Source organism: Aegilops tauschii, chromosome 7 (genome assembly GCF_002575655.3).
Source record: "Aegilops tauschii subsp. strangulata cultivar AL8/78 chromosome 7, Aet v6.0, whole genome shotgun sequence".
Taxonomy (NCBI): domain Eukaryota; kingdom Viridiplantae; phylum Streptophyta; class Magnoliopsida; order Poales; family Poaceae; genus Aegilops; species Aegilops tauschii.
The window spans coordinates 453755304-453827392 of NC_053041.3; the positions used below are offsets into that span (position 1 = coordinate 453755304).

The window sequence follows — 72089 nt, forward strand, 5'->3', positions numbered from 1 at the left end:
CATAGGAGTTGTCTTTATTATTTTGTATGACCTGCGTGTCATTGAATAACGCCATGTAAATTACTTTACTTTGTTGCTAAACGCGTTAGCCATAGAAGTAGAAGTAATCGTTGGCGTGACGACTTCATGAAGACACAATGATGGAGATCATGATGATGGAGATCATGGTGTCATGCCGGTGACGAAGATGATCATGGTGCCCCGAAGATGGAGATCAAAGGAGCATGATGATATTGGCCATATCATGTCACTATTTGATTGCATGTGATGTTTATCATGTTTCTGCATCTTATTTGCTTAGAACGACGGTAGCAAGTAGGATGATCCCTTATAATAATTTCAAGAAAGTGTTCACCCTAACTGTGCACCGTTGCGAAGGTTCGTTGTTTTGAAGCACCACGTGATGATCGGGTGTGATAGATTCTAACGTTCGAATACAACGGGTGTTGACGAGCCTAGCATGTACAGACATGGCCTCGGAACACACGCAATACACTTAGGTTGACTTGACGAGCCTAGCATGTACAGACATGGCCTCGGAACACGGAGGACCGAAAGGTCGAGCATGAGTCGTATAGAAGATACGATCAACATGAAGATGTTCACCGATCTTGACTAGTCCGTCTCACGTGATGATCGGACACGGCCTAGTTAAACTCGGATCATGTTTCACTTAGATGACTAGAGGGATGTCTATCTGAGTGGGAGTTCATTAAATAATTTGATTAGATGAACTCAATTATCATGAACTTAGTCTAAAATCTTTACACTATGTCTTATAGATCAAATGGCCAACGTTGTCCTCAATTTCAACGCGTTCCTAGAGAAAACCAAGCTGAAAGATGATGGCAGCAACTATACGGACTGGGTCCGGAACCTGAGGCTCATCCTCATAGTAGCCAAGAAAGATTATGTCTTAGAAGCACCGCTAGGTGATGCACCAATCCCACAGAACCAAGACGTTATGAACGCTTGGCAATCATGTGCTGATGATTACTCCCTTGTTCAGTGCGGCATGCTTTACAGCTTAGAACCGGGTCTCCAAAAGCGTTTTGAGAAACATGGAGCATATGAGATGTTCGAGGAGCTGAAACTGGTTTTTCAAGCTCATGCCCGGGTCGAGAGATATGATGTCTCCGACAAGTTCTTCAGCTGTAAAATGGAGGAGAACAGTTCTGTTAGTGAGCACATACTCAGAATATCTGGGTTGCATAACCGCTTGTCTCAGCTGGGAGTTAATCTCCCGGATGACGCGGTCATTGACAGAATCCTCCAGTCGCTTCCACCAAGCTACAAGAGCTTTCTGATGAACTACAATATGCAGGGGATGGAAAAGACCATTCCCGAGGTATATTCAATGCTGAAATCAGCGGAAGGGGAGATCAGAAAAGAACATCAAGTGTTGATGGTGAATAAAACCACTAAGTTCAAGAAGGGCAAGGGTAAGAAGAACTTCAAGAAGGACGGCAAGGGAGTTGCCGCGCCCGGTAAACCAGTTACTGGGAAGAAGTCAAAGAATGGACCCAAGCCCGGGACTGAGTGCTTTTATTGCAAGGGAAGTGGTCACTGGAAGCGGAACTGCCCCAAATATTTAGCGGACAAGAAGAAGGCCGGCAACACCCAAGGTATATGTGATATACAAGTAATTGATGTGTACCTTACCAGTACTCGTAGTAGCTCCTGGGTATTTGATACCGGTGCGGTTGCTCATATTTGTAACTCAAAGCAGGAACTACAGAATAAACGAAGACTGGCAAAGGACGAGGTGACGATGCGCGTCGGGAATGGTTCCAAGGTCGATGTGATCGCCGTCGGCACGCTACCTCTGCATCTACCCACGGGATTAGTTTTAAACCTCAATAATTGTTATTTAGTGCCAGCTTTGAGCATGAACATTGTATCTGGATCTCGTTTAATTCGAGATGGCTACTCATTTAAATCCGAGAATAATGGTTGTTCTATTTATTTGAGAGATATGTTTTATGGTCATGCCCCGCTGGTCAATGGTTTATTCTTGATGAATCTCGAACGTGATGTTACACATGTTCATAGTGTGAATACCAAAAGATGTAAAGTTGATAACGATAGTCCCACATACTTGTGGCACTACCGCCTTGGTCACATTGGTGTCAAGCGCATGAAGAAGCTCCATGCAGATGGACTTTTGGAGTCTCTTGATTACGAATCATTTGACACGTGCGAACCATGCCTCATGGGTAAGATGACCAAGACTCCGTTCTCCGGAAAAATGGAGCGAGCAACCAACCTATTGGAAATCATACATACCGATGTGTGCGGTCCAATGAGTGTTGAGGCTCGCGGAGGATATCGTTATGTTCTCACTCTCACTGATGATTTAAGTAGATATGGGTATGTTTACCTAATGAAACACAAGTCTGAAACCTTTGAAAAGTTCAAGGAATTTCAGAGTGAGGTTGAGAATCAACGTGACAAGAGAATAAAATTCCTACGATCAGATCGTGGTGGAGAATATTTGAGTCACGAGTTTGGCGCACACTTAAGGAAATGTGGAATAGTTTCACAACTCACGCCGCCTGGAACACCTCAAAGAAATGGTGTGTCCGAACGTCGTAATCGCACTCTATTGGATATGGTGCGATCTATGATGTCTCTTACCGATTTACCGCTCTCATTTTGGGGTTATGCTTTAGAGACTGCCGCATTCACTTTAAATAGGGCTCCGTCGAAATCCGTTGAGACGACACCGTATGAATTATGGTTTGGGAAGAAACCTAAGCTGTCGTTTCTAAAAGTTTGGGGATGCGATGCTTATGTCAAGAAACTTCAACCTGAAAAGCTCGAACCCAAGTCGGAAAAATGCGTCTTCATAGGATACCCTAAGGAAACTATTGGGTATACCTTCTACCTCAGATCCGAAGGCAAGATCTTCGTTGCCAAGAACGGGTCCTTTCTGGAGAAGGAGTTTCTCTCGAAAGAATTGAGTGGGAGGAAAGTGGAACTTGATGAGGTGATAGTCACCCCTTCCGAACCGGAAAGTAGCGCAGCGCGGGAAAATGTTCCTGTGGTGCCTACACCGACTGGGGAGGAAGTTAATGATGATGATCATGAAGCTTCGGATCAAGTTACTGAACTTCGTAGGTCCACAAGGACACGTTCCGCACCAGAGTGGTACGGCAACCCTGTCCTGGAAATCATGTTGTTAGACAACGGTGAACCTTCGAACTATGAAGAAGCGATGGCGGGCCCGGATTCCGACAGATGGCTAGAAGCCATGAAATCCGAGATAGAATCCATGTATGAAAACAAAGTATGGACTTTGACTGACTTGCCCGATGAGCGGCGAGCCATAGAAAACAAATGGATCTTTAAGAAGAAGACGGACGCGGATGGTAATGTGACCATCTACAAAGCTCGACTTGTCGCTAAGGGCTATCAACAAGTTCAAGGGGTTGACTATGATGAGACTTTCTCACCCGTAGCGAAGCTGAAGTCCGTCCGAATCATGTTAGCAATTGCCGCATACTATGATTATGAGATATGGCAGATGGACGTCAAAACGGCATTCCTTAATGGCTTCCTTAAGGAAGAGTTGTATATGATGCAGCCGGAAGGTTTTGTCGATCCTAAGAATGCTAACAAAGTGTGCAAGCTCCAGCGCTCAATCTATGGGCTGGTGCAAGCATCTCGGAGTTGGAACATTCGCTTTGATGAGATGATCAAAGCGTTTGGGTTTACACAGACTTATGGAGAAGCCTGTGTTTACAAGAAAGTGAGTGGGAGCTCTGTAGCATTTCTCATATTATATGTGGATGACATACTATTGATGGGAAATGATATAGAATTCTTGGAGAGTATAAAGGCCTATTTGAATAAGTGTTTTTCAATGAAGGACCTTGGAGAAGCTGCTTATATATTAGGCATCAAGATCTATAGAGATAGATCAAGACGCCTCATTGGTCTTTCACAGAGTACATACCTTGACAAGATATTGAAGAAGTTCAGTATGGATCAGTCCAAGAAGGGGTTCTTGCCTGTATTGCAAGGTGTGCAATTGAGCATGGCTCAATGCCCGACCACGGCAGAAGATATAGAAGAGATGAGTGTCATCCCCTATGCCTCGGCCATAGGGTCTATTATGTATGCCATGCTGTGTACCAGACCTGATGTAAACCTTGCCGTAAGTTTGGTAGGAAGGTACCAAAGTAATCCCGGCAAGGAACACTGGACAGCGGTCAAGAATATCCTGAAGTACCTGAAGAGGACTAAGGATATGTTTCTCGTTTATGGAGGTGACGAAGAGCTCGTCGTAAAGGATTACGTCGACGCTAGCTTCGACACAGATCTGGATGACTCGAAGTCACAGACCGGATACGTGTATATTTTGAATGGAGAAGCAGTAAGCTGGTGCAGTTGCAAGCAAAGCGTCGTGGCGGGATCTACATGTGAAGCGGAGTACATGGCAGCCTCGGAGGCAGCACAGGAAGCAGTCTGGATGAAGGAGTTCATTACCGACCTAGGGGTGATTCCCAATGCGTCGGGCCCGATGACTCTCCTCTGTGACAACACTGGAGCTATTGCCCTTGCGAAGGAGCCCAGGTTTCACAGGAAGACCAGGCATATTAAGCGTCGCTTCAACTCCATTCGTGAAAGTGTTCAAAATGGAGACATAGATATTTGTAAAGTACATACAGACCTGAATGTAGCAGATCCGTTGACTAAACCTCTCCCTAGGGCAAAACATGATCAACACCAGGACGCAATGGGTGTTCGATTCATCACAATGTAACTAGATTATTGACTCTAGTGCAAGTGGGAGACTGTTGGAAATATGCCCTAGAGGCAATAATAAATGGTTATTATTATATTTCTTTGTTCATGATAATCGTCTATTATTCATGCTATAATTGTATTGTCCGGAAATCGTAATACATGTGTGAATACATAGACCACAACGTGTCCCTAGTAAGCCTCTAGTTGACTAGCTCGTTGATCAACAGATAGTCATGGTTTCCTGACTATGGACATTGGATGTCATTGATAACGGGATCACATCATTAGGAGAATGATGTGATGGACAAGACCCAATCCTAAGCATAGCATAAAAGATCGTGTAGTTTCGTTTGCTAGAGCTTTTCCAATGTCAAGTATCTTTTCCTTAGACCATGAGATCGTGCAACTCCCGGATACCGTAGGAGTGCTTTGGGTGTGCCAAACGTCACAACGTAACTGGGTGACTATAAAGGTGCACTACGGGTATCTCCGAAAGTGTCTGTTGGGTTGGCACGGATCGAGACTGGGATTTGTCACTCCGTATGACGGAGAGGTATCTCTGGGCCCACTCGGTAATGCATCATCATAATGAGCTCAATGTGACTAAGGCGTTAGTCACGGGATCATGCATTGCGGTACGAGTAAAGAGACTTGCCGGTAATGAGATTGAACAAGGTATTGGGATACCGACGATCGAATCTCGGGCAAGTAACATACCGATTGGCAAAGGGAATTGCATACGGATTGATTGAATCCTCGACACCGTGGTTCATCCGATGAGATCATCATGGAGCATGTGGGAGCCAACATGGGTATCCAGATCCCGCTGTTGGTTATTGACCGGAGAGGCGTCTCGGTCATGTCTGCATGTCTCCCGAACCCGTAGGGTCTACACACTTAAGGTCCGGTGACGCTAGGGTTGTAGAGATATATGTATGCGGAAACCCGAAAGTTGTTCGGAGTCCCGGATGAGATCCCGGACGTCACGAGAGGTTCCGGAATGGTCCGGAGGTGAAGAATTATATATAGGAAGTCAAGTTTCGGCCACCGGGAAAGTTTCGGGGGTTACCGGTATTGTACCGGGACCACCGGAAGGGTCCCGGAGGTCCACCGGGTGGGGCCACCTATCCCGGAGGGCCCCATGGGCTGAAAGTGGAAGGGAACCAGCCCTTAGTGGGCTGGGGCGCCCCCCTTGGGCCTCCCCCCATGCGCCTAGGGTTGGGAACCCTAGGGGGGAGCTTCCCCCTTGCCTTGGGGGGCAAGGCAACCCCTTCCCCCCTTGGCCGCCGCCCCCCTGGAGATCTCATCTCCCAGGGCTGGCGCACCCCCCAGGGGCCTATATAAAGGGGGGAGGGAGGGCAGAAGACACAGCCTTGGGCGCCTCCCTCCTCCCCTGCAACACCTCTCTCTCTCTCGCAGAAGCTCGGCGAAGCCCTGCCGGAGACCCGCTACATCCACCACCACGCCGTCGTGCTGTTGGATCTCCATCAACCTCTCCTCCCCCCTTGCTGGATCAAGAAGGAGGAGACGTCGCTGCACCGTACGTGTGTTGAACGCGGAGGTGCCGTCCGTTCGGCACTCGGTCATCGGTGATTTGGATCACGGCGAGTACGACTCCGTCATCCACGTTCACTGGAACGCTTCCGCTCGCGATCTACAAGGGTATGTAGATGCACTCCTTTCCCCTCGTTGCTAGTACACTCCATAGATGCATCTTGGTGAGCGTAGGAAAATTTTAAATTATGCTACGATTCCCAACACACATCACTATGTGATTGTAATGAATCCAACACCCATGGGGTTTGTTCATATCTCGCGTGTGAGAGAGGTTATTAGTCAACGGGTCTGCAACATTCAGATCCGTGTGTGCTTTACAAATCTCTATGTCATCTTGTAGATGCAGCTACCACGCGCTACTTGGAGCTATTCCAAATAACTGCTCTACTATACGAATCCGGTTTACTACTCAGAGTCATCCGGATTAGTGTCAAAGTTTGCATCGACGTAACCCTTTACGACGAACTCCTTTTCCACCTCCATAATCGAGAAAATTCCTTAGTCCACTAGATACTAAGGATAAGTTTGACCGCTGTCATGTGATCCATTCCTGGATCACTCTTGTACCCCTTGACTAATTCATGGCAAGGCACACTTCAGGTGCGGTACACAGCATAGCATACTGTAGAGCCTACGTCTAAAGCATAGGGGACGACCTTCGTCCTTGCTCTCTCTCTCTTCTGCCGTGGTCAGGTCTTGAGTCTTACTCAATACTCACACCTTGTAACACAGCCAAGAACTCCTTCTTTGCTGATCTATTTTGAACTCCTTCAAAATCTTGTCACGGTATGTATTCATTTGAAAGTACTATTAAGCGTTTTCGATCTATCCTTATAGATCTTGATGCTCAATGTTCAAGTAGCTTAATCCAGGTTTTCCATTGAAAAACACTTTTCAAATAACCCTGGATGCTTTCCAGAAATTCTACATCATTTCCGATCAACAATATGTCAACTACATATACTCATCAGAAATTCTATATTGCTCCCACTCACTTCTTTGGAAATACAAGTTTCTCATAAACTTTGTATAAACCCAAAATCTTTGATCATCTCATCAAAGCGTACATTCCAACTCCGAGATGCTTACTCCAGTCCTTAGAAGGATTGCTGGAGCTTTGCATACTTGTTAGCATCTTTCAGGATTGACAAAACCTTTTGGTTGTATCACATACAACCTTTCCTCAAGAAAATCGTCGAGGAAACAATGTTTTGACATCCTATCTGCAAGATTTCATAAATAATGCAGTAACTGCTAATATAATTCCAACAGACTCTTAGCATCGCTACGAGTGAGAAAGTCTCATCGCAGTCAACTCCTTGAACTTGTCGGAAAACATCTTAACAACAAGTCGAGCTTTCTTAATGGTGACACTTACCATCATTGTCTGTCTTCCTTTTAAAATCCATCTGCACCCAACAGCCTTACGACCATCAAGTAGTTCTTCCAAAGTCTATACTTTGTTTTTACACATGGATCCTCTCTCGGATTTTATGGCCTCAAGCCATTCGTCAGAATCCGGGCCCACCATCGCTTCTCCATAGCTCGTAGGTTCATTGTTGTCTAGCAACATGATTTCCAAGACAGGATTACGTACCACTCTGAAGTAGCATGCATCCTTGTCGTCCTACGAGGTTTGGCAGTGACTTGATCCGAAGTTTCATGATCACTATCATAAGCTTCCACTTCAATTGGTGTAGGTGCCACAAGAACAACTTCCTGTGCCATGCTACACACTAGTTGAAGTGACGGTTCAATAACCTCATCAAGTCTCCACCATCCTCCCACTCAATTCTTTCGAGAGAAACTTTTCCTCGAGAAAGGACATGTTTCTAGAAACAATCACTTTGCTTCTGCATCTGAAATAGGAGGTATACCCAACTGTTTTGGGTATTCTATGAAGATGCATTTATCCGCTTTGGGTTCGAGCTTATCAGCCTGAAACTTTTTCACATAAGCGTCGCAGCCCCAAACTTTTAAGAAATGACAGCTTAGGTTTCTCTAAACCATAGTTCATACGGTGTCGTCTCAACGGAATTGCGTGGTGCCCTATTTAAAGTGAATGCGCTTGTCTCTAATGCCTAACCCATAAACGATAGTGGTAGTTCGATAAGAAACATCATGGTATGCACCATATCCAATAGGGTGCAGTTATGATGTTCGGACACACCATCACACTATGGTGTTCCAGGCGGTATTAATTGTGAAACGCTTTCCACAATGTCTTAATTGTGTGCCAAACTCGTAACTCAGATATTCATCTCTATGATCATATCATAGACATTTTATCCTCTTGTCACGACGATCTTCAACTTCACTCTGAAATCACTTGAACCTTTCAATAATTCAGACTTGTGTTTCATCAAGTAAATATACCCAGCATCTACTCAAATCATCTATGAAGTAAGAGCATAATGATATTCACTGCGTGCCTCAGCACTCATTGGATTGCACACATCAAAATGTATTACTTCCAACAAGTTGCTCTCTTGTTCCATCTCACTGAAAACGAGGCCTTTCAGTCATCTTACCCGTGTGGTATGATTTGCATGTCTCAAGTGATTCAAAATCAAGTGAGTCCAAATGATCCATCTGTATGGAGTTTCTTCATGCATATATACCAATAGACATGGTTCGCATGTCTCAATCTTTTCAAAAACGAGTGAGTCCAAAGATCCATCAACATGGAGCTTCTTCATGCGTGTTATCCCAATATGACTCAAATAGCAGTGCCACAAGTATGTGGTACTATCATTACTAACTTATATCTTTTGGCATGAACATGTGTATCACTACGATCGAGATTCAATAAACCATTCATTTTAGGTGCAAGACCATTTGAAGGTATTATTCAAAAGAGTAACCATTATTCTCCTTAAATGAATAACCGTATTGCGATAAAAATAATCCAATCATGTCTATGCTCAACGCAAAAACCAAATATCAATTATTTAGGTTTAACACCAATCTCGATGGTAGAGGGAGCATGCGATGCTTGATCACATCAACCTTGGAAACACTTCCAACACATATCGTCATCTCACCTTTAGCTAGTCTCCGTTTATTCCGTAGCCTTTTATTTCGAGTTACCAACACTTAGCAACCGAACCGGTATCTAATACCCTGGTGCTACTAGGAGTACTAGTAAAGTACACATTAAAATAATGTATATACAATATACTTCTGTCGACCTTGCCTGCCTTCTCATCTACCAAGTATCTAGGGTAGTTCTGCTTCAGTGACCATTCCCCTCATTACAGAAGCACTTAGTCTCGGGTTTGGGTTCGACCTTGGGTTTCTTTACTAGAGCAGCAACTGATTTGTCGTTTCATGAAGTATCCCTTCTTTCCCTTGCCCTTCTTGAAACTGGTGGTTTTACTAACCATCAACAATTGATGCTCCTACTTGATTTCTACTTTCGCGGTGTCAAACATCGCGAGTTGCTCAAGGATCATCATGTCTATCCCTGATATGTTATAGTTCATCACGAAGCTCTAATAGCTTGGTGGCAATGACTATGGAGAACCATCACTATCTCATCTGAAGATTAACTCCCACTCGATTCAAGCGATTGTAGTACTCAGACAATCTGAGCACATGCTCAATGATTGAGCTTTTCTCCCTTAGTTTGTAGGTTAAGAAACTTGTCAGAGGTCTCATACCTCTTGACGTGGGCACTAGTCTGAAATCCCAATTTCAGTCTTTGGAACATCTCATATGTTCTGCGACGTTTCAAAAACGTCTTTGGCGCCTCAATTCTAAACCGTTATAACATTACGCACTGAACTATCACGTAGTCATCAAAACATGTATGTCAGATGTTCGCAACATCCACAAACGACGCTCGAGGTTCAGCACACCGAGCAGTGCATTAAGGACATGAGCCTTTTGTGCAGCAATGAGGACAATCCTCAGTTTACGGACCCAGTCCGCATAATTGCTACTATCAACTTTCAACTAAATTTTCTCTAGGAACATATCTTAAACAGTAGAACTAAAGCGTAAGCTACGACATAATTTGCAAAGACCTTTTGACTATGTTCATGATAATTAAGTTCATCTAATCAAATTATTTAATTAACTCCCACTCAGATAGACATCCCTCTAGTCATCTAAGTGATACATGATCCGAGTCAACTAGGTCGTGTCCGATCATCACGTGAGACGGACTAGTCATCATTGGTGAACATCTTCATGTTGATCGTATCTTCTATACGACTCATGTTCGACCTTTCGGTCTCTTGTGTTCCGAGGCCATGTCTGTACATGCTAGGCTCGTCAAGTCAACCTAAGTGTTTCACATGTGTAAATCTGGCTTACACCCGTTGTATGCGAACATTAGAATCTATGACACCCGATCATCACGTGGTGCTTCGAAACAACGATCCTTCGCAACGGTGCACAGTTAGGGGGAACACATTCTTGAAATTTTAGAGAGGGATCATCATATTTATGCTACCGTCGTTCTAAGCAAATAAGATGTAAACATGACAAACATCACATGCAAATCATAAAGTGACATGATATGGCCAATATCATCTTGCGCCTTTTGATCTCCATCTTCGAGGCGCGGCATGATCACCTTCGTCACCGGCATGACACCATGATCTCCATCATCGTGTCTTCATGAAGTTGTCTCGCCAACTATTACTTCTACTACTATGGCTAACGGTTAGCAATAAAGTAAAGTAATTTCATGGCATTTTTCATTGACACGCAAGTCATACAATAAATTAAGACAACTCCTATGGCTCCTGCCGGTTGTCATACTCATCGACATGCAAGTCGTGATTCCTATTACAAGAACATGATCAATCTCATACATCACATGTATATAATTCATCACATCCTTTTGGCCATATCACATCACATAGCATACCCTGCAAAAACAAGTTAGACGTCCTCTAATTGTTGTTGCATGTTTTACGTGGCTGCTATGGGTTTCTAGCAAGAACGTTTCTTACTTACGCAAAAGCCACAACGGTGATATGTCAATTGCTATTTACCCTTCATAAGGACCCTCTTCATCGAATCCGATCCGACTAAAGTGGGAGAGACAGACACCCGCTAGCCACCTTATGCATCAAGTGCATGTCAGACGGTGGAACCTGTCTCACGTAAGTGTACGTGTAAGGTCGGTCCAGGCCGCTTCATCCCACAATGCCGCTGAATCAAGATAAGACTAGTAATGGCAAGCAAATTGAACAAATCATCGCCCACAACTACTTTGTGTTCTACTCGTGCATAGAATCTACGCTTAGACCTAGCTCATGATGCCACTGTTGGGGAACGTAGCAATAATTCAAAAAAAATTACGCATCACCAAGATCAATCTATGGAGTTTACTAGCAACGAGAGGGGAGGAGTGCATCTACATACCCTTGTAGATCGCGAGCGGAAGCGTTCAAGAGAACAGGGTTGATGGAGTCGTACTCGTCGTGATCCAAATCACTGATGATCCAAGCGCCGAACGGACGGCACCTCCGCGTTCAACACACGTACGGAGCGGTGACGTCTCCCACGCCTTGATCCAGCAAGGAGGAGGGAGAGGTTGAGGAAGAAGGCTCCAACAACAGCACGACGGCGTGGTGGTGGTGGAGTGACAGTTCTCCGGCAGGGCTTCACCAAGCACACGCGGAGGAGGAGAGGTGTTGGGGAGGGGAGGGGCTGCGCCTTGGATGTAGTCCTACAGCCCTCCCCTCACCCCTCTATTTATAGGGAGAAGGGGGAAGGGGACCGGCCCCTCTAGATGGGATCTAGAGGGGGGGCGGCGGCCAAGGGGGGAGGTGGCTTGCCCCCCAAGCAAGGGGGGGCGCCCCCCTTTAGGGTTCCCCCCAAACCCTAGGCGCATGGGCCCTGGGGGGGGGGGGGTTGGCGCCCAGCCCACTAAGGGCTGGTTCCCTTCCACCTACAGCCCATAAGGCCCTCCAGGGCAGGTGGACCCCCGGAACCCCTCCGGTGGTCCCGGTACAATACCGGTATACCCCCGAATATTTCCGGTGACCGTATGGTGACTTTCCATATATAAATCTTTACCTCCGGATCCGGAACTCCTCGTGACGTCCGGGATCTCATCCGGGACTCCGAACAACATTCGGTAATCACATACAAACCTTCCTTATAACCCTAGCATCATCGAACCTTAAGTGTGTAGACCCTACGGGTTCGGGAATCATGCAGACATGACCGAGACACCTCTCTAGCCAATAACCAACAGCGGGATCTGGATACCCATGTTGGCTCCCACATGTTCCACGATGATCTCATCGGATGAACCACGATGTCGAGGATTCAAGCAATCCCATATACAATTCCCTTTGTCAATCGGTACATTACTTGCCCGAGATTCGATCGTCGGTATCCCAATACCTCGTTCAATCTCGTTACCGGCAAGTCACTTTACTCGTTCCGTAATGCATGATCCCGTGACTAACTACTTAGTCACATTGAGCTCATTATGATGATGCAATACCTGTTGGAAATATGCCCTAGAGGCAATAATAAATAGGTTATTATTATATTTCGTTGTTCATGATAATCGTTTATTATCCATGCTAGAATTGTATTGATAGGAAACTCAGATACATGTGTGGATACATAGACAACACCATGTCCCTAGTAAGCCTCTAGGAGACTAGCTCGTTGATCAATAGATGGTTACGGTTTCCTGACCATGGACATTGGATGTCGTTGATAACGGGATCACATCATTAGGAGAATGATGTGATGGACAAGACCCAATCCTAAGCCTAGCACAAGATCGTGTAGTTCGTTTGCTAAGAGCTTTTCTAATGTCAAATATCATTTCCTTAGACCATGAGATTGTGCAACTCCCGGATACCGTAGGAATGCTTTGGGTGTACCAAACATCACAACGTAACTGGGTGGCTATAAAGGTGCACTACAGGTATCTCCGAAAGTGTCTGTTGGGTTGGCACGAATCGAGACTGGGATTTGTCACTCCGTGTAAACGGAGAGGTATCTCTGGGCCCACTCGGTAGGACATCATCATAATGTGCACAATGTGACCAAGGAGTTGATCACGGGATGATGTGAGTTACGGAACGAGTAAAGAGACTTGCCGGTAACGAGATTGAACAAGGTATAGGGATACCGACGATCGAATCTCGGGCAAGTAACATACCGATAGACAAAGGGAATTGTATACGGGATTGATTGAATCCTCGACATCGTGGTTCATCCGATGAGATCATCGAGGAGCATGTCTGCCTGTCTCCCGAACCCGTAGGGTCTACACACTTAAGGTTCGGTGACGCTAGGGTTATAGAGATATTAGTATGCGGTAACCCAAAAGTTGTTCGGAGTCCCGGATGAGATCCGGGACGTCACGAGGAGTTCCGGAATGGTCCGGAGGTAAAGATTTATATATGGGAAGTCTTATTTTGGTCGCCGGAAAAGTTTCGCACTTTATCGGTATTGTACCGGGAGTGCCGAAAGGGGTCCGGGGGTCCACCAAGGGGTCCACCAGCCCCGGGGGGGCCACATGGGCTGTGGGGGGTGCACCTTGGCCTATATGGGCCAAGGGAACCAGCCCCAAGAGGCCCATGCGCCAAGAGATAAGATAAACGGAGAGTCCTAAAGGGGGAAGGCACCTCCGAGGTGCCTTGGGGAGGAAGGACTCCTCCCTGGCCGCACCCTTCCTTGAAGGAAGGGCCAAGGCTGCGCCCCCCCTCTCCCTTGGCCCTATATATAGTGGGGGGAGGGAGGGCAGCAGCAATCCAACCCCTGGCGCCTCCCTCTCCCTCCCGTGACACCTCTCCCTCCCGTTAGTGCTTGGCGAAGCCCTACCGGGATCCCCGCTACTTCCACCACCACGCCGTCGTGCTGCTGGATCTCCATCAACCTCTCCTCCCCCCTTGCTGGATCAAGAAGGAGGAGACGTCGCTGCTCCGTACGTGTGTTGAACGCGGAGGTGCCGTCCGTTCGGCGCTAGGATCATCGGTGATTTGGATCACGACGAGTACGACTCCATCAACCCCGTTCTCTTGAACGCTTCCGCTCGCGATCTACAAGGGTATGTAGATGCACTCCTTCCCTCTCGTTGCTAGTAAACTCCACAGATTGATCTTGGTGATGCGTAGAAAATTTTGAATTTCTGCTACGTTCCCCAACAGTGGCATCATGAGCTAGGTCTATGCGTAGTTTCTATGCACGAGTAGAACACAAAGTAGTTGTGGGCGTCGATGTTGTCAATTCTTCTTGCCGCTACTAGTCTTATCTTGTTTCGGCGGCATTGTGGGATGAAGCGGCCCGGACCGACCTTACACATACGCTTACGTGAGACAGGTTCCACCGACTGACATGCACTAGTTGCATAAGGTGGCTAGCGGGTGTCTGTCTCTCCTACTTTAGTCGGAACGGATTCGATGAAAAGGGTCCTTATGAAGGGTAAATAGAAATTGGCAAATCACGTTGTGGTTTTACGTAGGTAAGAAACGTTCTTGCTAGAAACCTATACAAGCCACGTAAAAACTTGCAACAACAATTAGAGGACGTCTAACTTGTTTTTGCAGCATGTGCTATGTGATGTGATATGGCCAGAAGATGTGATGAATGATATATGTGATGTATGAGATTGATCATATTCTTGTAATAGGAATCACGACTTGCATGTCGATGAGTATGACAACCGGCAGGAGCCATAGGAGTTGTCTTTATTTTTTGTATGACCTGCGTGTCATTGAATAACGCCATGTAAATTACTTTACTTTATTGCTAAGTGCGTTAGCCATAGAAGTAGAAGTGATCGTTGGCGTGACAACTTCATGAAGACACAATGATGGAGATCATGGTGTCATGCCGGTGACAAAGATGATCATGGTGCCCCGAAGATGGAGATCAAAGGAGCAAGATGATATTGGCCGTATCATGTCACTATTTGATTGCATGTGATGTTTATCATGTTATGCATCTTATTTGCTTAGAACGACGGTAGTAAGTAAGATGATCCCTCACTAAAATTTCAAGAGACGTGTTCCCCCTAACTGTGCACCGTTGCGAAGGTTCGTTGTTTCGAAGCACCACGTGATGATCGGGTGTGATAGATTCTAACGTTCGAATACAACGGGTGTTGACGAGCCTAGCATGTACAAACATGGCCTCGGAACACATGCAAAACACTTAGGTTGACTTGACGAGCCTAGCATGTACACACATGGCCTCGGAACACAAGAGACCGAAAGGTCGAACATGAGTCGTATAGCAGATACAATCAACATGGAGATGTTCACCGATGATGACTAGTCCGTCTCACGTGATGATCGGACACGGCCTAGTTTGACTCGGATCATGTATCACTTAGATGACTAGAGGGATGTCTATCTGAGTGGGAGTTCATTAAATAATCAGATGAACTTCATTATCATGAACATAGCCAAAAGGTCTTTGCAAATTATGTCATGCGCTTTAGTTCTACTGTTTAAGATATGTTCCTAGAGAATTTTTTTTTTGAAAGTTGATAGTAGCAATTATGTGGACTGGGTCCGTGAACTGAGGATTGTCCTCATTGCTGCACAGAAGGCTTATGTCCTTAATGCACCGCTCGGTGTGCTGAACCTCAGCGTCGTCTGTAGATGTTGCGAAACATCTGACATACACGTTTTGATGACTACATGATAGTTCAGTGCGTAATGCTAACGATTTAGAATTGTGGCACCAAAGACGGTTTTGAAACATAGCAGAACATATGAGATGTTCCGAAGACTGAAATTGGGATTTCAGACTAGTGCCCACGTCAAGAGGTATGAGACCTCTGACAAGTTTCTTAAGCCAGCAGACTAAGGGAGAAAAGCTCAATCGTTGAGCATGTGCTCAGATTGTCTGAGTGCCACAATCGCTTGAATCGAGTGGGAGTTAATCTCCCAGATGAGATAGTGATAGTTCTCCATAGTCACTGCCACCAAGCTAGTAGAGCTTCATGATGAACTATAACATATCAGGGATAGATGATGATCCTTGAGCTATTCGTGATGTTTGACACCGCGAGAGTAGAAATCAAGAAGGAGCATCAATTGTTGATGGTTAGTAAAACCACTAGTTTAAGAAGGGCAAGGGCAAAAGGGATACTTCATGAAACAGCAAGTCGTTTGCTGCTCTAGTGAAGAATCCCAAGGTTGAACCCAAACCCGAGACTAAGTGCTTCTGTAATGAGAGGAACAGTCATTGAAGTAGTACTACCCTAGATACTTGGTAGATGAGAAGGCAGGCAAGGTCGACAGAAGTATATTGGATATATGTTATATGAATGTGTACTTTACTGGTACTCCTAGCAACACCAGGGTATTAGATACCGGTTCGGTTGCTAAGTGTTAGTAACTCGAAATAAAAGGCGGAATAAACGGAGACTAGCTAAAGGTGAGATGACGATATGTGTTGGATGTGTTTCCAAGGTTGATGTGATCAAGCATCGCATGCTCCCTCTACCATCGAGATTTGGTGTTTGCGTTGAGCATGATTGGATTATGTTTATCGCAATACGGTTATTCATTTAAGGAGAATAATGGTTGCTCTGTTTATTTGAATAATACCTTCAATGGTCTTGCACCTAAAATGAATCTCGATCGTAGTGATACACATGTTCGTGCCAAAAGATATAAAATAGTAATGATAGTTCCACATACTTGTGGCACTGCCATTTGAGTCATATTGGTATAGAACGCATGAAGAAGCTCCATGTAGATGGATCTTTGGACTCAGTCGTTTTTGAAAAGATTGAGACATGCGAACCATGTCTATTGGTATATATGCATGAAGAAACTCCATGCAGATGGATCGTTTGGACTCACTTGATTTTGAATCACCTGAGACATGCAAATCATACCACATGGGCAAGATGACTGAAAGTCCTCGTTTTCAGTAAGATGGAACAAGAGAGCAACTTATTGGAAGTCACACATTTTGATGTATGCAGTCCAATGAGTGCTGAGGCATGCAGTGGATATCGTTATGTTCTTACTTCACAGATGATTTGAGTAGATGCTGAGTGTATTTACTTGATAAAACACAAGTCTGAATTATTGAAAGGTTCAAGTAATTTCAGAGTGAAGTTGAAGATCGTCGTGACAAGAGGATAAAATGTCTGTGATATGATCATAGAGATGAGTATCTAAGTTACGAGTTTGGCACACAATTGAGACATTGTGGAAAGTGTTTCACAATTAATACCGGGGAACACCATAGTATGATGGTGTGTCCGGACATCATAGCAGCACCCTATTGGATATGGTGCATACCATGATGTTTCTTATCGAATTACCACTATCGTTTATGGGTTAGGCATTAGAGACAACCGCATTCACTTTAAAAGGGGCACCACGCAATTCCGTTGAGACGACACCGTTTAGAGAAACCTAAGTTGTCGTTTCTTAAAAGTTTGGGGCTGCGATGCTTATGTGAAAAAGTTTCAGGCTGATAAGCTCGAACCCAAAGCGGATAAATGCATCTTCATAGAAAACCCAAAACAGTTGTGTATACCTCCTATTTCAGATCTGGAAGCAAAAGTAATTGCTTCTAGAAACGAGTCCTTTCTCGAGGAAAAGTTTCTCTCGAAAGAACTGAGTGGGAGGATGGTGGAGACTTGATAAGGTTATTGAACCGTCACTTCAACTAGTGTGTAGCAGGGCACAGGAAGTTGTTCCTGTGGCACCTACACCAATTGAAGTGGAAGCTTATGATAGTGATCATGAAACTTCGGATCAAGTCACTACCAAACCTCGTAGGACGACGAGGATGCGTGCTACTTCAGAGTGGTACGTGATCCTATCTGAGATATCATGTTGTTGGACAATACTGAACCTACGAGCTATGGAGAAGCGATGGTGGGCCCATATTCCGACTAATGGTTAGAAGCCATGAAATCCGAGATAAATGGAACTTTGAGAAGAAGACGGACGTGGACGGTAATGTTACCGTCTATGAAGCTCAACTTGTGGCAAAGAGTATTTCCACAAGTTCAAGGAGTTGACTACGATGAGATTTGCTCATCCGTAGCGATGCTTAAGTCCGTCGGAATCATGTTAGCATTAGCTGCATTTATGAAATCTGGCAGATGGATGTCAAAACAAGTTTCCTTACCAGTTTTCGTAAGGAAAGGTTGTATGTGATACAATCAGAAAGGTTTTGTCGATCCTAAGGATGCTAAAAGGTATGCTAGCTCCAGCGATCCTTCCATGGACTAGAGCAAGCATCTCGGAGTCAGAATATACGCTTTGATGGAGTGATCAAAGTTTTTGGGTTTATACAAAGTTTGTTAGAAACTTGTATTTACAATAAAGTGAGTGGGAGCGCTACAACATTTCTGATAAGTATATGTGAATGACATATTGTTGATCCGAAATGATGTAAAATTTCTGGAAAGCATAAAGGGTTGTTTGAAAGGAGTTTTTCAATGGAAGACCTGGATAAAGCTGCTTACGTATTGGGCATCAAGATCTATAGAGATAGATCAAGACGCCTGATGATACTTTCAAAGAACGCACACCTTGACATGATTTTGAAAGAGTTCAAAATAGATCAGCAAAGAAGGAGTTCTTGGCTGTGTTACATGGTGTGAGTATTGAGTAAGACTCAAGACCTGACCACAGCAGAAGAGAGAGAAAGGACGAAGGTCGTCCCCTATGCTTCAGACATAGGCTCTACAGTATGCTATGCTGTGTACCGCACATGGAGTGTGCCTTGCCATGAGTTGGTCAAGGGGTACAATAGTGATCCGGGAATGGATCACATGACAGCGGTCGAACTTATCCTTAGTATCTAGTGGACTAAGGAATTTTCTCGATTATGGAGGTGAAAAGGAGTTCGTCGTAAAGGGTTACGTCGATGCGAACTTTGACACTAATCCGGATGACTCTGAGTAGTAAACCGGATTCGTATAGTAGAGCAATTATTTGAAATGGCTCCAAATAGCGCGTGGTAGCATCCACAAGATGACATAGATATTCGTAAAGCACACACGAATCTGAAAGGTTCAGACCCGTTGACTAATAACCTCTCTCACAAGCATAACATGATCAAACCAGAACTCATTGAGTGTTAATCACATAGAGATGTGAACTAGATTGTTGACTCTAGTAAACTCTTTGGATGTTGGTCACATGGTGATGTGACCTATGAGTGTTAATCACATGGTGATGTGGACTAGATTATTGACTCTAGTGCAAGTGGGAGACTGTTGGAAATATGCCCTAGAGGCAATAATAAATAGGTTATTATTATATTTCGTTGTTCATGATAATCGTTTATTATCCATGCTAGAATTGTATTGATAGGAAACTCAGATACATGTGTGGATAAATAGACAACACCATGTCCCTAGTAAGCCTCTAGGAGACTAGCTCGTTCATCAATAGATGGTTACGGTTTCCTGACCATGGACATTGGATGTCGTTGATAACGGGATCACATCATTAGGAGAATGATGTGATGGACAAGACCCAATCCTAAGCCTAGCACAAGATCGTGTAGTTCGTTTGCTAAGAGCTTTTCTAATGTCAAATATCATTTCCTTAGACCATGAGATTGTGCAACTCCCGGATACCGTAGGAATGCTTTAGGTGTACCAAACGTCACAACGTAACTGGGTGGCTATAAAGGTGCACTACAGGTATCTCCGAAAGTGTCTGTTGGGTTGGCACGAATCGAGACTGGGATTTGTCACTCCGTGTAAACGGAGAGGTATCTCTGGGCCCACTCGGTAGGACATCATCATAATGTGCACAATGTGACCAAGGAGTTGATCACGGGATGATGTGAGTTACGGAACGAGTAAAGAGACTTGCCGGTAACGAGATTGAACAAGGTATAGGGATACCGACGATCGAATCTCGGGCAAGTAACATACCGATAGACAAAGGGAATTGTATACGGGATTGATTGAGTCCTCGACATCGTGGTTCATCTGATGAGATCATCGAGGAGCATGTGGGAGCCAACATGGGTATCCAGATCCCGCTGTTGGTTATTGACCGGAGAGTCGTCTCGGTCATGTCTGCCTGTCTCCCGAACCCGTAGGGTCTACACACTTAAGGTTCGGTGACGCTAGGGTTATAGAGATATTAGTATGCGGTAACCCGAAAGTTGTTCGGAGTCCCGGATGAGATCCCGGACGTCACGAGGAGTTCCGGAATGGTCCGGAGGTAAAGATTTATATATGGGAAGTCTTATTTTGGTCGCCGGAAAAGTTTCGCACTTTATCGGTATTGTACCGGGAGTGCCGAAAGGGGTCCGGGGGTCCACCAAGGGGTCCACCAGCCCCGGGGGGGGGCACATGGGCTGTGGGGGGTGCGCCTTGGCCTATATGGGCCAAGGGAACCAGCCCCAAGAGGCCCATGCGCCAAGAGATAAGATAAACGGAGAGTCCTAAAGGGGGAAGGCACCTCCGAGGTGCCTTGGGGAGGAAGGACTCCTCCCTGGCCGCACCCTTCCTTGAAGGAAGGGCCAAGGCTGCGCCCCCCTTCTCCCTTGGCCCTATATATAGTGGGGTGGAGGGAGGGCAGCAGCAATCCAACCCCTGGCGCCTCCCTCTCCCTCCCGTGACACCTCTCCCTCCCGTTAGTGCTTGGCGAAGCCCTACCGGGATCGCCGCTACTTCCACCACCACGCCGTCGTGCTGCTGGATCTCCATCAACCTCTCCTCCCCCTTGCTGGATCAAGAAGGAGGAGACGTCGCTGCTCCGTACGTGTGTTGAACGCGGAGGTGCCGTCCGTTCGGCGCTAGGATCATCGGTGATTTGGATCACGACGAGTACGACTCCATCAACCCCGTTCTCTTGAACGCTTCCGCTTGCGATCTACAAGGGTATGTAGATGCACTCCTTCCCTCTCGTTGCTAGTAAACTCCACAGATTGATCTTGGTGATGCATAGAAAATTTTGAATTTCTGCTACGTTCCCCAACAATACCGAGTGGGCCCAGAGATACCTCTCCGTCATACGGAGTGACAAATCCCAGTCTCGATCCGAGCCAACCCAACAGACACTTTCAGAGATACCTGTAGTGCACCTTTATAGCCACCCAGTTATGTTATGACGTTTGGTACACCCAAAGCATTCCTACGGTATCCGGGAGTTGCACGATCTCATGGTCTAAGGAAATGATACTTGACATTAGAAAAGCTTCAGCAAAAGAACTACACGATCTAGTGCTATGCTTAGGATTGGGTCTTGTCCATCACATCATTCTCCTAATGATGTGATCCCGTTATCAATGACATCCAATGTCCATGGTCAGGAAACCATAAGCATCTATTGATCAACGAGCTAGTCAACTAGAGGCTTACTAGGGACATGTTGTGGTCTATGTATTCACACATGTATTACGGTTTCTAGTTAATACAATTATAGCATGAACAATAGAAAATTATCATGAACAAGGAAATACAATAATAACCATTTTATTATTGCCTCTAGGGCATATTTCCAACAACCCTAAAGAAACTATTGGGTACACCTTCTATCACAGATCCGAAGGCAAGATCTTTGTGCTAAGAATGGGTCCTTTCTAGAGGAGTTTCTCTCGAAAGAAGTGAGTGGGAGGAAAGTAGAACTTGATGAGGTAAATGTACCTTCTCTCGAATTGGAGAGTAGCACATCAGAGTAATCCGTTCCCATGATGCCTACACCAACTAGAGAGGAAGCTAATGATGATGATCATGAAACTTCAGATCAAGTTACTACTGGACCTCGTAGGTCAACCAAAGCACGATCCGCACCATGGTGGTACGGTAATCCTATTCTGGAAGTCATGTTACTAGACCATGGCGAACCTACGAACTTGAGCCCAGATTCTGATAGATGGCTTGAGGCCATGAAATCTGAGATAGGATCCATGTATAAGAACAAAGTGTGGACTTTGGAGGAATTGCCTGATGATCGGCAAGCCATAGAGAATAAATGGATCTTCAAGAAGAAGACCGACGTTGATGGTAATGTTACTGTCTACAAAGCTCGACTTGTCGCAAAAGGTTTTCGACAACTTCAAGGAGTTGACTACGATGAGACTTTCTCACCCGTAGCGATGCATAAGTCCGTTCGGATCATGTTAGCAATTGCCACATTTTATGATTATGAAATCTGGCAAATGGATGTCAAAACTACATTCCTTAATGGATATCTCAAAGACGAGTTGTATATGATGCAACCAGAAGGTTTTGTCGATCCTAAAGGTGCTAACAAAGTGTGCAAGCTCCAGCGATCCATCTATGGACTGGTGCAAGCATCTCGGAGTTGGAATATACGGTTTGATGAGGTGATCAAAGCATATGGTTTCATACAGACTTACAGTGAAGCCTGTATTTACAAGAAAGTGACTGGGAGCTCTGTAGCATTTCTGATGTTATATGTGGATGACATATTGTTGATTGGAAATGATATAGAATTTCTGGATAGCATAAAAGGATACTTGAATAAGAATTTTTTAATGAAAGACCTCATTGAAGCTACTTATGTATTGGGCATCAAGATCTATAGAGATAGATCGAGATGCTTAATAGGACTTTCACAAAGCACATACCTTGACAATTTTTTTGAAGAAGTTCAAAATGGATAAGTAAAAAAAAGGGTTCTTACATGTGTTGCAAGGTATGAATTTGAGTAAGACTCAAAGCCCGACCACGGCAGAAGATAGAGAGAGAATGAAAGTCATTCCCTATGCCTCCTGCATAGGTTCTATGAAGTATGCCATGCTGTGTACCAGACCTAGTGTGTACCTTGCCATGAGTTTGGCAAGGGGTACAATAGTGATCCAGGAGTGGATCACTGGACATCGGTCAAAATTATCCTTAGTTACCTAAGAGGACTAAGGAAATGTTTCTCGATTATGGAGGTGATAAAGAGTTCGTCGTAAAGGGTTACGTCGATGCAAGCTTTGACACTGATCCAGATGACTCTGAGTCTCAATCCGGATACGTATTGAAAGTGGGAGCAATTAGCTAGAGTAGCTCCATGCAGAGCATTGTATACATAGAAATTTGCAAATATACATACAGATCTGAATGTGACAGACCCGTTGACTAAACTTCTCTCACAAGCAAAACATGATCACACCTTAGTACTCTTTGGGTGTTAATCACATGGCGATGTGAACTAGATTATTGACTCCAGTAACCCCTTTGGGTGTTGGTCACATGGCGATGTGAACTATGGGTGTTAATCACATGACGATGTGAACTATTGGTGTTAAATCACATGGCGATGTGAACTAGATTATTGACTCTAGTGCAAGTGGGAGACTGAAGGAAATATGCCCTAGAGGCAATAATAAAGTTGTTGTTTTATATTTCCTTATTCATGATAAAGTTTTATTATTCATGCTAGAATTGTATTAATCGGAAACCTTGATACATGTGTGAATACATAAACAAACATAGTGTCCCTAGTAAGCCTCTACTAGACTAGCTCGTTGATCAAAGATGGTTAAGGTTTTCTAACCATGGACACGAGTTGTCATTTGATAACGGGATCACATCATTAGGAGAATGATGTGATGGACAAGACCCATTCGTTAGCTTAGCATAATGATCGTTCAGTTTTATTGCTATTGCTTTCTTCATGTCAAATACATATTCCTTCGACTATGAGATTATGCAACTCCCGGATACCGGAGGAATGCCTTGTGTGCTATCAAACGTCACAACATAGCTGGGTGATTATTAAGATGCCCTAGAGGTATCTCCAAAGGTGTCTGTTGAGTTGGCATAGATCAAGATTAGGATTTGTCACTCCGAGTATCGGAGAGGTATCTCTGGGCCCTCTCGGTAATACACATCATAAGCTTGCAAGCAAACGACTAAGGAGTTAGTCACGAGGTGATGTATTACAGAACGAGTAAAGAGACTTGCTGGTAATGAGATTGAACTAGGTATGAAGATACCAACGATCGAATCTCGGGCAAGAACATACCGATGGGCAAAGGGAATTACGTATGTTGTCATAACGGTTCGACCGATAAAGATCTTCGTAGAATATGTAGGATCCAATATGGGCATCCAGGTTCCACTATTGGTTATTGACCAGAGAGTTGTCTCGGTCATGCCTACATAGTTCTCGAACCCGTAGGGTCCGCACGCTTAACGTTCGATGTCGATTTGGTATTATATGAGTTATGTGTTTTTGTGACCGAATGTTGTTCGGAGTCCCGGATGAGATCAAGGACATGACGAGGAGCTCCGGAATGGTCTGGAGGTAAAGATTGATATATAGGACGATGCTATTTGGTCTCTGGAATGGTTTCGGAATGCACCAGAAAGTTATCGGAATACCAGAAGGGGTTCCGGAGGCATCGGGAGAGTATTGGGCCTTATTGGGCCATGTAGAGGGAACACACCAGCCCACATGGGTTGGTGCGCCCCCCCTATGGCAGCCACGCCCAATTAGATGGAAGGGGGAGGCGCCACCTCCTCCTACCATATCTCCGGAAGGGAGAAAGGAGATAGAAGGGACGCCTCCCCCCTTTCCTTCTCCCTTGTGCATTATATGGAAGGGGGCCGCACCACTAGGAACACCCTAGGGTGGCCGCCGGCCCTTGTTGGAGGCGCCCTAGGGCTGCCTCCTCCCCTCCCACACCTATATATATGTGGGGAGGGGTGCCACACAAGATATAGATTATTCCACGCCATGTGTTGGCACCCCTCCGCCTCTAGTTTACTCCTCCGCTCTAGATTGTCGCAGTGCTTAGGCAAAGCCATGCGGGATTGCTTCACCACCGTCGTCACCTCGCCGTTATGCTGACGGAACTCATCTACCATCTCGCCCCGCTTGCTGGATCAAGATGGCGAGGACGACACCGAGCTGAACGTGTGCAAAACGCGGAGGTGTCGTGCGTTCGGTACTTGATCGGGCGGATCGTGAAGGTGTATGACTACATCAGCCGCGTTGAATAAACGCTTCCGCTTACGGTCCTCGAGGGAACGTATACACACTCTCCCCCTCATTGCTATGCATCTCCATGGATAGATTATTGCATGTGCGTAGAATTTTTTTGTTTTCCATGCAACGATTCCCAACATCTGGCTATGCTCCATCTTCATCACACAAAGTATTTCAACATGCACAACCCCGATGACAAGCCAATCAATTGTTTCATACTTTTGATGTTCTCAAACTCTTTCAACTTTCACGCAATACATGAGCATGGGCCATGGATATAGCACTATAGGTGGAATAGAATATGGTGGTTGTGGAGAAAACAAAAAGGAAGGAGAAAGTCTCACATCAACTAGGCAAATTAATGGGCTATGGAGATACCCATTAATTGATATCGATGCAAGTGAGTAGGGATTGCCATGCAACGGACGCAATAGAGCTATAAGTGTATGAAAGCTCAAAAAAGAAACTAAGTGGGTGTGCATCCAACTTGCTTGCTCACGAAGACCTAGGGCAATTTGAGGAAGCCCATCATTGCAATATACAAGCCAAAGTTCTATACAATGAAAAATTCCCGCTAGTATATGAAAGTGACAAAATAGGAGACTCTCTATCATGAACATCATGGTGCTACTTTGAAGCACAAGTGTGGGAAAAGGATAGTAACATTGTCCCTTCTCTCTTTTCTCTCATTTTTTTCTTTTTTTCCTTTTTTATTTTATTTTATTTTTCGTCCGAAGCCTCATCCCGACTTGTGGGGGAATCATAGCCTCCATCATCCTGTCCTCACATGGGACAATGCTCTAATAATGACGCTCATCCGACTTTTATTTACTTACAACTCAAGAATTACAACTCGATTCTAGAACAAAATACGACTCTAGATGAATGCCTCTGGCGGTGTACCAGGATGTGCTATGATCAAGAGTGACATGTATAAAAATTATGAACGGTGGCTTTGCCACAAATACTATGCCAACTACATGATCATGCAAAGCAATATGACAATGATGGTGCGTGTCATAATAAACGGAACGGCGGAAGTTGCATGACAATATATCTCGGAATGGCTATGGAAATGCCATAATAGGTAGGTATGGTGGCTGTTTTGAGGAAGGGTATATGGTGGGTTTAATGCACTAGCGAAAGTTGCGCGGTACTAGAGAGGCTAGCAGTGGTGGAAGGGTGAGAGTGCGTATAATCCATGGACTCAACATTAGTCATAAAAAACTCACATACTTATTGCAAAAATATATTAGCCATCAAAACAAAGTACTACACGCATGCTCCTAGGGGGATAGATTGGTAGGAAAATACCACCGCTCGTCCCCGACTGCCACTCATAAGGAAGACAATCAAAAAATAAATCATGCTCCGGCTTCATCACATAACGGTTCACCATATGTGCATGCTACGAGAATCACAAACTTTAACACAAGTATTTCTACCAATCCACAATTACTCACTAGCATGACTCTAATATCACCATCTTTATATCTCAAAACAAATGCAAGGAATCAAACTTCTCATCTATTCAATGCTCTTTATATGAAAGTTTTTATTACATCCTGATAACCCACAAGTATAGGGGATCAATTGTAGCCTCTTTCGATAAGTAAGAGTGTCGAACCCAACGAGGAGCTAAAGGTAGAACAAATATTCCCTCAAGTTCTATCGACCACCGATACAACTCTACGCACGCTTGACATTCGCTTTACCTAGAACAAGTATGAAACTAGAAGTACTTTGTAGGTGTTGTGGGATAGGTTTGCAAGAATATAAAGAGCACGTAAATAAAAACTAGGGGCTGTTTAGATAAAGAAGCAATAAAGTTAGTATAGCGAGTGTGGAAAAGTGGTGGTAGGAGTTGCGAAATTGTCCCTAAGCAATTGACTACTTTACTAGACCGATAGCAAGTTTTATGTGGGAGAGGCCACTGCTAGCATGTCATCCCTGACTTGGAATTCTATGCACTTATGATTGGAACTATTAGCAAGCATCCGCAACTACTAACGTTCATTAAGGTAAAACCCAACCATAGCATTAAGATATATTGGTCCCCCTTCAATCCCGTATGCATCAATTTCTATGCTAGGTTGAAGCTTCTATCACTCTTGCCCTCCAATACATAGTCCTATCAACATACAACTAACCCTATGGTGTGATCCACGTGCGCGCTCATATGATGGGCACCAAAGGACAGCAACATAACCACAAGCAAGTTAAACCAATCATAGCAATTCACCAATTACCGATAGGACAACGAAAATCTACTCAGACATCATAGGATGGCAACACATCATTGGATAATAATATGAAGCATAAAGCACCATGTTCAAGTAGAGGGTACAACATGTTGCGGGAGAGTGGACCGCTATAGATAGATGGGGGAAGGTGATGGAGATGTTGGTGAAGATGATGGAGGTGTTGGTGTAGATCGCGGTGACGATGATGGCCCCGGCGGCACTCCGGTGCCACCGGAAGCGAGGGGGAGAGAGCCCCCCTTCTTCTTCCTTGACCTTCTCCCTAGATGGGAGAAGGGTTTCCCCTCTGTTCCTTGGTCTCCATGGCATGGGAGGGGCGAGAGCCCCTCCGAGATTGGATCTGTCTCTCTCTGTTTCTGCGTTCTGGATTCTGCCCTTTCACTGTTTCTTTTATAACCGGAGATCCATAACTCCGATTGGATTGAAATTTGAACATGATTTTTATCCGGATATTAGCTTTCTTGCGGTGAAAGAAGGGCAACAACCGCCTTACGGGGTGTCCACGAGGGTCAGGGGCGCGCCTGCCCCCCTGGGGCACGCCCCTGCCTCGTGCCCCCCTCAGGCATCGTCTCGCGATGATTCCACTTCCCAAAGATCAAATATATTCCAAAAAAAAATCTCCATCAGTTTTTATTCCGTTTGGACTCCGTTTGATATGGATTTTCTGCGAAAAAAAACATGCAACAAATAGGAACTGGCACTAGGCACTAGATCAATATGTTAGTTCCAAAAATAGTATAAAAAGTTGCCAAAATTATGTAAAAGTTGTAGAATATTGGCATGGAACAATCAAAAATTATAGATACGACGGAGACGTATCAGCATCCCCAAGTTTAATTGCTGCTCATCCTCGAGTAGGTAAATGATAAAAAGATAATTTTTTATGTGGAATGCTACCTAGCATAATCTTGATCATGTAATCTAATCATGGCATGAATATTAAGACACGGGTGATTCAAAGCAATAGTCTATCATTTGACATTAAGACAATAATACTTCAAGCATACTAATAAAGCAATCATGTCTTTTCAAAATAACATGGCCAAAGAAAGTTATCCCTACAAAATCATATAGTCTGGCTATGCTCCATCTTCACCACAGAAATCATTCAAATCATGCACAACCCCGATGACAAGCCAAGCAATTGTTTCATACTTTTGACGTTCTCAAACCTTTTCAACTTTCACGCAATACATGAGCGTGAGCCATGGACATAACACTATAGGTGGAATAGAATATGATGATGGAGGTTGTGTGGAGAAGGCACAAAGGAGAAAGTCTCACATCGACGCGGCTAATCAACGGGCTATGGAGATACCCATCAATTGATGTCAATGTGAGGAGTAGGGATTGCCATGCAACGGATGCACTAAGAGCTATAAGTGTATGAAAGCTCAAACTGGAAACTAAGTGGGTGTGCATCCAACTTGCTTGCTCATGAAGACCTCGGGCATTTGAGGAAGCCCATCATCGGAATATACAAGCCAAGTTCTATAATGAAATTCCCACTAGTATATGAAAGTGATAACTCAAGAGACTCTCTATATGAAGAACATGGTGCTACTCTGAAGCACAAGTGTGGTAAAAGGATAGTAACATTGCCCCCTCTCTCTTTTTCTCTCATTTTTTGTTTTTTTTGTTTATTTGGTGGGCTTCTTTGGCCTCTTTTTTTATTTGGGCTTCTTTGGCCTCTTTTATTTTTTTATCCGGAGTCTCATCCCGACTTGTGGGTGAATCATAGTCTCCATCATCCTTTCCTCAATGGGGTAATGCTCTAATAATGATGATCATCACACTTTTATTTACTTACAACTCAATATTACAACTCGATGCTAGAACAAAGATATGACTCTATATGAATGCCTCCGGCGGTGTACCGGGATGTGCAATGATCTAGCGTAGCAATGACATCAAAAAACGGACAAGCCATGAAAACATCATGCTAGCTATCTTATGATCATGCAAAGCAATATGACAATAAATGCTCAAGTCATGTATATGATGATGATTTGCATGGCAATATATCTCGGAATGGCTATGGAAATGCCATAATAGGTAGGTATGGTGGCTGTTTTGAGGAAGATATAAGGAGGCTTATGTGTGATAGAGCGTATCGTATCACGGGGTTTGGATGCACCGGCGAAGTTTGCACCAACTCTCAAGGTGAGAAAGGGCAATGCACGGTACCGAAGAGGCTAGCAATGATGGAATGGTGAAAGTGCGTATAATCCATGGACTCAACATTAGTCATAAAGAACTCACATACTTATTGCAAAAATCTATTAGTCATCGAAACAAAGTACTACGCGCATGCTCCTAGGGGGATAGATTGGTAGGAAAAAACCATCGTTCGTCCCCGACCGCCACTCATAAGGAAGACAAACAATAAATACCTCATGCTCCAACTTCGTTACATAACGGTTCACCATACGTGCATGCTACGGGAATCACAAACTTCAACACAAGTATTTCTACAATCCACAACTACCCACTAGCATGACTCTAATATCACCATCTTTATATCGCAAAACTATTGCAAGGAATCAAACATATCATATTCAATGATCTACAAGTTTTATGTAGGATTTTATGACTAACCATGTGAATGACCAGTTCCTGTCATTTCTCTAAATAGATATAAGTGAAGCAAGAGAGTTTAATTCTTTCTACAAAAAATATGCCCACGCTCTAACAAATATAAGTGAAGCAAAAGAGCATTCTACAAATGGCGGTTTTCTATGTGAAAAGAAACACGCAATCCAAACTTCAAATGATATAAGTGAAGCACATGAAGCATTCTATAAAGACATACTCAAAAGATATAAGTGAAGTGCAAAGAGTATTTTAACATATAAGGATCCTGGGCAACTTGGCACCAGGGAGCTCCCTCGATTTGGAGCTTCGTTGGCTGTTCGATGCAGCTATTTTCGGTCAACTGTGTAGTCTGAGCCGTTGGATCTAGGTTGTGCCAGATTTCACCACCCGTCAAATTTTGAACGTCCATGACTGGTGGGCTCGATTGGTCTTCTTATTGGCTGGGTGCGCAAGACTTGCATGGGTGCGAGCGAGCCTCTCCTTGGGCGCCGCGCGTCGTGCGCGCGGGCAGTTTGGGATTGAAAATAGAAGAGACAGATGTACTGACACGCATACACCGCACGCAAACACGCCCGCCCGTGCATTGTGACAGGTGGGTCGCGTTGACTGATAGTCCCACGGGTCAGCCAATGGGTGTGTTTTCGTTCGCGACCGCTGTCTGGGGTTGTACAAAGGAGAGAGAAGATGGACTCACGCGCACGCACCTGCCCAGCGCATACACACCCGCCCGCGCACTATGCCGGGTAGGCCGTGTTGGCTACAGGCCCCACACGTCAGCGTCTAGGGTTGAGAGAGAGAGAGGAGATGGCATGGGCGGCTTCTCCTTTTCTTCCGCGCCTTCTGCGCCGCCGAGGACGTGCGCGCAGAAAGGAAGAACCCATCCCCAGCCGTGCGACCCATCCCGCAAGAACCACACAGCCGCCGCGCTCCTCCTCCCGTCCTTCCCCACCTTGCCTGGCTTCGCCTCCTCCGCCCGCATCCTCCTCTCTCTCTTCTGTGCCACCGGTCTCCTCCCTCGTTGCTGGACTCCGCCCTGCTCTGCCTCCTTTGCCAGCCTCTTCCTCCTTGCCGTCGACGTCAGCGGTGTGAACGGCAGCAGCGGCTAGATGCGATGAGTTGACCGAGCTGGTTCCACGCGGAGGAACACACCCCGTCCACGCCATCATCTGCGGCACTACTCTGCTGCCTCGGTTCGTCCAGTCAAGGTTCTGGTTCCTTGCCCGCTCTATTATGTTCCTCACGGTATTTAGCCTTGCTGCCTTGGGTTTGTTCATGTGCAGGTTTATGCTCTCTCATCCGCAATCCCCTTTCCACGAGTTTTTGCCTTCAACGCTGAGGTTAAATGGCTCTTCCCGTACTTGTCTGTAAGCTATTTGATGAAATGCCTGGGTGGTAATGAGTACTTTTTCTTCAGTTTTTCTTCTTTCTGCCGAGTGTTAGTCCTCTTGTTGATCTTGCCTGTTTTCGTCCTCGGTCTTGCATTTGAAGCTTAGGTGAATGGCCTCTATACTAAATAAGACGGTTATTTCTATGAGTTCTTTTGCTGGTAGAAGAATCTGTAGGGAAGAAAGAAAGAAAATTTATGTGAATGCCAAGTTTGGATTTGCAGGTGCAGCGAGCAAATGGAGCATGGAAATACATACTATAGCAACCATATACATCAGCTTGCTTTTAGATTTTGAATTACTTCATAGTTACCGAATAATCAAACAGTAAAACATGCAAGAAAGTCTTTTGTTTGTTTTGAACTTTTGATCCTACATGAGCCCCTGCAGCCCTACTGCTCCTGAGCCCAAATCCCATGATGATGCCCCCACCTCCTCGTCGTTGAATTAAGGAGTCTGGTTGTTAAAAAAATTAGTTTTCTTAATCAGTATATATGGCCTCTCTGCACATTTCCTTTCTTCGTATTTAAGAGGCCCTCAAGCTTTGTTAGTTTTCTGATAGTATGCAATTTTAATTTGATTGTCCCGACAACAGTGGGTGTCGATGGAATTGCCTATTATTGACTGTCAATCTGACTGACATCTGTCACCATCTATCATATTTTAAGCTCAATGAATGAATGATTCGTGACATGTTTTTCTCCTTCATTTTCATGTGGAAGTATTTGATATATCCTGGGTATGGATGATTTATTCACAGAATGTCCCAGAATTTGTAAATCTCAGTGTACAAGAATCAACACGGATACTGAAACATTGATTTTTGCTGAAGGTAATTTTTTCCAGTTCCCAAGCATTTTCCTCATGTTTGCTTCTAAAACGTTACTTAGCAAGGCTTATATGATTCATGGAGTTCACTTAGGAAGGATAATATTATCAGTTTAACTTTTGTAAAGGAGACAAGCAGTGCACTCACCCTACATTAAAATAATGGGACATGTCATAATTTTGACAATGGCTTCATATAGGAAATATAAGATACGCATAGAGAAGAGCCATATTGGGCATTCTTTTCTTTTAGTTTTTGGAATCCTTGGCAGAGGGTGTTATATATTTTCCTTAATTTTTACCACTTGCTTATTATTCAACGACATAGATTTAAATGTAGTAACATGTGTTTATGCTTTACAGTCTGGCGTCGAATAGTACCCTTGATAAAGCTACACGGTGGATGCTATTCATCACGTAAGGTGAGCTTCTCTGACTTGGTTTAACCTATTCAAGAACATCATATGTGTATTCACACAAAACACCCTGCCAAGGTAAGGGTAAAATTGGTTACAACAAAACAGAAATTCCATAAAAGCAAGTTGTTAAAGATAAACATGAGATCTGAAATAAATAAGATGGCTAACTCCTTCGCAAGTAAAAACCGAGAAATATATAGATATATGCACATGTATTGGAACTGCTACATTCAAGCTGATTCCAAGAACCATGGTTATATGGCTGTGCATCAGGTTGCAATGGACTTCTTCTCAAACCTTCATACGTCTTAACAGAGGAACATATTCAACTGTAAAACTGGTTGAATTGAAAAGACTATTCTGGAACACTTAAAAGATATATAATAAAACTGATCTGACACTAAATTGATCTTGTTGGTATCTTGCAGCAGAACAGGCTCGAGAGGTTGATAACCCATGGTACCGACTGTGTAGGCATGAAAACGGACGGCGTCCGCATGTCCGTGAAGCAAAAATTGGCATAGAAGTTGTGAGCTGTTGTCTTTTCTTCTTTCGTTCTGCTCTGTGCATTTGTTGTGAAAAATGGTTTTAGGTTACTCTTGTGCTTCCTCACATAAAAACCGTGAGTGTGCTTTCTAAATTTGCGGTTGTTTGTTCCTGGTCTTAGGCTTGGTGCTTTTCAGTGTGCTGCTTCATAGGCCTTCTTGCTTTGCTTTTTTGTGTGTGTGATTTGCAGGACAGAGGAGGTTGTGGAGGACGTGCACTTCAGATTAGTCTAAGAAGTCAGAACCGACATGCTGACATTCACTTTCAGACCAGTTCTCCATTTTGTTAAGCTAAGCTTTTAGCTGAATGTGGAAGAAGTGTATTGTGGGTAGGTGTTTTGATTGGTAAATACTATTGTCATGCTGAATTTAGAAGCTTATGCCAGTTCTTATGTGAGAATACTATTGCATGTTGAATGACATGTCAATAGAAATGTATGTATGCAATTTTGTACAAGAAACGCTAATATCTTGGTAGTATATATAATGATTTAGAAGCTTGGTTGATTGGAATATATGATGATTTTAATCCTGTATAGCTGGATCCAGAAAACGTATACAAGCATGGTTTCTCGATTTCTCGTGTATTCAGTTTAGCTGCCACTGGTTCTTCCCTTTGCTGTATTATTTCTGCATATATCCTTTACAAATTTGACAAGGGGCTCAGAAACTTTTGGGGATAATGGAATTAAGTGAATATGAGGTCATATGAGCTAAACTGAATAGAAATGAGACCATAACAATTGCCTGAATAGAAAAAAATATAGTTACGATCCTTGCAGCTGGTTGTTCACGGTTCAGAGAACCACCGGCATGTTATAATCGTGCTAATGCCATTGGTTTTAGGCTTATGATGTCCACCCATGCATGCCATCAAATCTGCCCAAACTAAAAAAAACATGCACTGAAGTATGGATACTTATATGTAATACCTGGACAATGACCAGTCTAGGTAAGAAACTAAGAGGCATGATTCCAGTACTACCATTAACTCTAAATGTGATTTTGGCAAACTAAAACTAGCCCATGTCTTCAGCTCATGGTTCTTATGTTTTTGTATTTTTCAAAGGACTGAATAGAAGCTACCATGAGGAGCCAGATAGATGATATGATCTTCAACAGTGATGGACGCTGAAGCGAAGATTCCAATGATCTGTAAGATCGTCAATTACTACATCTGTTTGTCTGCTATGGCTGATGCACACTTCCAGCCGCAAATATCATATCGATGCTATGTTTCATATATGTGTAATAATGGTGAAAACGCCCCGGTTCCTCTACTACTGATAAGTAGTTTGCCTTGGATAAGCTGCCAGGCAGGTGATTTTGTAACACACGCCAGAAATACGTGTTTCTTTTTTTAAAGTCCTACCATAGTTTAAATAGGACTCTACACCTAAGTGGTTGCTAAAACCTATTTTTAACGAAAAAGACAAACCTTTTCAAAACACTCATTGTATAGATTTTAGAAGACAATTATATTTTTTTTCATACCAAGGCATCTTTTTTTACTTAGACTCTATACTATTAAGTTAACCCATGTATATTCATATCATTATACACAACATTCCACCGTGTTTCCTATTAAAGAGGATTAAACCATGGAATTTGTTTTCATCGCGAACATGGCTTTAGCGTGCCTCTGCGCCATTTGGCGCAACAGGTCCACTAGTTCTATAAATCAACCATGGACCATCTCATACCAGCATGGTGCATAAAATAAAAGTGAAAACTAAATGCAAAAGACGCTCCAAGTTTTGCACATATCGCATGAACGAAACGAATTCGAAAACATACCGATACTTGTTGAAGAAAGATGGGATGCCTTCCGGGGCATCCCCAGGCTTAGACGCTTGAGTCTTCTTGAATATTTACTTGGGGTTCCTTGGGCATCCCTAAGCTTGAACTCTTGCCTCTCCTCCTTCTCCTCACATCGAGACCTCCTCGATCTTCGAACACTTCATCCACACAAAACTCAACAGAAAACTCGGTAAGATCCGTTAGTATAATAAAGCAAATCACTACTCTAAGTACTGTTGCAAACCAATTCATATTTTGTTTTTGCATTGTAGCTACTGTAATATAAATTTTCCATGGCTTAATCCACTGATAGAAATCGATAGTTTCATCAAAACAAGCAAACTATGCATCAAAAACAGAATCTGTCTTAAACAGGATAGTCTGTAATAATCTGAACATTCACCATACCTCTGGTGCTCAAAAAATTCTTCCGAAATTAGTAAAAATAAACAATTTGCATAGAAAGACAGTGCAAAAAGTTTCAGAACCATTTGACGTTCCAGTAAAAAATGTAAAATCGCGCACTACAGCCAAAGTTTCTGTCCTCCACCGCACAAACCAACAAGTAGTCTAAAACATCCTAAAGGCAAACCTCGGCACAATATTTTTATTTTTAAAATTTATAAAAGCACACAACAGAAATAAATGACTCTCTAAAACTTCTGGTTGTCTCCGTGGCAGCGCTTTCTTTAAAGCCATTAAGCTAGGCATATAGTGCTCAAGTAATGGATCCACCCGGATCCCAAGGTATATCAAAGCCAATTTTAATTAACAATGATTTGTAATTTAGTAGTGAGCACAAAGTAACATATATCATGTAATGACGAAGTCTAACTCTCTTCCTATGCATCGGCATGCCATATAAGAACAATTCATGCACACATAGTAAAGGCCAATGCATAGTATAAACAATTTCTTGCAATTTTATCATGTGGGAAACATAGAGAGGTGGAGATATAGTTCCTCTCTCATCATAATTGCAAGTAAGAGCAGCAAGCACATGCATATTATATTCATCAAAATCATCATGTGCAACGGTAAAAGGCAACCCATCAATATAATCCTTAATAAGGGCAAACTTCTCCGATATAGTGTAGTCGGGAGAATTCAAAAAGATAATAGGACTATCATGTGTGGGTGCAATAGCAACAATTTCATGTTTAACATAAGGAACTATAGCAAGTTCATCTCCATAAGCATAATTCATATTGGCATCTTGGCCACAAGCATAGCAAGCATCATCAAAAAGGGATATTTCAAAAGAATCAACGGGATCATAACAATGACCATAGCATTCATCCTTCGGTAAGCACGAAGGGAAATTAAACAATGTATGAGTTGAAGAGTTACTCTCATTAGAAGGTGGGCACGGGTGATCAATCCGATCTTCCTCCTTTTGTTCTTCACTCTCCTCATCATCTTTTTCATCTAATGAGCTCACAGTTTCATCAATTTCTTCTTCCATAGACTCCTGCAAAATATTAGTCTCTTCTTAGACAGCGGAGACTCTCTCAATAAAATCATCAATATCGGAATTGAATTCATAATTCTCATAGCAATATTTAAGTATGGCAAAATTTTCAGGTCTATAAACTGAATCATCAAAATCTTCAAACTCTTTAAACAAAGATTCAATTTCATAAGCACCCATAAAAGCAACGAATTCTTCTATTTGTTCCACATCATAGTAATCATATATACCATTAGCATAAGAAGCCAAGGTTTTATCATCATTAAATTTGCATGAAAAGGGAAGGTGTGGAACCTTCATCCTAGAGTAACAAGTATAATCATATCTCAAGCATAGTTCCCGAGCATACCAATGCAACATATGAATTTGATCCCATAATAGTTTCCCTTTTTGAGTCAAGCGAAAATCCCTAAACTATTCACGTTGATCCAACGTGTCTCCCATTACATAATTGAATGGGGTTTTCTCAGGATTATCAAAGTGGTACATAATATTTTTCACATAACCAGCATCGAGGGTTTTAGGAGGTTCCCCATCTCCATGAGTAGCAAGTACACCTAATTTTTTTGGTATTTCGTGTTCCATATCCATAACTAAAGATAGAGGACAACTTAGAACAGCAAATAAAAACTACTTAGTGATAAAGCAAACAAGCACACACGAGAATATTCACCCCACGCTATAACTCCCCGGCAACGGCGCCAGAAAAAGGTCTTGATAACCCACAAGTATAGGGGATCAATTGTAGCCTCTTTCGATAAGTAAGAGTGTCGAACCCAAGGAGGAGCTAAAGGTAGAACAAATATTCCCTCAAGTTCTATCGACCACCGATACAACTCTACGCACGCTTGACGTTCGCTCTACCTGGAACAAGCATGAAACTAGAAGTACTTTGTAGGTGTTGTGGGATAGGTTTGCAAGAATATAAAGAGCACGTAAATAAAAACTAGGGGCTGTTTAGATAAAGAAGCAATAAAGTTGGTATAGCGAGTGTGGAAAAGTGGTGGTAGGAGTTGCGAAATTGTCCCTAAGCAATTGACTACTTTACTAGACCGATAACAAGTTTTATGTGGGAGAGGCCACTGCTAGCATGTCATCCCTGACTTGGAATTCTATGCACTTATGATTGGAACTATTAGCAAGCATCCGCAACTACTAACGTTCATTAAGGTAAAACCCAACCATAGCATTAAGATATACTGGCCCCCCTTCAATCCCATATGCATCAATTTCTATGCTAGGTTGAAGCTTCTGTCACTCTTGCCCTCCAATACATAGTCCTATCAACATACAACTAACCCTATGGTGTGATCCACGCGCGCGCTCATATGATGGGCACCAAAGGACAACAACATAACCACAAGCAAATTAAACCAATCATAGCAATTCACCAATTACCGATAGGACAACGAAAATCTACTCAGACATCATAGGATGGCAACACATCATTGGATAATAATATGAAGCATAAAGCACCATGTTCAAGTAGAGGGTACAACGGGTTGCGGGAGAGTGGACCGCTGTAGATAGATGGGGGAAGGTGATGGAGATGTTGGTGTAGATCGCGGTGACGATGATGGCCCCGGCGGCACTCCGGTGCCACCGGAAGCGAGGGGAGAGCCCCCCCTTCTTCTTCTTCTTCCTTGACCTTCTCCCTAGATTGGAGAAGGGTTTCCCCTCTGGCCCTTGGTCTCCATGGCGTGGGAGGGGCGAGAGCCCCTCCAAGATTGGATCTGTCACTCTCTATTTCTGCATTCTGGATTCTGCCCTTTCACCGTTTCTTTTATAACCGGAGATCCGTAACTCCGATTGGATTGAAATTTGAACATGATTTTTATTCGGATTTTAGCTTTCTTGGGGCGAAAGAAGGGCAACAACCGCCTTACCGGGTGTCCACGAGGGTCAGGGGCGCGCGCCCCTGCCTCGTGGCCCCCTCGGGCATCGTCTCGCGATGATTCCACTTCCCAAAAATCAGATATATTCCAAAAATATCTTCGTCAGTTTTTATTCCGTTTGGACTCTGTTTGATATGGATTTTCTGCGAAACAAAAAACATGCAACAAACAGGAACTGGCACTGGGCACTAGATCAATATGTTAGTCCCAAAAATAGTATAAAAAGTTGCCAAAAGTATGTAAAAGTTGTAGAATATTGGCATGGAACAATCAAAAATTATAGATACGACGGAGACGTATCACATCCCTCTTGAATGCCCATCATATTAGGACTAAATTCATAACCTAAGAAAATTACCATGCTGTTTAAGACTCTCAAAATAATATAAGTGAAGCATGAGAGTTCAACAATTTCTATAAAATAAAGCCACCGCCGTGCTCTAAAAAGATATAAGTAAGCACTAGAGCAAACTGCCTAGCTCAAAAGATATAAGTGAAGCACACAGAGTATTCTAATAAATTCACGATTAATGTGTGTCCCTCTCAAAAGGTGTGTACAGCAAGGATGATTGTGTTAGACTAAAAAGCAAAGACTCATATCATACAAGACACTCCAAGCAAAACACATATCATGTGGTGAATAAAAATATAGCCTCAAGTAAATTTACCGATGGATTGAAGGCAAAGAGGGGATGCCATCCGGGGCATCCCCAAGCTTAGATGCTTGGTTGCCCTTGAATATTACCTTGGGGTTCCTTGTCCATCCCCAAGCTTAGGATCTTGTCACTCCTTATTCCGTTGTCCATCAAATCTTTACCCAAAACTTGAAAACTTCACAACACAAAACTCAACAGAAAACTCATAAGATCCGTTAGTATAGTAGAATAAATCACCACTTTTGGTATTGTTGTGAACTCATTCTTAATTTATATTGGTGTTATATCTACTGTATTCCAACTTCTCCATGGTTCATACCCCCCGATACTACCTATAGATTCATCAAAATAAGCAAACAACACAAAGAAAACAGAATCTGTCAAAAAACAGAACTGTCTGTAGTAATCTGGAAATTTCGTATAATTCTGTAACTCCAAAAATTCTGAAAAATTAGGACAACCTGGGAAATTTGTATAGCAATCTTGTGTCGAAAATTTGGACTAAAATCACCTTTATGTGATTTTCCTAAAATTCTGGCAATGAGCGCAAAAGTTTATGTTTTTCAGCAAGATCAAATCAACTATCACCATAGACTATCCCAAAGGTCTTACTTGGCTCAAACACTCATTAAAACACCTAAACACAATTACTACATAGGTAATAATGTGTATACTCATAAAAACAAAAAATAAAAATATTGGGTTGTCTCCCAACAAGCGCTTTTCTTTAAAGCCTTTTTAGCTAGGCGTTGATAATTTTAATGATGCTCACATGAAAGACAACAATTGAAACACGAAGAGAGCATCAAATAGCATGTGAAAAACAAGTTTTTAAGTCTAACATACTTCCTATGCATAGGCATTTTATAAGAAAACAAATTGTCAAGACAAGCAAAAACTAGCATATGCAAGGAAGAAGAAAGAAACAATAGCAATCTCAACATATCGAGAGGAAATTTAGTAACATGAAATTTCTACAACCCAAAGTAGTGGGATCATTATTACCTAGAGTTGACACTCTTTCGAACCCACTTTCAATATTATCACAAACATATTCATCATGAGGCTTAAATAAATATTCAAGATCATAAGAAGCATTATCACCCCAATCATGATCATTGCAATAAGTAGTAAACATAGTAAAATCAACATCCCCAAGCTTGTAGATTTGCATATCATTAGCACAATCGATATTCATATAATTTATAATAACATCATTACAATCATGCTTTTGATTCAAGGAACTATCAAGTACAGGTGGAATAGCAATAATTTCATTTTTAACATAAGGAAATGTAGCAAGTTCATCTCCATAGGCATAGTTAATATTGGCATCATGGCCATAAGAATAGCAAGCATCATGTTCATCAAGGGGGGATATTTCAATCAAATCAACGGAATCACAATTATCTATAGATTCATGCATATAATTATTTTCATCCAAAGCAGCAGGCATTCTCTCAATAAATTCTTTAATATAGGCATTATGAGCATAGTTTTCATAGCAATATTTGAGTATGTCAAAAATTTCAGATTTGTAGAGAGTAATATCATACTTTTCAATCAAAGAAGCAACTTCACAAGCACCCTTAAAAGCAACAAATTCTTCAATTTGTTCAATATCATCGTAACTATAAACACCCTTCTCATAAGAAGATAAGATTTCATTATCATTAACCTCACATAGGTAGGGATGGTGCTTTTTGGGGTTCTTAAAGCAACAAGTAAAATCACAAAGTTCACAAGGATTCCAAGCATAGCATAGCAAACAATTTATTTGATTCTAGAAGAGTCTCCCTTTTTTAGACAAACGGTGATGCACAAAATGAGCATGCTCATCTAATGATTTTCCCTCAACTAAACTAGTTGGGTTTTCAGCACGAGCACATATCGATCTAAGATGATCCAAGTAGAAAACTTTAAGTGGACCCATAAACCTTTTGCTTTGTGATTTTCAATAAATACACAATTATTCCAAGCGAACAGGCAAACAAACCAAGTACTCCCTCTGTCCTTTGAAGAGTGTACTTCCAAATTTGTTGGAAAGTCAAACCTTTTTATGTTTGACCGTATTTATACAATAATGCACCAACATTTATGCCATCAAATTAGTAGCATTAGATTCATGATAAAATATATTTTCATCATATACCTATTTGGTTTCATAAATATTGATATATTTTTGCACAAACTCGGTCAAACATTGAGATAGTTTGACCCTCCAACAAAGTTGGAAGTACACTCTTTAAAGGACGGAGGGAGTAAGACATAAAGGCAACCGGAAAGAGGCAAATAAAAAGGCAAATATTTTTGTATTTTTCTGAAAACGTTTTAGAAGTGGGGGAGAGAAAAATGAGAGGCAAATGGCAAATAATGTAATGAAAGAGATGAGAGTTTATGATGGGTACTTGGTAGGCCTGATGTAGAACCTCCCCGGCAACGGCGCTAGAAATTCTTCCTGCTACTTCTTGAGCTTGCATTGGCTTTTCCCTTGAAGAGGAAAGGGTGATGCCGCAAAGTAGAGATAAGTATTTCCCTCAATTTGAGAACCAAGGTACGATCCAGTAGGAGGTACAAGCAAGTCTCCAATCTATGCACCTGCACAAACAATCAAACACTTGCACCCAACGCGATAAAGGGGTTGTCAATCCCTTGATGGTCACTTGCAAGGATGAGACCTGATAGAGATAGATATAGAAGATTACTAAAACACAAAACAAAGTAAAAGTAAATAAATTGCAGCAATGTATTTTTGGGTTTTTTGGTTTATAGATCTGAAAATATATGATGGAAAAATAGACCCGGGGGCCATAGGTTTCACTAGAGGCTTTTCTCTTGAAGAAAGCATACAGTGGGTAAACAAATTACTGTTGAGCAATTGATAGAAAAGCGCAAAGTTATGACGATATCTAAGGCAATGCTCATGAATATAGGCATCACGTCTGTGACAAGTGACCGACTCCTACCTGCATCTACTACTATTACTCCACACATCGACCGCTATCCAGCATGCATCTAGAGTATTAAGTTCATAGGAACGGAGTAACGCCTTAAGTAAGATGACATGATGTAGAGGGATAAATTCAAGCAATATGATATAAACCCCATCTTTTTATCCTTGATGGCAACAATACAATGCGTGCCTCACTACCCCTACGATGTCACTGGGTGAGGACACCACAAGATTGAACCCAAAACTAAGCACCTCTCCCATTGCAAGAAATACCAATCTAGTTGGCCAAACCAAACTGATAGTTCGAAGAGAAATACAAAAATATCTTAATCATGCTTAAAAGAGTTCAGAGAAGACTCAAATAATATTCATAGATAATCTGATCATAAATCCACAATTCATCGGATCTCAACAAACACACCGCAAAAAAGTATTACATCGAATAGGTCTCCAAGAACATCGAGGAGAACATTGTATTGAAGATCAAAGAGAGAGAAGAAGCCATCTAGCTACTAGCTATGGACCCGTAGGTCTGTGGTAAACTACTCACACATCATCGGTAGGGCAACAAGGTTGATGTAGATGCCCTCTGTGATCGAATCCCCCTCCAGCAGATCGCCGGAAAAGGCCCCATGATAGGATCTCACGGGAACAAAGGCTTGCGGCGGCGGAAAAGTATTTTGGTGGATGCCTTTGATGTTGGGGGAATATTTGTGAACTTGTAGTGCGAAGATTAGGGTTGGAGGACTCCCGAGGGGCCCACAAGCCCTCAGCCCCCCCGAGGGCGCGCCTAGCAGGCTTGTGGCCTCCTCGGGGATCTTCTGACCCCTCTCCAAGCTCCGTGGATGTTTTCTGGTCCAAGAAAAATCATCGCGAAAGTTTTATTACGTTTGGACTCCGTTTGATATTCCTTTTTGTAAAACTCAAAAACAAGGAAAAAAACAGAAACTAGCACTGGGCTCTGGGTTAATAAGTTAGTCCCAAAAATAATATAAAATAACATATTAATGCATATAAAACATCCAAAACAGATAATATAATAGCATGGAACAATCAAAAATTATAGATACGTTGGAGACGTATCAGTGGGCCATGTAATCACTGAGCCGCCGTGTTTTCATTGATTTTGCACTCCTCCGTTGTAAGAGTGGAGAAAATTGTAAAGAGTGGAGACGCTCTACCTCCTTTCGCGAAACGTGGGACATCCAGCATCCGATGCATGTGTCATGCACCAAAGTAAAGTGTAAATTACAACTGAGACTCAGCGCGGGCGTACCACCTCAGTAATAATGATCAATGAGCCGTCAAATCACATGGACCCAGCAGTAAGTTCGACGGACGAAGCAACCATCACTCTTCGTTGAATCCGCTTCTCCCTTCAACGCATGCGCCAGTGAGAGGTGGTGTCCGCTTTGCCCGGGCATGAATGCGGCACCGATTCTCTGGAGTTGCACTGCTGTTTCGGGCGGGAAGCACGCGCGGGCGATGTAGGGGCTTTGGGTGGGCCAGGCTGGTCAGGAGCGGGTGTGGTAGCTGTCCCGACCGGATGCCCGGAAATGAGAGGATTGCTACTTCTTAAGCTTGCGTTGGTTTTTCCCTTGAAGAGGAAAGGGTGATGCAGCAAAGTAGAGATAAGTATTTCCCTCAGTTTGAGAACCAAGGTATCAATCCAATAGGCACAAGCAAGTCTCCAATATATGCACCTGCACAAACAATCAAACACATGCACCCAACACGATAAAGGGGTTGTCAATCCCTTCACGGTCACTTGCAAGGATGAGATATGATAGAGATAGATATAAAAGATTACTAAAACCTAAAATATATAAATACATTGCAGCAAGGTATTTTTGTGTTTTTGGTTTATAGATATGAAAATATATGATGGAAAATAGACCCGGGGGCCATAGGTTTCACTAAAGGCTTCTCTCTTGAATAAAGCATACGATGGGTAAACAAATTACTGTTGAGCAATTGGTAGAAAAGCGAATAATTATGGCGATATCTAAGGCAATGATCATGAATATAGGCATCACGTCCGTGACAAGTAGACCGACTCCTGCCTGCATCTACTACTATTACTCCACACATCGACCATTATTCAGCATGCATCTAGAGTATTAAGTTCATAAGAACGGAGTAACGCCTTAAGCAAGATGACATGATGTAGAGGGATAAACTCAAACAATATGATATAAACCCCATCTTTTTACCCATAGTGGCAACAATACAATACGTGCCTCGCTACCCCTACTATGTCACTGGGTGAGGACACCGCAAGATTGAACCCATCACAAATCACCTCTCCCATTGCAAGATAGATCAATCTAGTTGGCCAAACCAAATCAATAGATCGGAGATAAATACAAAGATATTTTAATCATGCATACAAGAGTTCAGAGGAGACTCAAATAACATTCATAGATAATCTGATCATAAACTCACAATTCATCGGATCTCAACAAACACACCGTAAAATAAGATTACATCAGATAGAACTCCAAGAACATCGATGAGAACATGGTATTGAAGATTAAAGAGAGAGAAGAAGCCACCTAGCTACTAGCTATGGACCCGTAGGTCTGTGGTAAACCACTCACACATCATCGGTAGGGCAATATGGTTGATGTAGAAGCCCTTCGTGATCGAATCCCCCTCTGGCAGATCACCGAAAAAGGCCGCAAGATGGGATCTCATGGGAACAGAAGCCTGCGGTGGCAGAAAAGTGTTTTTGTGGACGCTTCTAATGGTTTGGGAATATTTGGGAACTTATAGTGCAAATATTAGGGTTGGGGGACTCCCGAGGACTCCATAAGCCAGGGGCGCCCCTAGGGCGCGGCCTGAGGGCTCGTGGGCTCCTCGAGACTCCTCTGGTCCCCTCTCCAAGCTATGTGGTGTCTTCTAGTCCAAGAAAAATCACTGCGAAAGTTTTATTCCGTTTGGACTCCGTTTGATATTCCTTTCTGAATAAGTCAAAAACAAGGGGAAAAATAGCAACTGGCACTTGGCACTAGGTTAATAGTTTAGTCCCAAAAAATGATATAAAATAGTACTAAAATGCATATAAAACATCCAAGATAGATAATATAATAGCATGAAACAATCAAAAATTATAGATACGTTGGAGACATATCAAGGATGCACCGACTCTCGCGGCAAAATCGTAGTACTACACACCATCTCTCTGTAGGTCGATGTGTCGCTCTCTCTAACACACACACGCTGTTAAAACACACACGCGCGCGCGCATGCACACACACGCACACACGGGTTCATAGAATAGGAATATCGTGGGAGTGGGAAGCCACAGGAAGTGAGATAAATGGAGTACGTACAAGAAGAGAAGAGGTACACGCACGTCCGTCAGAGACACAGTCGCTGTCTCGCACTATAGCCCAGCCGACCACAGCACGACGGCCGGATTTGTGCCTCTCTTGTCCCAGCGCCGGTGGTCAGCCGCTATATCTGCGGCCGCGGGACTTGACGCACACGGCTGCCGGATTTGGAGCATTCCGGCCGCCTGCCACTGCGCCTTGCCATGGATTGTCTGGGTACCAGGTCGCACAACAATGGCAATGCCTCCACGTCGCGTGCAGGTAATGAATCTGCCTCTAGCCGCTTGGATCTATCCTGTCGACGGATCACCGGCAAAGACACGATCGACCACCGTCCAGGCTCAGCCCTAGCCCAGTGGCTAGTCGGTTCACCGTTGCCACTCATAAAGTGCGATGGCTATCCACGGCAGGTCCTGCACCGCGTTTCAACCACGCCAGAACATCACGGATGGGTGTTCATCAAGCGCAAAAAAGATAAGGTACGTAGTACTTCTTTTGATTCAGTTGTGCTCCCTTATTCGGCGCATGTTCGACAGCTTATACTCAAACTTGTGTGTAGGATGGATGCAAGTTTTGGTTTTGGGAAGAAGAATACATCGATCTATTGATAGCATGAAATTTGGTAGATGCTCATGCACTCCTTTCTAGAATAGAGGCTAGAGGCGAGACTAGAGATGATATTAGATGTGAAGCAACGTCTAGTTCTTTAGAATCGAAGAAGAAAGAAGTGTGTAAGCTCGAGAAGCCAGAGATCAACAATGAAGACATAGAGAAGATATTAATACAATTAGTGGGAGCAGTTATGGAAATTGGATAACTTTTAAAATGTCTAATTGTGGTTCTTGTTTTCTTTGCTCTTGCTCTCCTAGCAAAGAATTGGTGAATGTATTTCCCTGTATCAAAATGTCGTTGATGAAATAAAGAAATGTGCTCAAAAATAAATGTGTGCATACGGCCGGTAGCCATATTAATTACGTTGGCTCTGAATTTTTCTTCGTTTATTGGGCTCATCTCATTTTCTTTGGTTTACCATATTATACAGTCTTATTTTCACTTCTTTCCACCACATGTTCACATTCCAAGGTGCAATAGATTGATGCATGCAAGGATTAAAAGAAACCAACCAGTGCATGTAACCATTCCTACTTATTTAGTGGCCGTCCATGAATATATTGTAATTAATGCAGATTAAAGTTTGAGTAATTTTGCAAACTACGAGATGGAGTACATTTCTCCACTCATCATATGCCTTGGTTGATGAGATTTCAAATTTAAGCCCTATAAACTGGAAAGGAGGGAGTAGTTAAATTTTTTGGTGAAACTTTGACAAAAAATATATGACGTGGTGTAAAAACCTGGATGGAGGTAGTAGTATGAGATACGGTGGCACACTGACTTAGGCCAAATACAAGTGCCCAAAATTATTGGAAGAGAGCAAAGTGTATATACAGAATAATTAAAATTGAATTTCTCGAAAATATTTAAAATTGGAGGATGGTGCAGCCCACCTTTTCGATATTTTGACCGTTTGTGGTTCATTTGTTGACTTGTTGTTCACTTAGGAGGGTCGTGCACCACACATGAATGATAGTAAGTGCGACCGGGAGGCGTGGAGCGTTAATAGCGAGTTGACTCCTTTGAGCGTTAAATTTTCTTCACGTATTAGCATTGCCCTAGTATTTTTCTTCACTAGTACGTTAAATAAAGAGTTCCGTTTCATGCACAATTTAAAAGGATTTTTATGGAGAGAAAAAGGAAACCACTCAACTATATACGCTGCACCCTCAGCGCTTGTTTTCTAGTGTTTGCTCTCTTCACACTCTCTCTCCACTATATATATACACGCTGGAGCCTCAACACTTCTAGTTGCTCTATTCACACTCTCTCAACCTCTCTAGATCTAAACAAGACTGCGTTGGCCTCTCGCTCTCTCTCTCTTCCCTCACTACTGGCCAAAGAGCCGCAGGATCTAGTCCGCCGGGGAAGGGAACGAGGTTTAACACTGTCGTCGTCGACGAGGGAGGGAATCCACTATCGGCGCCGCTGTTCTCTTTCACCCAGCGGCAGTGCGGGAGGGCCTCCGACCCCTTCTTCCTCACTGTCGTACATAGTGTGGGAAGATCAGCCTCCGGCCGCCCATCGAGCCACACCCCGAGAACCTTAAGGTATAATTTACTTAATCCACAGGCATTGCTCTAGCTGCATGTGGATTTTTTTCACTTTTGCACTTGAATCTAGGTGTTGAACAGGAAAGTAGTGGGGAAGGTTGTATATCATGAATCTAGGACGTGGTTCAAAGAGGAAAGGAAGGGGAAAGTAGTACAGACTGGCTATCCAACACCTATGTTGGTCGAAAAGGGAAAACAATGACAAACACAGTACACACATATGTAAGGAACTGGTCTTTCTGTGGGTGGGGGACAAGGCTGTAGAGTTTGAGCAGGACTAGATTTGCTGCCCTCACATAGGGAAAGGTGTCTAAAGATAACAAAAATGGGGCCAACACAAATATGCTCCTTGGTTGTTTGTTGCAACAGACTGTGTATCACCCCTTGTTGGTGTCAAAACTGGCAGATCTCGGGTAGGGGTCCCAAGCTGTGTGTCATGGATCGATGGGTAACAGGAGACAGGGGACACGATGTTTACCCAGGTTCGGCCCTCTTAATGGAGGTAATACCCTACTTCCTGCTTGATTGATCTTGATGAATATAGAGATTACAAGAGTTGATCTACCACGAGATCATATGTTGTGGTCTAAACCCTAGGGGTACGATGATTAATGTCATAATGATATATCGACTAGCCTGGCCTTGGCTTATATAATGTACCAGAGGCCTAGGATAATAAGAGTCCTAGCCGAATACGTTGGTGGAGAGGAGTCCTTGTCTTGATCACCAAGTCTTGTGGAATCTTCCTTGTATGCGGCATGGGCTGCCTAAAGTGGCCCATGAGTGAACCGCCATGGGGTCCTTGGCCCGATCCAGCTGGTCGGGAGACGACGTGATGAGTACCCCCTAGTCCAGGACACTGTCAGTAGCTCCCTGAACCAGTCTTCAAGTTGGGGACGCTCCTCGATTCTTCTGAATTGTTCTTCATCTTCGGTCATCGGTCTTGAAAACTGGTTCAACAAATCTTCTCATCTTCAATCTTGCGGATCGCTGAAGTGAATCCGAGTAGTTTACACGTCGGGTATCCGAGGAGCCCCTTTAAGTCTTCGGCCTTCATCAATGCCTTGTTATTTTTACACCCACCTCGGGTTTGAAGTGTTTCCCGTGCGGTGGTGTCTCCTCGCGTCCGAGCTCCAACTCCGGACTGCATTCGAGGTATCTTTTGTAGCCGAGCACCAATGTCGGACCACTTCCGAGCTCCAACTCCGGAATGCATTCGAGCTCCAACTCCGGACTGTATCTGAGGTGTCATAGATTACCTCGGTCTTGAAAAAGTTTGAAGGAGTTCATCCGACCTTAAATGCCGGAGCAGTCTTCTATGGAAGGAGCCATTCGAATCTGAGCTTTATTTCGGACTGCTTCCGAGCTCCAATGCTGGACTGCATCCGAGCTCTAACAATGGTCAGAGTCCGAGGTGTCATAAACTACCTCGGTCTTTTAAAAGATTGAACGAATTCAGCCGAGCTTTATGCCAGAAATGCCTTCTATGGAGCCAGCCACTGGCGCCCAAGCTTTATGCCGGACTGCTTCCGAGGTGGTGCACCACCCCGACTGCGGGCTGATTTTTTGTGAATATTTTTGATTGGTGCAATTTATTCTCTGCCGAGATATATAGCCAGTAGCCCTCAAGGTGTGTGTCGGTCTAAAACCAGAGATGCACATTAGAGGAGATAGTGATAGATGGACGGGCCCTTGAGAGAGGGTCTTGAGAAGTCGCCGTAATATATTAGCTTGATGTCGGATAAGTCCAAGTTGGTACCTATTGTTGTCCGAAGACGCATTTGCCCATAGTTCGATCAAGTTGAACACTGAGTACTTTGAATTTTCTGCATTGAATAGGCAATGCAGTAGCCCCCGAGACACTAGTCGGGTGGCAACACCAGATCAGGGGATTGATGTGCCCCTTTAATATTAGTAAATGATAAGCCCGAAGCCTTGTAGCCCCCGAGCCTTAATGCGGGCACGGGTGGCCGAATTAAGGATCGATATCCAGAGTAAAATCACAAATTATGTGTAATGATTCTATGTATCCAAGTACTTTACATCATTAATGCTCGGATCCGCATTATACAAAACTTTGTTGACCGACCATCGGCTTCAACCTCCTCGGCGAGTAGCCAGGGAGTGTTTATCCCACTTTTTAAAGCCTTTATAAGGGCAAAGATTTATGAGAAACAAGGCAATCCGGCCATACGGTTTTATAAACAAAGGTATGCAGAGAGATATGTTATATGAAGAAACATCTTCCAAAGAAAATAATTCCGCTATCGGTTCCTTTCTTTGGGTTCTCATGCTGACCATGATCATGAAACCTCATCTCCAATCACTGCGGGAGGAAAATATTGAGGATTTAGTTAGGGTAAAGATCCCAAACTCTGTGGTCCATGATGAACTAGAATTTTCACTTCCATCGTTGCCGACCAATTATATCCTTTAAGATGGCTAGCTTTCGGATTCACCCAGTCTGAGGTACTAATCCGGATGACCCGGTAACAATCACAGAGGTGCTCCCTTTACCGCCTAGCCGAACAATCGGGAACGTAGGGGTAAGCACAGGAGCCAGGCAACCCAGCTTGGCCAAAATCTTAAGTCAAATTGATGCATATTTATGGCTTTATTACGATAATTATGGAAGACAAATTCTCCATTGAGACTGTTTATAATCTGAAAGTGGCCCATCGTCGGCTTCCACCCCTTTGTAGATACTACACATGGTGTTTCCGCGGTAACAAGACAACCCTTAGCCGACGTCTCGGTGCCCGGAGGCGGTTGTGTTAGTGGAAACGAGGCAATCAGATATGTTGGCTTTATAACTTTCACTTAGTCCTAGGAGCTTTAAATTGGGGAGGCTAGTTACGAGCCCTCGGTTAGTGTTCAACGACAGCAGAGGTCAAGCCGTAAACACTTCGGCCAATATTATGAACGGCCCGACATTTAACACGGGGTGACCTCCATCGATCTTATTGTTTAACACAGTCATCGGATCGCTGACCAGTTTACGCTTATCGTGACAGTCAATTTTCGGCTTTCTCCACTGAGGCGCTTAACCATGCGAGCTGGAAGCACAATCGCAGTGGTTCTCTCTTTGCACACCTAGCCGAACAAAGCAGAATGTAGGAGGCTAGCATAGGAGCCGGGCAACCCAACTATTGACCGAAGACACAATTCGAAACCGATGCATATATAGCAATATCCGAGAATGTTTTTGCCAAGGACTCTATGGCGTACCTCAGTTTTGGTGGGTTCGGCTGTAATCTCGGCCCCCTTGAATATTGCCAATGCTTTTAAAGGCGTCTGGCATTGCACTGCTCGAAAACTAGTCCTGATGTGGCGTTTTTTTGTCAACACCGAAGTGTAGATCGGCAGGAAAGATGCCGAGTTGTGGGTCGAAAAAGATCTCCCGAGCTAAATTATTATGCAGGGCACCTCGGACATGAGGATGTCCCGCTTCCCGAAATAAAAACATTCAAATAGCTAAAAAGTTCCATAAGCTCGAAAAGCCAAAAACTTATGTAAAAGCTTGACGTCCAGACTAAATCGAGATTTTGGTGCCTATCCGGAAATTGGTCTTAAAAAAATTGTGCTTCTGTCGTGCTTTAACATGACACATCCGATCTCAAAACTTCAAGCGGGTCGGCTTCAAGCTCCTTATCCCGAAGGCGGAGTGCTTCTCCGAGGCCAGTTTAGCGAACTAAACTCGAGCGGCTTTAGAGAGAAGCCAGGCTATCCGGCTATTGACCATACACTCAAGTCGAAAAAGGAGTAATAGAAAAAGACTTTGCAACGACTGAGAGGAAAACACACTTACTATAAAACGACTCATATAAATTTTAAGAGCCCCCAGATAACATGGGCAAAGGGAGTTTCTTTTAACAAACACTGTATGTGAGCATGGTCGAACCGAACACAAGTTAAAAATTTAAAACTTTGAGCATGAAAGCGACTTAGCTGGTTAATGCGTTCGGCATCGATGTCGCGGTCCGAGCTTACGGCGGGACGAGGTCCCAGCCCCTAAGCTGGTCCCGAGGTGGCAGAGCGAAGATCTCTGCACTCTGAAGTGGCAACATAGCACGACCAATGTGGCGAGGTGAAACTCCCAGTCCGTCCGAGGCGACGGAGCAGGCCGGCAGTATGACGCTGAAGTTCCCGTGTGGGTTAATGAAGTGATGATGAAGCCACCCCGGTCCAGCCGAGGTGACGTGGTACGTCAGTACGCCGAGGTGACAGCGCTGCCCAACCCGGATAATTTACCTGTGCACAGAAAATAGTGCAAGCCGGAGATAATAGTAATAATGATAAAATAAAAAAATGTAGCATAATAAATAATTTATGCAAAGTGAATAATTAAAGGAATATGGCCCGTGCGCCGAACACCCGACGAGGTAGAACCCTCTCGATGCTGTCGAAGTCCCCGAGGCAACCGAACATGCCGGTATGGCAATTCGACCAACAAGGTGATCATGCGAGCCGATTTATGTCGATTAGGATGACTACGTCGGCTTGCCTAAGTGACCGCGTGACGCAGTCGAAGTTGATTACCTACACACATAAAATAGTGCGGTCCAAAAAATAATAATATAAATATATATAAAATCCTTGCATAATTGCTTTATGCAAAAATAATTTATTTAAAGGGATGTGGCCTGGCGCCGAAGCCAATGTCGATGTAGGGCATCGGCGTGACGCGGTGAAAGCATGACAAAGCCTGAATTTGCAGGGCGGTCCCGACTCTAGATGCGGCATTCGCTGAACTGTGGACGGGAAACTGACTGAACCATCACGCAACCATCGTTAATGTGGCCATCATTTGACAGACCTGTGTACAGATGATGGAACAAACTAGAGTAATAATTCCTCGGAGAAATTAAACCCAAGCAAGAAAAAAATTACTAGGATTAATAGCACCTGGTTTATCAATTGTAGCAATCTGAAGAAAGGTTACTCCCAAAATTGGGACTCGATCCGCACACCCATTGCCTGATCGGCGATGAAGCGACGGCATGGCGGTGCTCGCAAAGGTTGGCTTGCCGAGTCAAAGCCCCCGGTCCAGCTAACGTGAGGAAGTTGGTCCGCTGGTGACGTCGAAGTCTCCGAAGTAGGTTGATGAAGAGATGGCGAAGCCCCCGGTCCAGACGAGCTGACGGAGTAGGTCGATAAGGTGACGTTGCAGCCGCTGTGCCAGCCGAGGTGTTGAAGCGGTTCGGCATGGCAGACATCAGTTTGAAGAAGCTATGGCTCGGCCATGCCGATGCTGGTCATAACTTGTGACGCGGTCAAAGCCAGATTGATGAAGTGACCGTGTGGTGATGCCAGTGTGCCCGCTCCGTGTAATCCGCGGGGCGGCGATGTTGGTGATGATTTATTCTTCGTGATGCCGAACTTTTGTTCGGCTTGCCGAGATGATGATCCGAAGAAGTTGAGCTTGGCTCAACAAAGCGACGACGTGTCTAGCACAGGTCGGCAGCCGTGGAGCAATGTTACCGGACTGGTTTGACACCAGTGTGATGGTGAAGAGTACCTCAGAGAAGGCTTAAAATTTTATGGGAACGTGTTAAGAACAATGCGCAATACCCTAGAAGAGAATTCATTTAAAAAGGTTGTCCAATATCACGTTTATGAAGAAACATGAATTCGGGTCGGATTCGTATTCGCGCAGAAAACACATGAGAAAATTGGTCCACTCATCAGAGGGTTAACGGAGTTTGAACCGTCGGATCGAGCTGAAATTTTTGAGGGGTGGTAGATATGGTAATTCCACAGTAGATGAACGGTTGGATCTTCCAAAGGACCTCCGAGCTGGGATCTGGAGACCACGCCCTAATCTCGTCCAGATTCCCGTCCAGATTTGATAGGGCTCCGGTATGTCGTAGATTGCCGGAGATTCCTCCATCGGAACTCGACGAAATTTTGCATGGTTGTTGTAGACTTAATTCCGCACAATTCCACCGAAAGAATCATCAAAGCAATGCTCGAGGAGGTGGTGGCAGCGGATACAAGTTCGCTGTCCATAAAAACAGCACGGTCACCCGAGGGCAATGTTGACGTTGATCCCCCGAGCTCCAAGGATGATTCTTCCATGATCATGATAGAGATCGGAGTTGAGTTTGATGAAGGCCCTCGTCCGAACATGACGATCGGAGGTAGGGCACGGTCCTTGGTCAAGCCAAGGTGACTAGTCGAGCCGGCGACGAAGATGCCGAAGTCGCAATTGATCTGCAAGCGAGCCATTGATCCTTTGTTGATCACACAGCGGAACACTCAATGAAAGCACCATTGTCGGTGTCAAAACCGGCAGATCTCGGGTAGGGGGTCCCAAGTTGTGTGTCATGGATCGATGGGTAACAGGAGAAAGGGGACACAATGTTTACCCAGGTTCGGGCCCTCTTAATGGAGGTAATACCCTACTTCCTGCTTGATTGATCTTGATGAATATAGAGATTACAAGAGTTGATCTACCCCGAGATCATATGTTGCGGTCTAAACCCTAGGGGTATGATGATTAATGTCATAATGATCTATCGACTAGCCTGGCCTTGGCATATATAATGTACCAGAGGCCTAGGATAACAAGAGTCCTAGCCGAATACGTTGGTGGAGAGGAGTCCTTGTCTTGATCACCAAGTCTTGTGGAATCTTCCTTGTATGTGGCATGGGCTGCCTAAAGTGGCCCATGAGTGAACCGCCATGGGGGTCCTTGGCCCGATCCAGCTGGTCGGGAGACGACGTGGTGAGTACCCCTAGCCCAGGACACCGTCACCCCTTTATACATCGGAAGATGCACATGGGTGCTGGTGCGTCCACTGTCCCATACAACTCTTTAGCTGTTGTTAATCTAATAATGCCACTGGAAAATTGAAGCAATGCCACAGTTAAAAGCAAATTACATGTTTAACGAATTTTATTGTTAATATAATCTCTCTATTAATATGAATCAATGCCACTATTTGAGAAATGCTACTATCTTGCTTTCTTTCCCATTTAGACAAGTTAGATACTTCTTTTTGTGGGCTTCTGTGTCAGCCACCGTTATTGACCAGTAATTGTTTAGTTTGCACCTCTATGTGAACAGGGTTATCTACTTCACCTCGTTGCTATTGCGACCTTTTGTTGCACTGCACAAAACACTTTTGTTTTAAGAGTGTTTTGTGCAGTTCAACCAAAATGTCACATCGACAACGTAGTTTGATTGCTTGATCTTAGTGGAACTGCACAAGAGGAGATCTGACTTCCGATCCATGTTGGCAAATTTGTTTCAGATCTTCTTCTTGTGAGTTGTTTGAATTCTGCGTCATGAGAGGCCAGTACTGGCCTTCTTCCACATGATTGTGCAGTGTGCTTTCATATGTTGTGATACTTATACGGTAATGTTGCTTGATTAGTGAAGTGCACAAAAGGAGACCAGACTTCCAATCTGTATGTGCACCGTAATATCCCATTGAGGTAAGATAATGATATTTCACAACTGTTGGCATGTATTTTGCTACTGTCATCAGAAAATTGATGTTATTGTGTAGTGCTATGCTTGTGCTCCCTAATTGACATGCCAAGTCTTACATTGAAGGTGAAGCTTGTCTGTTATTGAACCAAGTGATGAAGGGGAAGAATAAGCGAAACAAGAACAAAAATCAACTCCCGGTGCTGTAATGAAGCACTAGAACTGCGATGACACAAGTAATGATATAGTTTTGCATCTTAATTTATTGCTATGGCTGGAACGAGCAATTGTTTTGCCACTGTGATTTGATGCCACTCTTAATGTAATATGTAATTATCTCTACTTGTGCAAACAGGGATCTTGTTTGAAGATAACATATATTTTAGTTGAACTGCAAAGAAGATGTTGGATACATTGAATTAATCGAGGATTATAGTAAGCATGGCAACCACAGTAGATAATAACGGATGGTTCCCGAGAAGTGCTTCATCTGTATGCTCTACACAATAAGCCTCCTGACAAAGGTTGGTACCGGCCCACGGATTTCATCCATATGATTGAGCTTTGTCATCTCTATTGGTGTTGTGCTACTGTTTAGCTACTATCATGAGAAAGTTGTATTGTTTTGCATGTTAATCTAAGGTTGCTAATAAATTGAGGCACTGGTTTGCCACCGTTATAGCCACTGATAAAATTAAGTAATAATACAGTTCAAGTTGAGCTGCTGTCTTTGGTATCATATCATTTCCTATGAGGATAATGAGGATGCATCTCTTTGTGACTACATTTCATCAGTTACTCCCATTGTTAATGTAATGTTTGTTTTAAATATTTCCTTTCCTTTTTTGAGCAAACAAGGATGCTAGCATTTAGTTGTTCTCTTATCTTTGCACAACAGAATCATCCTCCTCTAGAGAACAATATGGAGTACGTGAAGTGCCTAGTTCTGATTATGCCAGGATGAAGAAGCCAAGCCTCTCTTCTTATCAGAAGGGAGCAGTTGACGGATGGTTACATTACTGCCCACAAGAACAAACTAACTTCAGCTCAGAAGGACTCACAGATCTCCATCTTTGTTGCTGTGATGGCCAATACAATGTTGTTTTAGGATTTTTTCCGGTGAGTTCCATTTTTTTTAAATGTGTGCTCTGCATGGATCATGTAGGTGCATGTTTAAACTGTAAATTCACAATACATTTTGCTTTATACTAATCACTTTTTTGTATTTATGCAAACAGGGATGCTCAGCTTGATTTCAATGGGAACTGCACAAAATGTTCTGATGGTTCGTGCCCTCCATTATACCTCATCATGCACAATACGTCGAATGTTCTTGAATCATTCATTTCCACCTCCAGCCACCAAATTAGCTACAAGAAAGGAGGCGCCGATATGTTCAAGGGGTTGCAACATATAAAGGCAAAATCCTACGAGCTACGCGCGAAGTTGGTTGATTTTAGTGAAACTGCACAAAAAGAACAGCTGGTTTATTTAGCATGAGGTGACATGTTAATGTGCAAACTGATGGCAAACCCCGCCCATTCCACAATCGTAGGCATTTGATATTTTGGAATGGGAAAACCTTGTCAAAGTTTGCTCATTGATGTACGCAAAAAGACACGCATTTGATATTGTGGAATGGGACAACCTTGTCAAATTTTGCTCATTGATGTTAGCAAGAAGACATGCGTTTGATATTTTGGAATGGGACGCCCTTTACCATCAGCAGCATCGATTGATTTTTCTTTATTCTTTAATGGTGAAGTAAATATTGGCTCTGACGTGTGAATCATTGAGATGCATAATCATCGATTGTTTTGAATGTTCTCTATGAATTGCTAGGCCTGTGAGTTTGATTGCAATGTACAGGCACGCTAAAAAGCTACTCAAACTTTTTGTACGTGTGAAACTACTGCAAACGAGGTGATCACCGTGCGTCATGAGAATAATGCTAGTACGTATTGTTTTGCATGTTCATCTAATGCCAGTGATACAAGAATTCGAACAAATCGGACTAAATTCGTTCATACACGGGCAGATTTCATATAAACATGCCGGATTTCACTACATTTCATACATTCTTCAACTATAAAGGGGTGCGCTGGAGGTATAATTAATTAACCTAATCTATGATCTCCGGCGCCCATTCCCCGTGTCTGGCTGAGCCCCAAGAACAAAAGCTTCTTCTCCAGCTCCACCTCCGGAGCCACATGAAGTAAAGCTGTCCGACTCCACGTCGCCGCCAAGCAGCTAATCGGCCGTCAATGTTCAACCCTCCAAGCTTCGCTTCAATCGAAGGGTAGTAGCGGTGGCCTTACTTGGACCCGAGCGACGACGACCTACCGTCTTCTACCCTCATTTTCTGTGTGGTGTGGCCTTGTTGGCGGTGGGGCGGGGCCTCGACGGAGCCGCCGATGTCCTCTGCCTTGTTGCCGGCGGGGCGGCGCCTCGGCAGAGCGGGGGAAATCCTCCCCCTCGTTCCCGGCTGGGCGGGGCCTCGGCGGAGCCGGTGATGTCCTCTGATTCATTGTTGGCGGGGCGGGGCCTCGGCGGAGCAAGGCCTCGCTATAGCTAGCGAAGTCCTCCACCCCGGTACCGGCAGGGCGGGGCCTCGGCGGAGCCGGCATTGTCCTCCGCCTCGTCGTCGGTCTCGCCAAACAGCGCCTCGCCCGCTTCATCACCCTCCTTGTAGGCGGTTGCAACCTTCACCACTCGCATGTGGTACCACCAGCGCGCGAGGTGGCTCTCACGGGTAGAGCGTACAACTCGAGAAGCGCCTCCTGCTCCACCCGCTCCGCAGCGATCCGCTCCTCTGCCTGCAGGTGCTCTTGGAGGGCATGGTGGTTGTAGGCGGCGTCGGCCTGCGTCTCCCGGAACTGCTCCTCATGCTTCTGCCTCACCATGTCCATGTATTGGGCACGGGCCTCGCCGATGGTCATGGTGCAATGCACTGGCGAGGATGGCGCAGAGGAGGGGGTTGGCGCAGAGGAGGGGGTTGGCGCCGGATCATCGACGACCACGTTCTCCATTGGGACGTCGTCATCCTCCGGCTGCCTGCCTGTCAGCCAGTCGGCAGCAATGTCTACCATCTCCTTCTGGTCCGTCCTCCACCCGTCCCGAAGAGCGCTAGAGTGCGAGGAAGCCATGGTGGGAGTGGTGTGGAGAGGAGAAAGGGAACGGAGGGGGATGACTGCTATGGCCGGCGCAACGGGTTATATAGCAATGGTGGGTGGCAGAGGGACGGACGGTGGCGCCAGAGTAGCCACCTCAGCAACCGCGTATCATTAATGTGGGCGGCAGATAGACGGACGTACAACACTTGTGTCATTTAAATGTGGAGCAATCGCCTGCACTGGGAAGCGGGGCGGGCGGCGTTGACCGTTTTGGGCGGAAAGCGCACGCGGGCAAGGGAGGGGGTCTGGGTGGGCCAAGGCAGTCATACTCGTGCTTGGCTACGGTCCAGTCCAGCGGACGGACATGCTGGCTCAGCAGCGAGCTCACCGAGCTCATCGACGACAACCAGACAATGGACGTGGCTTCCGACCAGGAGCCGGCGCCACCGCCCAAGCCGGTTCACACCGTGTTCACCATAGAGCAGGTGCGGCTGCACTTCGACGCCCTAATGGCAGAAGAGCTACCAGCGCAGGAGGGCCTGCGCTACAACCTCCATCTCCTAAACGAGAACCGGCTTGCGGAGGGACGAATCGTCGGCGAACAAGCAAATGACAGTGCCGTCGCGGACATGTGGCCCTATGATCCTGGCTTCCTGAATGAGCAGCGGGTGCGTATCAGACCATCTGTAGGGCCCGTGAGGCCCTCTCCGTCGTCCTTTGAGTTGTTGTGCTCGCCATGGCGCTGCCGTCTCACGTTGTCAACATGGTCAACGAACATGAGGAATCAGGAGATGACTTTACATGGAGAGGATGACATACGACCCAGCAGGGCCATAGCCATACGTACGCAAGTGCTTCCTTATTACAACTATAAAAAATTGCTTGCTCCTCGTTTCCTGATATCACGGTCCCAGACCATTGTCAACCTATATAGTCAATAAACAAGAGAATTGCACAAGGAGCGGCCGACAGCTGGGACCCAGCAGCTCGAGCAGTCTTTGTTTTTTGAGGTGTGACCAGAGTTTTTCTTGAGCAATGTTTTTGTTGTTGTTCAGAGGAGCAGGGTATCAACTGGGCGGGCTGTGGCCCATCTAGCCCAGGCTATAATTTTATGTCGACCAAATATCCATCCTAGATATTAATTTTTCAAGGTGAAAATGGCTAGCCCGACTATACTTTTTTTAGGAATACCCAACCCATGTCAACTTGTTATTCTCCGCCCCGCTGGGCTGCAAATCTTTCCTAGGAGGGATACATTAGGCCTAACAAGAAAATGGGTTTTAAGAAATAATAAATGGAATGTAATTATAAAAACTAGGCTGTAAATATAAAAAAACACACCAAACAGGTAATTAGTTTCAAAAATATTAGTTTTGGATTTTGAAAATTATAATTTCATTACTTGTTGTGCACGCAATATTTCGTTGGATTTCTACCTAATACAAATTTATTTTGAAATTATATTTAATATGAGTCGAAATTTCGGGATAAAATCATTTTGGATCCCATCAAAATGTGGGAAATTTTGTTGAATTCTGTTTTGAGCGGTTGGTTGAAATTATTAATCGTTGTCGTGGCTGCAATTTTAACAAACTGCAAATGTGATGTAGTAAATTCCATTAGAATTCAAAAATGGGTTGTACATTATTACAATTCGCAAATGGGCTATATGTTCTCTGCCACAGAATTGATGCTCACTTGCGGGCCTATAAGTTGACGCGTACTCAAGGCTTTGTCAACTTATAGTCAACACACGATTCTAGCATCCAACGGCTGTCGTGCTTCTTCAATCTCGGATATTCTTGCTTCACCCGCCCAAACCACTGCCAGCGGTACCTCCTGCTACCACCTCCCATGGCCGACTGTGCTGCCGCGCAATCCTCACCGGCCCACCCTACTCCCATCGCCGTCCAAGCCATTCCTCTACTCACCAACACCTCCTGTTATTTTCCGGCAACGGCAGCCTCACATCACAGCTGAACCAGTGAACCCTCGTACTCCCCTCTGCGTGGGAATCTACTGCTGTGTCTTCGCCGGCTCCGGGCCGTTCCCTACCTAGGCCTTGCCATCGTCCACCGTGTTGGTTCTCTCGACGCGGCATGGTCAACTTTATCAACAAACGACAGCCATCGGAAGAGGCATGTACGTGGAGTGACTGACAGTAGGGACCCACATTGCCCATGGTCACACGCAGCAAGTGCCTTTTTTATTATGCAAACAAATGATTTCTCCCCGTGACAGGTTTGACCCACCAGCTACATCTTTGCACGGAGGGAAGTGCTTCCTTTATTAGACGGAAAAAAGTTTCCTCTCCCTCATAGCTGGGACCCACTAGTTTTATTATGATCCATTTCATGAAAATATAGATTGTACCAAGATGCTAAATTGTTTTCTTTTTATTCTAACTCGAAAAAGAAGAAATTAAAAAAACCAGAAAACATCTTCGCACGCAAGGAAGTGCCACCTTATTACGCGCAAAGAAAATGATTCCCCCTGCTAGCTGGGACCCACCATATTTGGAGGCTGACTTGTGGGCCTACTAAGTTGACACGTACGCAGGGCTTTGTCAACTTAGTCAATAAACGATTCTAACTGCAGTGACCATTGGAAGTTAATCCAACGGCTATGCTGCATCTTCAACCTCTGGTGTTCTTGCTCCAGCCGCCCAAACCAGCGCCCGCCGTACCACCTGCTCCAGCCTCCCGTGGCCGGTTGTGCTACCGCGCAGACCTCACCGCCCGACCATACTACCACTGGCCAGGCCTTCGCTCTACTCACCCACACCCCCTGTTATTCTCCGGCGACGGCAGCTTTACACCATAGCCGAACCAGTGAAACCTCGTACTCCCCTCCGTGTGGGCATCCACCTTCCTCGTCTTCCCTGGCTCCGCGTCGTTCCCTTCCTAGGCCTCGCCGTCGTCCACTGCCTTGATGCTCTCGGCACGGCGTGGTCAACAAGGTCAATGAATGACAGTCATCGAAAGAGGACTTTAGTCGGTGAGGCTGACAGCTGGACCCACCAGCTACATCTTCAAACACAAGGAAGTGCCTCCTTATTACTCGGAAAATAAAAATGATTCCTCCCCTGACAGCTGGGACCCAACAGCTATATCTTCGCATGCAAGGAAGTGCGTCCTTATCCTCCCTAACAGCTGGGACCCACCCGGTCGAAGCATACGTAGCGTTGTTTGTGTACATACCGGTCGATCGGTATGTCTACCACGATGAACCGTGGCCGAGTAAGGAGCGGTAGCAGTTCAGGCAGTCACGTCTAAATCATGTACACATACGACAGCCACACTACAAAAAAGATGGCCACATACGTACATATGGGCATGGTCTCGAACATGTACAGCGACGGCGTCATGTTCATCGGCAACCAACTGGCTGGGTCGGAATGTATCTTGTTCAACAGGAGCCAACCGGCTTGGACGAAACAGCCGAAACGGGGTCTGGCGTACTGCACTATGGAGGAACCGGCCTTCTGTTCGACCGCCTACAGTCGAAACGGGATCCTGTTCATCGAGAAGGGTCTGGCGTGCCGCAAAACAGAGGAAATGGACTTCTGTTCGAGCTCCTATGGTCAAAACGGGGCCCTGTTGATAGGGAGGGGTCTGGCGTCCCACAAAACAGAGGAAATGGACTTCTCTTCGACCTCCTACGGTCGAAATGGGGTCATGTTCATTGGGAGGGGTGTGGCGTACCGCAAAACGGGACTCCACGGGCTACTGTTCATCCACCGTCGACTTCCTCCATCCTCCACCTGCTACCGTTCATCCACCCTCTCTAGCCTCCACTAGCCACTATTCATCCACGGGCTACTATTCATCTAGCCTCCACCGGCTACTATTCAACCAGCCCTCCACGGGGTCCTGTTCATCCACCCCCAACCGGCTCGGGTGTGGCGGCCTCCTCGGGGTCCTGTTCATCCAGCGCCAACGACCTACTACCACGGGGTCCTGTTCATCCAACCCCCACTGGGAACTGTTCATCCAACCCCCAACAACGGTCACTGTTCAGCAAGAAGCATGTTGGATCGGCTTCAGTTAATTACTTGAGTTCAGTCAGCAGTGAAGGAATCGATCAGGTTCAGTCAGTAGCGAAGGAATCGCTCGGGTTAAGTTAACAGCCAAGGGATCGATCGCTCGGGTTCAGTAACGTAGCTAGTGTGATCGCTCAGGTTCAGTTAGCCAACGCCTCGCACACACGCGCGTATACAAGAGAAATGCGCAAACCACAGTGCATCGCTCGGCCCCGACCACCCACCGTAACTGGGAACTCCCCGATATTTTCCTCGCCCTTGCTTCTACCATGATTTTTTCCGTCATGGACGGCCAAAGAATGTCATGTAGGTGCGTCCCCGGCCCACCCAGGACGGAAAGCCCATTTTATGTCATGATTTTTTGTCACGGAAGTAGGAGCCCACAACATATATGATGATACATGGGTTTGTCACAATTATCGCCATAGAAGTGTCATAAGCATGACAGAAAAAAATTCGTTTGGGCCATAATGTCACAGATGTGTCTTTTTTTGTAGTGACCTCAAGGATTATGGCGTCAACGTGAAGAAAGTCCCTCTCTATTGTGACAATGAGAGTGTTATAAAGTCACCCACAACCGAGTGCAACACTCAAGGACGAAGCACATTCAAATTCGTCACCATTTCCTTCGTGATCATGTGCTAAAGGGAGACATCGTCATCGATCATGTGAAGACTGAAGACCAGCTTGCAGATATCTTCACTAAGCCCTTGGATGAGAGAAGGTTTTGCATGTTGCAGTGTGAGCTAAACATCCTAGAATATTCGAATGTCCTCTGAAGTGGACACACATCCTAACGGTTATGCATTTTTGATGACATTGATGCACAACACACGAAGTAACATATTTCTTCAATCAATGAAGACTTACCCTCTAAGTGTTAAGAAATTAATGGAAAACTTGACTCTCAGAACCCTGTGACATTGTACGCGGTGTCTGAAGTCGACATAGTTCTTATACGGTGGGTAACGCCACCACCTCTTCTTGACATTCTTCAAATTTGAGTTTTTTGTCATTTGCAATTTCGTCAAAATTTTCAAATTTGTCATTTTAGGTTATTTTTCATTGCTCAAGTTGATATATATATTTGAGTTTTCATGTCCTCAACAACATCAACATATTGCTAATTCTTCAAGTCAATTTCTTTGCCTATGTGGATGTGATCGGACCCGCTCCCGTCTATGATAAACTCAACCCACTCCATTCACAAATTCTTCCCGTGCATTCTACTAGACAACGTTCAAAGTCTTCACTGTGTCCTTGATAGCTGAAGAAATTGGAAACACATTTTAAATTTTCAAATCATTTTTTGTGGTTGCCACAGTAACACAAATCCCGCGCACTTATCGCATGGCTAAGGACATCAAAATCACATCGTGATGCATGTCACTGAGATGCGTAACACCAGGGGCTTATCCATCCAAAATCTTTGAACCGCTCGGTTTTCACAGTGGCTATAAATAGGCTTGACCCCGTCAACCTCATTTCACTTCGCTCCCTCGCCCTTGTTGCTCTCACTCCCAAGCCATAGCACCGCCGCTGGATTTCATCGTCGTCGAAGAAGAAAAGCTTCATTGCCTTGACTTCTTCGTCGACGTACTCGCGCTGGCCGCGGATTGCTTCACCCCTGCCGCCGCCGTAGCTGTCTTTCGTCACCAAGTTAGGGCATGGAAAATCTGAACTGACGGTCTCCTTCATTCATTGTCTAGTTCATTGAGTTCATCCTTGGGGTAATTAAAAGTTCATTTTTACTACCTAGTTTGATCTCCTCACTACCTACAAATCTTCAAGTGTTGTTTTTTTACCTCACTTTCAATTCTTCAGCACTTCCTTTTGGCAAGGATTGAGTGATGCAACTAGAAGGTTTTGTCAATCATAAGGTGCTAACAAAGTATGCAAGCTCCAGCAATCCATCTATGGACTGGTGCAAGCATCTCAGAGTTGGAATATACGTTTTGATGAGGTGATCAAAGCTTTTGGTTTTATACAAACTTGCGGAGAAACTTGTATTTACAAGAAAGTGAGTGGGAGCTCTGTAGCATTTCTAATATTATATGTGGATTACATATTATTGATTGGAAATGATATAGAATTTATGGAAAGCATAAAGGGTTATTTGAACAAGAGTTTTTCAATGAAATACTTGGGTGAAGCTGCTTACATATTTGGTATTATGATCTATAGAGATAGATCAAGATGCCTAATAGGACTTTCACAAAGCACATACCTTGATAAGATTTTGAAGAAGTTCTAAATGGACCATACTGTAACAGCCTGGATTTCTGCCCTTTTCTTTTTCCTTTGGTTTTCTTGGATTTCTGATTTGATTTGCTTTTCCGTAGCTATGTGGTTCTGAAACTTGGGAAGATCATGTCTTCCTAGGTTTTATAGTGGCTTGTCACCCTCATCATCATCCCAAGATCATGTCATTTCCATCCTTGACCTAACCCAATATTCTTTTTATTGGGAATATTCCTTTTCTGATAAAGGAATAACCCTTTAAACCCTAGGTTGTGAAGCAACCTATATTTTTGTCACTCCCAAAATTCCCAAATAATTCTCATAAATTGTTTGGGTCATATCTTCCTCAAATATGGCAAAATATTTCATTGGCCATGTTTCCCATCATGCTCAATTAATTCCTTTTTTGTTCTGTCCTGAATGGCAGTTTGTGAAGCAAGTGCCATTTATATTTGCCCAATTCAACCCAAACTTCTTGGACATCATTTCCTATCCAAATAATTGCCTCATGCCAAAATTCAACTAAATTTTCCTAGTAAATATTCCTTAGCAAATTTTCAAAGTTCCTGTCTGAGGGAAGTGGTTGTGAAGGAAGTACAAGCTAGGCATATTCAAATGAGTTGAAATTTTTCAAGGTCCTTTATATGATCAAATAATAACTCACCACCAAATTTGAGCTCATGTAACTCATCTATGTAAGCCCAGCTCCAAATCTTAGTTTCTGGTCAGATTTTCAGTTTGTGAAGCAACTATATTTTATATTGCTTCATTTAAGCTGAAACTTTTCCAGGGCATTCTCCCATCCAGATAAACTCCCTCCACCAAAATTTAGCTCAACCCATTACACCATTTGCCCTGTGCAATTTTCCAAGTTTCTGGTCACAATAAAGCATTGTGAAGCAAGTGCTAGTTTGGTTCATCCAAATGGCCCGAAACTTTTTGTGCATCTTCATATCTTCAAATCATTGGGCCATGCCCAGTTTCAGCTCAACTTGCATCTTCATGTGAGTGCATCATCCAAATCTCTAATTCTGGCTATTATAGTGGTTTCTACAGCAACCCTCATCTAAACTCCTCCTATTAGTCTAATTTTTGGTGACCAACATCACCTCAGTGGGTGATCATGACCAGACAAATTATTTACCACGTTACCAAGCTAGTGTCACCACAGCAAGTTACAAGCACCTTCCTGTTGATTTACTTTGGCACTAGGTGCAAATCACTTCTTTGCCCCTGGACCGATTTGTTTCCTCATTTTGACTAAGGGCACGACGGTCTATCTACTAGACATGGTCAGCCGGGCCAAAACCCGTAGTTTGCTCCAGTCCATGTGGTGATCACGCTGATGTCATGCCTAATTGCGTGCTCTGGCTTGTTCTTGCCCCTGTGCTCGTCTCCTCCCTCCTCATCTTGATGCCATGTCCTGGAGTTTCCCCGTGATCGACTGCATCTCCCTGCGTCGCTGCCTCGTCGTGGTTCGCCTTAAATGCGTCGCAAACGCCATGCCCGTGCCATGCCCAGCCTCTATCCACAATTAGAGAACTGCACAAGCTCGCTAGCGTTGCTCTAGAGCCCTCCCCTCGGCTATACAAGCGTGCCCCGAGCCCTCCCGCAGCTCATCCATTCCTCATTTGCCTCCCTAGCCCACCATAGTCCTTGGCCCCCTCTTCCTTTCGCCGGAGATCGCCATGGCCGCCTCGGTTCCGGCGAACCCAGCCCCTCTCCTCTCCTCCAGAGCTATCCGCTAGTTTCCCCTTATCCCCGCAGCTCGCCCCAACCCCTTGCCCCTCGCCGAAAATCCCTCTGGCCGCGGTCTCCATGTTTGGTCGTCGCCCTGCCTCTCGGCCACCTCGTCGTCCCGGCCATTCCGTGCTCCTCTCTCCCTCCTCATCGCCGTGACCTCCCCTCCTGCCTACTCCTCCCCGGTGGCTGTTTTCCTTCTGAACGGGCGCGGCTCGGCTCTGCCGTCCCGCCGGTGCCCTCAGCCGGGCGGGAGACAGCCGGAGCCACCCGCCCCGTCGCCGGCAGCTGGCCCCCTCCCCTACCTCCTCTGTCTCGCGCGTGGGAGCAGCAAGGAGGAACACGACACCTAGCTGGCCCCTCCCCTGACCGCGTGGGACCCGCCTGTAAGTGGCCCAAGGCCAAGGTCCACGTGGATAAGTGGAAGCGCCTTCTGGTGAGTGCGCTTTCAGTTTTCTGAAGGCGTATTCCTTCAGTACGCTTTCATTTGCTCGAAAGCGTATTTTCTCCTTCTGTTAACTAAATTGTGTTTTCCAGTTCAGAAAGCATATTTCTGATTTTTGCGCCTCTGCCTTATCCACTCAGGGACCCGGTTGTGAATATTCTTTTTATAGAAAAGTCCCCGGTCTTCTACACCTCATAACTCCGCAACCGTAACTCCGATCGAGGTGAAACCAACGCTCACTTCTTCATCTCGTCGAGCTCTATGTTTTGGTAACATTTTCACTAGGTGGTATCACAGTGAAAATGACCATTTTCCCTTGCCTCTAATCAGCCCCCTCCGAGAGAGAACCGTCCGGCGTTTCATTCCGCGGCTTCACCGCACTTCTTCCCGGAGTCTCCATCACCCCAGGCAAGCCACAACAACCACTTGCATGATAGTCATGCAGTAGCCATGGTTTTCAACTTGAATATTTAATAAATGTTTGCTTGTTTTGATACGGTTATCGTTTGTTTCGGTGATGCTTATAGAACTGTGTTCACTTTCATGCTATGCTCTTCTGCATCTTGTTATCTTGCACTTATTACTAGTATTATTGTTATATGTCATGCTTGATAGTAGTAGCAGTGTGTTCTTTTGGATGCATATTTATGAGCTATTATCTAGTGCCGTTGCTATGCATGTTACTTTGTATCCTGCTGGTTATATGCTTACTTGGTAGTATTCTGGATGAGTTCTTGCATGTTATTTATTTATGATGCTAGTGGTCATGATATGCTCATGTGTAATGTTATGCCCGTCAGATTACCATGCTCATTTGGTTAATGTTTCATTATTGTTATGCTCGATGAATATGTTGCATCTCCATGCTTATGTTGATTCATGTCCATGCGTTGTAGTTGCATCATGTTATTTTAATATGGCTCAGCTTATTGCATTCAAGTTTAACCAGACTTAATTGAACTTGAACAACTGTTGGTTGAGTCATGGTGCCACCATATCGAGCTGACCAGTGCAACCATACTTGCCTTTATGGGAGGGTCCTAACTGGGTCTATTGTCATGCCTCTCATCGGTGCCTCCAATGAGGGAAGGTTATGGGCGTGCGCTACCATGATCAGGTAGGCGGACATAAGCCTTGTGTGCCCGTAGTTGTTGTTAGGCGCCTTTTTTGTCCCCGTTTGGGACCTTTTATGTTTTTTCCACGACGGTGGCCGTTGGTGCCTTTGGTAGGCACGGGGCCACCCAGGACTGAACCCTGAGGGGGGTGTTGGTCGGAGTGGCCGGGAGAGTGTCATGGGAGTAGGACGGTTTTGTCGGAACACCATTGGTCCCCCCGAATGGGAGTGCGAGGCCATGGGTTCCGTGGTGTGGGTGCAGTGTGCTAACCTATGCAGAGTGTGTATTAAATCTATCGATAGCTGTGCCCGCGGCTAAGGGCCCAGTTCATGTCGGTCACACTATGGGTTAACAGTAATAATAATAATGATGTGCTTAATAACAACCCCGGTTCGATGATGAGATAAGTTGGTTTTGTGATCCGTGAATGATCACCGTTTGGTTACGAGGTAACCCGTTGAGCCAAGAGTGGTTCCGTTTGTGATCCGTGAATGATCACCGTGGTATCGAGGATATCGAGTTGTTGGATATTCGTGATGTTGTGCGAGAGTCGTGGGTAAAGATCAAGCTCCTTGTGGTCATTTAATGATCACTACGGTATTGTTTATACCAAGCTTGATGTGATCCTGAGATGACCATGTGATGTCCGAGGTTGGTAAGTGATGCCTGTGATGGTTACGAGGTAACCCGAGGAGAGTAAGTTGGTGCATGATAGTGTCATCATGTTGCATGCTAGTATTGTCAGATTTATATGTTCATGCCATGCTCATATTGTTCTAGTGGTATTATGTTCATGTTGTTCATGCCATTGTTATCCCGATGATCTCATGATAATTCCCGCTTAACCTGTAATTGCCATGCTGTTGTTTGTCTTGAATGCTTCTGGTTATTGTGAGCTTGCAAGTACATTCCATGTACTGACCTGGCGTGTCATGCCAGTTTGCAGGCCGTGCCTAGATTTCTTGCTTGTTTGGTCTGGTTCCTTTGTTCGCGAGCTAGGATAAACGTTCCAGCCAGAGTCCCTGCGGAGTGGAGTCCATCATCGTCATTCGTTGTTCCGCTGCCTCGAGTCATTATGCTGCTTGTATAGAGAAAGCGTGGTTGGCATAGTGTCGCCGTGCCGATGTTATTCATTGTAATATCGGAAACCTTGTATTCCTATTCGGGTATCAATAGAGAGCTGGTTTGTTCTATGCTAAGCAGTGCCGTATTCCAGAAGACTTCACCTTGATCTCTGGGCTTGAAAACGGGGCGTTCCGGCTTCTCTGACCCGGGGTGCCACAGGCTTGGTATCAGAGCAGGTCTGGCTGTAGAGCGTCCTAGTCCGCTGGAACGTTAGAAAACGGAAGTATAGGGTCTGGTTGTTGCCCTTGCTTGATGCATTTGGTTGTTGCATTTGTTTGCTGCATGCGTAGATGGTGGTCAACTTCCATGGGTTCAGTGCCATCCCCATAGCTCCCAGTGTTGTTCCTATTGCGTTCAATCCCACTCCTGCACCTCTCAGCTTTGCTACCCTCCTTGGTGATATGTGGCGTAACATTTATTCTCTCGGAGATCCACCTCATTATCAAGTATTCCAGTCTCCTGCTGGAGGAAGAATCCTGGAGTATGTAGCTCATGTCCATCTGTCAGCCCCGATTCCTGTTGGTAAGCGCACCTACAGTTTCCACGGTGGTTACGGCGCTACTCCCGAGCGTGTCGTCCAGCTTGCCGCAATGGCAGCAATCACCGGTCTTCATCATCAAGAGAGCATGGTGCTAGAGAACCGTGCTTATCAATATTATCCCACCATCGTCGAGAATCCTAGGCGGATCCAGTTTCTGTCTGTCGACCCTCAAGATGACCTGGCTATCCTCGTCATGTCCCGTTACATGACAGCCGTGTGTCTTCTTATTTCCGAGTTAGTCCGAGACACCATTCGAGCCAGGAGATCGCCTGGTGCTTTCCTACCTCAGTCTCCGCCAGTTTCTCCAACCCCTCCGCCTCCTCCATCCGGAGTTTCAGAGTCAGCAGTTCCACTCGCTACTCCCTTAGCTTCCTTGTCAGTTCGCGAGCGTTTTCTCAAGCGTAGGTTGTAATCCTTCGTGTAGTGCTTGTGCATTTGATGTAGTATCATGCTTGTGTGCCTGTGTGGAGCAGCTTTGTTGCTTGTTTGCTGTGTGCTTTGTTGCAATAAATCATTTTCTCGTGCTTCTTTGTTTTGAATCCTCGGTGTTACCCCCTTATGGAAATTACTCCTCGACCGACACCGGATCAGAAGAAGCCATGAGCAGTACAGATATACCCCAAGGAACTCAGTTAAAAGCAATGAGATTTTCAGTCGACAACATTGTATTGCAGACATCCGGTCTGAATACAAGTATATTCTGCTTAGACTTTCAGCAACAAGTACCCGCCAGAGATACACTTTTATCACAGCAATGATTAAATCAGCAAGAGAACAAAATTGGATCCAATTCCATCATGCATTCCCAGTGAATGGTATGGTCCATACACAATGATTGAATCTGCCATAAGTCAAATTTAAAACATTGTGGCACCCAGAAGTCAGTCTAAATATGCAATAAATTCAGCAAGGACAGTCAAACAATTCTTGTCATACAAATAATTAGCTACCGTACTGACAAGAATATATATATGTCATTCCATTCACCATGAAAATCAGTCCCGTCCTTCTCCACAATTTATTGGCGAAGTGTACAAAGACAAGGTTCCCAGTCTGCCTCAGTACAGTATGAATGGATTCCCATGCAAGATATTCAGTCTTCTCAATAAAATACTGCAAAAGCTTCTGGCATAAGGTACCGAGTCTTCCCTAGCAAGTCTTTAAGGGGGGAAGCTTATGGGGTACGGTACCCCATTTTCCTCAATAAGATATCCACCGAAGGCTTCGAGCACAAGCCATCCAGTCTTCCTCAACACGATACCCCGGTGGTTTCCAAACGCAAGCTGCCCAATATTCATCAGTACGACACTAATACAAGACATTAAACGATGAATTGACAGCATATGACAGTGTTTTCCAAGTGGCAGATCTGCAACAGTTTGGTCTGAAACAAAAATCAGTCAGAGGTATGCCTCGAGAATCAGATATTTGTTCATACAATGAGTATGCTGCCAAGTCCATGCAAGTCTCTCGCATACGGAAGAATTCACGGAAAGAAAACATTGGGGCAATAGTCTTGGCAGTGATTATCAAGATCAGCCCCGCAAGGTGATATTATTAACCCTGGCACTGTCCGGCATAATCAACAACAGTATTGAGATCTGTATAACCACACGTGAGCCGGCTAAATATACCAAGGCTCAAGACATGAACCAGACCAAGGTATGATTGCAAGATATTGTACATGGCAGTATCCAGGGCCGCGAAAATAATCAAGGATATACATAAGGCCCCGCTCTTTCAGTTAAGGATCCAGATGAAGAAAGTAATAATGAAAGAGCAAGAATACAGGTATGCCGGTTATTGTATGAGAAATGTGGTATGTATGCCCAAGACAGACTTATTCCATATCGAACCCCGTGAAGATACGCCTAAGAGGTCTACTCCATTCTAGTAAGGACCTCATGGCAAGGTAACCAGCTCAGTCCGCAGTATGCTCAGAACTGTCAGCATTGAATGTCCGAATCTGTCAAGTCCGACCCAGGACAGCTCAATATATTGACCTCAGCAACCGCAATGGAGCATCGCACGGATTGTTATTCTCATGGAGATACCGGCAAAAATGAAGAATCAGTGTGAGAACACATAATTTGAGGATTGTTATCTCTCGCATATGGGAAGCAATTAAAGAATAGCCTGTGTGAATGGGATTCTTTGCCAAGATCACCGCCAGTCAAGTTTGCAAATGTTAACATCAGGAGATGGTGCAGTTTTCTATCAGTCACAACTAGCGACATTCAACCCTTTGGTACAACTTGGATACTCAAGACTGTGAAACCAGTCAAGATAAGTCAGAAACTCCTGCAAGATGTCAGGGTCCATTAGCAGAACAGGTATGATCCACATCACTGTTTTGAACCCAGAAGGCATGCATATATTCGAGGGACCCGATGCCTGGATAGAAGCAATTCTTTGTTCCACGGGAAGATGTGTTCCCCAACTCCGTGGAATATTCTCGGTACTCGATATAAGAATAACATCTCCAGCAAGGATCAATATCGAGAAGGACACGTATGTCAGAAGATCATTCGGACCCTAGCACAGCCAACGGATATGAAATAAAATTTTGAGTCAGTATGAACAAGAACTGTCAGGACCCCGATTCCAAGTCACATCGATCTAGGCGGTAACACCTCATATCACTTTGCGTCCTCACGCACGGTATTCCCACGGGTGTCGCCTTACCATGGCCCGGGACCGTTTGCGCCTTTTGGCTCACGTATATGATCGTGTCGCTAGCATCCATATGACAGAGAACCCGGGCTGACATGGCTAGTCGTGAACCCAAAGC

The 72089-nt window shown here is 44.5% G+C and overlaps 1 long non-coding RNA gene across 5 annotated transcripts; it reads left to right on the forward strand.

The window, feature by feature from the left end:
• The first annotated feature begins 30952 nt into the window (after nucleotides 1-30952).
• On the forward strand, nucleotides 30953-34544 carry LOC109786387 (uncharacterized). 5 transcript variants are annotated; one of them, XR_012189199.1, is made up of 7 exons: nucleotides 30953-31236; nucleotides 31327-31383; nucleotides 32154-32263; nucleotides 32623-32681; nucleotides 33107-33300; nucleotides 33415-33552; nucleotides 34293-34544. It is a non-coding gene; the product is annotated as an uncharacterized lncRNA (long non-coding RNA). The 5 variants fall into 5 exon arrangements; XR_012189201.1 differs by having other exon boundaries at nucleotides 32192-32263; XR_012189200.1 differs by having other exon boundaries at nucleotides 31231-31251.
• Nucleotides 34545-72089: the final 37545 nt, after the last annotated feature.